Here is a 60948-nt window from a genome sequence, read left to right on the forward strand (position 1 = left end):
TTTTGGATCAGCTCTTATAGCGATTGCCAACTGTTCCACAAATAAGGTAAATAACAGTGGGGATAATGGGTCCCCCTGCCTTGTGCCTCTTCCTAAATTAAAAAAAGGGGACATGATGCCATTCATTAGAACAGCTGCCCGTGGTGCTGAATACAAAACCTTAACCCATTTGATAAATCCCTTCCCAAAACCAAAGGCCTGCAGTGTGTGTATCAAATACCCCCACTCTACTCTATCAAACGCCTTCATAGCATCCAGAGAAAAAGCAGCCACAGGAACATTCTCATCACGATTTATCCACATAAGATGTAATAGGCGCCTAAGGTTATCTGCAGAAGATCTACCCTTAACAAAACCAACCTGATCTCCATTAATGATTGTTGGTAAGACTTTCTCCAGTCTCATTGCCAATACCTTAGACAGAATTTTACAATCTTCTCCAAGCTAATTGGCCTATAGCTACTTGGTGCATATGGGTCCTTATCTTTCTTCAGTAGAACAGTTATTACTGCGTCATTAAAGGTGGGAGGGAGTTTTCCCTCCTCAAATGCTTCTGTGAAAACCATTGTTAAAATGGGAGCCAATGTGTCAATATTGACCTTGTAGTATTCAGCCGTAAAACCAACAAGACCCGGTGACTTTCCAGATTTCATTGACAGAATGGCAGCTCTAACCTCCAATTCGTCTATAGGGGCATCCATCATGTGCACTTGTGTTGGCGACACAACAGGGATCTCTATATTTGAAAAATAATCTGTATACCTATCCTTATCAACAGGGATTTCTGATCTGTATAAATCTTCATAGAAATTCTTAAATATCCCATTAATTTCTGCATTCTCTATCAGCACCTCCCCTCTATCATTATTAATAGCTGGTATTAAGAGGCTAGCAGCCTTCCTCTTCAGTTGTGAGGCCAACAATTTACTTGCCTTCTCACCACTCTCATAGAAACTGGTCTTCAATCTGAAAAGGGCATATTCTGCCTTCTTATTATAAATTTCATTTAGCTGAAATTTCAAGTTACATATATTTCTTTAAATCAATGTTCACTATAAGATTGTGACAACATGGTTTCCTTACTTTTGATCTGGGATTCTAATTCCTTAATCTTCAAATAAGACATTCTTTTTAAATAACTTGACTTTGAGATGAAATGGCCCCTCATAAACGCTTTTGAAGCTTCCCATACACTTGAGATCTTCTCTGTTGAATCTACATTGTGCTCAAAAAAGCTCTTAAGGTGGGTGTCCATAAATGCCTTAAGTGTGGGATCCTGAAGAAATGACGCATTTAGTCTCCACCGACCTCCACTTGGCTTACTTGATTTCAGCTCTAATATCAACTCTACTGGAGCATGATCAGACAAAGCTATTGCTCCAATCTTGCACTCAGCTACAACCTCAGTCATTTTTCTTGAAACCAAGAAATAGTCTATCCTTGAGTATGATTTATGCACGTGGGAGAAAAAAGTATGTTCTTTTTCTCTAGGATGGACCACCCTCCAGATATCTATCAGGCCATGGTCTTTCATCATCAGTTGTATAGCTAACCTGTCTCTTGGCACAGATTTATGATATGTAGTTCGATCTATATAGGCATCCTGTACTTGATTAAAGTCACCAGCCATCACTATCTGAGCCTCTTCAAGTTCCCCAACACTCTTATTAGCCATATGAAAAAAGTGCTATCATCTTTGTTTGGAGCATACAAATTACAAATATTCATCTTCACTCCATCAATGGCAGCATGAATACAAATCATCCTACCCTCCTCATCTTTCTTCTGATTGAGCATTACTAAGTTTAATTTTTTGTGCACCAATATTGCCACCCCATTCTTCTTACTACTGTACGAACTGTGAAATACCTGTCCTACCCAATCACGTTTAAGCTTCTCTGCTTCTTTACCCTCCATATGAGTCTCTTGAATTAAAGCAATATCTGCTTGGTGAGACTTCAGATAGCTTAACCACTTCTTTCTTTTTATAGGATTCTGGGAACCATTTATATTCCATGTTATAATTTTAATCATTTTAGCCATTTGGTAATAATACATTGAACATTTGAAGGTGTGCCCATAGAGGGGAATGCCCACCCACAATCCCAGCTGTGCAGACTACAATAAACAGAACAGAAAAAAAAAACCACAAAGCAACCCTAACACCCCCCACCCACATCTCCCAATACTTCTTTTTGGAAAAAAGAAATATCCCCACCCATACATGGTCCGTAAGGCGCAACAGCCAGATACCTCCAGACTCCACCAAACCCCCTTTCTTAATACTTGTTAGCAATAATTAACACGCCAACATTTCTTACTACAACTCCAGATTAGCCTCAACCTTTCTCTTGACAGCTATTACAAAACCACACTGCCATTAGGCTATAGCTGTTTACATGAACATATAATCAAATGAAAAACTAAGGACCACTTTAGACCTCTGTGGGTCTATCAAATAGGCTACTCACAGTCATCTGGTTTAGCAAACCTATGCGCCTGCCCAAGTCCAAGGAATGAACACCAATTAAAATTCAAGGCTCATTAGCCCAGGACAAAAACAGAAATATATTGTAATCCTCAAACTTTGGCTCCGCGCAGTCCGCCTCCAGAAGAAAACAAGCGACATTTGCCACCGCATCTCCTAGCCCCGTCCAGCGTCGTCCACAGTTGCCAGCGCTCGTGCGTCACTCAACAGCTCCAGTGCTTCACGTGGGTCTGTGAAGCTCACCTTTTCCCCTTTCCATGTAAAACGAAGGGTTGCAGGGAACGCCAGTGTGAAACGAATATTCATCTCGTGTAATTTCCTCCTTACTTCAGTAAACTGCTTTCTTTTGGCCGACACGTCCTTGGTCATGTCAGGAAAGACAGAAATGTTGGAATCGTCCCAATGTATCCCTTCACTTACGTGAGCCTTTGTTTTCACCGTCGTCATGACACGTTCCTTCTCCAGAAAACTCTGAAAGCAAATAATGACCGGGCGCGGTGGCTTATTCAGCTCAGATGTTTCAGAAAGCACTCGATGTACCATTTGAAGCTCCGACTCGGCCACATTCACTCCCAAAGCATCAGTAAAAAAGTTCCTCACACGTTCACGCAGCTTTATCTGACTTCTTTTCTTTCCTTTCAACCCGAAGATTCGCACATTAAGACATCTTTCCCTGTTGGCCATATCATTCACCCTCTCACGTAGCTCAGCGCACTCTTTGGCACTCGTTTTAGCCATCTTCTTCCATTTGTCTCTCTCGTCTTCCAATTCTGAGATCCGACCCTCAGCCTCACCCAATCGCTGGACAATAGATTCCACATCTGTCTTCATTTTACCTTGATTATTCTTGACACTTGTCACATCTGCTTGTAGGGTTGTTAGAGTACCACTGAATCGAGACATCTCCTCCATTGCTTTCTGAAGTGCTGCTTACAGTTCGGCAAATCCAGGCGGTGCCTTGGCCATTTCTGAAGGCAACGCCGACCCGGGATCGGAGCTTTTGGCAGAGATCTGTGTGCTAGCATGACTAGCCCCTTGCTTAGCAGTGCGTGTTTTCGATGTTGCACTCATAATGGCCTAATATAACTTCACCAACTTATCCCCTACTAAACTTGTAGTGGTACTCCTGCCTCTGATGCAATATTTTCCCCGAAATTCTGGAGTCTATTGTGTCATAAAATCAATTTATTTTGGGGGTTTGACGGAGCAGCTCCCTCACACGTCCATCCTGTTTCGCGATCCCACGTGACTCTCGAAACAAGCCATCCTTAAGCTGTGAAAACAGAAAAAAAACATCCGAGAAATTGCTACAATATTAGGAGTGGCAAAATCTACAGTTTGGTACATCCTGAGAAAGAAAAAAAGCACTGGTGAACTCATCAATGCAAAAAGACCTGGACGCCCACAGAAGACAACAGTGGTGGATGATTGCAGAATAATTTCCATGGTGAAGAGAAACTCCTTCACAACAGCCAACCAAGTGAACAACACTCTCCAGGAAGTACGCGTATCAATATCCAAATCTACCATAAAGAGAAGACTGTATGAAAGTAAATACAGAGGGTTCACTGCACGGTGCAAGCCACTCATAAGCCTCAAGAATAAAAAGGCTAGATTGGACTTTGCTAAAAAACTTCTAAAAAAGCCAGCACAGTTCTGGAAGAACATTCTTTGGACAGATGAAACCAAGATCAACCTCTACCAGAATGATGGAAAGAAAAAAGTATGGTGAAGACGTGGTACAGCTCATGATCCAAAGCCTACCACATCATCTGTAAAACACGGTGGAGGCAGTGTGATGGCTTGGGCATGCATGGCTGCCAGTGGCACTGGGTCACTAGTGTTTACTGATGATGTGACACAGGACAGAAGCAGCCAGATGAATTCTGAGGTGTTCAGAGACATACTGTGTGCTCAAATCCAGCCAAATGCAGCCAAACTGATTGGTCAGCGTTTCATAATACAGATGGACAATGACCCAAAACATAAAGCCAAAGCAACCCAGGAGTTTATTAAAGCAAAGAAGTGGAATATTCTTGAATGGCCAAGTCAGTCACCTGATCTCAACCCAATTGAGCATGCATTTCACTTGTGAAAGACTAAACTTCAGACAGAAAGGCCCACAAACAAACAGCAACTGAAAACCGCTGCAGTAAAGGCCTGTCAGAGCATTAAAAAGGAGGAAACACAGCGTCTGGTGATGTCCATGAGTTCAAGACTTCAGGCAGTCATTGCCAACAAAGGGTTTTCAACCAAGTATTAGAAATGAACATTTTATTTACAATTATTTAATTTATCCAATTACTTTTGAGCCCCTGAAATGAAGGGATTGTGTTTAAAAAATGCTTTAGTTCCTCACATTTTTATGCAATCATTTTGTTCAACCCACTGAATTAAAGCTGAAAGTCTGAACTTCAACTGCATCTGAATTGTTTTGTTCAAAATTCATTGTGGTAATGTACAGAACCAAAATTAGAAAAATGTTGTCTCTGTCCAAATATTTATGGACCTAACTGTATATGGGCAATTCTTCAGCAGAGAGGCCAAAATTATGAAATTATTAAATTGCCTTAACTTGTCAGCTCAGTGATATTGCTAAAGTATGGAATCCAAGGCAAAATGTACTGAAAATCATATTTAAAAATCATCACCCCAATTATAGCAATGTGGCTTAGTTTGAATTTTAAGAAATGAAAGTTCAAGGTTTTTTTTCTGACGTAATTCTGTTAATGACTTTTCTTTCTTCGTAAAATGTTTTGCATTCAGAGTTAAACATAGCTGTTTTTCTATGCTTTTTAGCGTCAAAAGATACTCCATACAGTGTGAAATTTTTATTTAATACCATTATCTTGAGTACTGCATTTAAAAAAGTTACCACATTTTGCTGTGAATGTAATTCCATTACTGAAGAACTACCCTCAAACAGTACTGTGCAAAAGTCTTAGGCCCCCTATTTTTTTCATACAAACTTTTTTATAGATTTCTATTTTTTGACTTCTACATTATCGAGTCAGTACAAAAACATTTTAGAGTTCCAAACGTTCATTTTCCAGCACAAAATTAAATGTTACGGGGGGGAATTGTATCTGAGCAGCATATTACATACACTTTTCAGATTAAAAAAGAAAACATAATGAAGGCTGCTGGGTTTTGGTGCAAAATGAAGAAGCGAGTGAGACAGTCAAAGTGTCCAGAAGAACTATGGCTGGTTCTGTAAGATGCTCAGTAAAACCTACAGCTCATTTCCTTATAAAACTGCACTCATTGTACCGGAGACTACTATTTTTTTAAAGCAAAGGGTCTCATACCAACTACTGACTTTGTTTCATTTATTATGGCTTACTGCTGTTTATAGTATTTTTTTTTAATGTTGAAACTAGTACTACTACTTTTTAAACATTAGAAGTATCAGTTTTTGTGTATGGAATACAGTGGTATACAGGCAGAAGACAGTTTTGGTCTAAATGTTGGAATATTTTGTGTAGTTTAAACTTCATGAACTGGTTTGTGATGCATTACTATCCCATTTGTGAAGAATATTGATTATTTCATATATAAACTGAAATAGATGCAGTTCATGAGTTGTGCTTATACCTGACAGCTATATGTAAAGCTTGAGATATATATCAGGACAGTTTGTCAACCTTCATCCCTGACAATCACTAAATTAAGCAGGGGTCTTCAGCTTTTATTCGGTATTAAAGAGTCACTTACTGTTTTTGCATACTCTAACTTTTGCTCCCATGTTGATCATGTAACTCCTTTTGGACCACAATGGAAATAGGTGATTGCACGTTATTGTGTTATCCATTTATTATTATGTTATTGCATCATTTTTATACAATGTCATTTTAATAATGAATGAATGAATCAATCAAAAACACCACAATTCACCAAGGTAACAAAATATTATGTCTGCTTCGCTTAATCCTCTTAAGTGTAAGGCATCTTTTCCTATTTTTTTCTCCGCCTGCTCTCCTTGTACAATAATACTTATATAACCTCAACTCTGTTATGTACAATGAAGTTATATACATCTCTTTTGTTTGTTTTTCAGGACAGCCTGGGTTATCAGAATATGTATACTGCCATGATGTCCCATGAATGTATAAATAATTATATGAGCATAAAAACAAAAGAAAAAAATGGAAATTGAATCTCACAGAACTTTACGCAAATCACCCAGAGAACAATGAAGAAGGTTAAGTTTTCAAAAAGTTACTGCCTTTTGAAAATTATTCTTCCAAGTCTTGATAATCAGGGGAACAAATAAACATTCGAACCAACACACAACACAAATTATTGACATTTTTTCAAAAGTCCTTCCATTTTTCATTTACAAAATTTACTAAAATTTAATTTTTAGTTGGATTAGATAATAATAATAATAATAATAATAATAATAATAATAATAATAATAATGTTAAAAATGTTTATATTGTGTTTGTAGTTTGCCTTTTTGTGGCATGGTGGTGTAGTGGTTACCGCTGTCACCTCACATCAAGAAGGTTCGGGTTTGGGCCCCATGGCCAGCAGGGGCCTTTCTGTGCGGAGTTTGCATGTTCTCCCCGTGTCCGCGTGGGTTTCCTCTGGGTGCTCCGGTTTCCCCTACAGTCCAAAGACATGCAGGTTAGGTTAACTGGTGACTCTAAATTGACCGTAGGTGTGAATGTGAGTGTGAATGGTTGTCTGTGTCTATGTGTCAGCCCTGTGATGACCTGGCGACTTGTCCAGGGTGTACCCCGCCTCTCGCCCGTAGTCAGCTGGGATAGGCTCCAGCTTGCCTGCAACCCTGTAGAACAGGATAAAGCGGCTAGAGATTATGAGATTTTATATATATATATATATATATATATATATATATATATATATATATATATATATATGCGCACACACACACACCACACAGAGTATACATGTGTGTTTGAAAGATATTTCTGGCTGTGGAAGAAGAGGGTGCCTGTCCCCTCTGTCCCCAATAGAGAATGTGTGGCGAATTTTGAAATGAAAAACATGAAAATGATGACCTCATTTTGTTGCACACCTTAAAATCTGTTTGCAGGAAGAATGGGACAAAATAACACCTGAAACACTTCATCGCTTGGTGTCTTCAGTCCCTAAACATATTTTAAGAGTTGTGAGAATGAATGGCAACATCACAAAGTGCTAAATACTTTACCATCCCGACTTTTTTGAAATGTGTTGCAAGAATCAAAATTGAAATAAGTGTTTATTTTGAAAAAGCAATAAAATTCATGAGATAAAACATCAAATACTGTGCTGTTGGATTGTTTTGAGTGCAATATGAGTCAAATATTATTTACAAATCATCCATCCATTATCAGCAATATCACAATCAGCAAACAGCCAAGGAAAACAAGCCAACCATACAACGAGCTGACAAAGTACAACTAAATAGAAAAAAAATAAAAACCCCGAAGTCCAACACTAAGGCCAAACAAAATAATATATGTGTTTCCTGTTTCCTGGGTTTTCAAAATACGGTAGGTGGGTAGGGAAAAAAATTTGTTTATCCCAAAAGTTTACGACAAATTTTCTAGGGTAGGTTGGAAAAAGTGAGAAGTTTCCTTTGAAAACTTTTTTTTTTGCAAAATACTCGTTAAACGTTTGCAACTGATCCCAGAATGTCAGAACTGTGTGATTTGTTGTAGGAAACAATGTTGTAGTTACTCTGTAATTCTTCATTTGGAAATATTTTTTATTGTTGTGAATATCTTTTGCATTGCAATAGGCTGATTTGACAAGCAAACATTTCTGTCCACTGTGTCGCTTTTTGTTCCGAGGCGAACCTCCATTTTATAGGCACCCAGAAGAATCGATGAAATATACTGCGCATGTGCAAGCAGTCATTTACATCCGACCCTTTGAGGCATGAACACAAGGGTGGCCAGTTTTTCTACTTAAAAATCTAAGATAATCATCATTGTAACACTAGCAAGAATACGCAGCATTGTTCAGCTATGTATTCGATTGCATCTAACAGTGACCCCTGTCTAGAAATGCCTACGAAATTTGGCTTTGCTGCGACCTTCGGTGTCCGAGTTATAAACATTTAAAGGTGGGCTGGAGCCATGGATCAAATCAAAACTTAAGTCGCTGAGCAGCGCTTGCACGGTGGCGAATGACTGGCCGAGGCACCGTCCTACCAGGCCGTGCCCGTGCTGGTTTGAAAGGGCTGGGGTAGAGGGAGGTGCGTGTTGGTTGTCAATTTACTCCTGACGGGCCTCGTGTCTTTCGGCAAATACCGAGTGGTTTATATGACACGCCCTAGCGGTTCTCGTTTGACTCGCCAGGTGGCTGCCAAGCAGGTAGGGTCGGGCGCGAGAAATAGTTTGTTTATCGTGGTCATAAACAGTTGAAGGGTCGCAGTGTTTTTACAGGGTCGGTCGGGTAACCGGAAACACATATATTATTTTGTTTGGCCTAAGTCATCATGAACAGGCTAGACGGTACACAGCCTGGGTTGGTCAAGAGAGCTAAGACAGCTGCTTGATTACGCAGTGGGCAGAGAAACAGAGGAGAGTTGCAACCTGAAGGGGTGGGTCTTCAGTCTGTGCTTGAAGGTGGTCAGGCAGTCAGCGATTTGGTCCTTGATGGGAAGGTTGTTCCACCAATGGGGAGCCAGGGCAGACAGCAGTCAAAGAGCCAAACTTCCCATTCCTACCCTAGATGTGTGTACATATGTGTGTATGATGCTCTGCAATGGACTGGATTTAGTCCTGCCTCATGCCCAATGTTCCAAAGATTGGTCCACTATGAGTCCCTGGAGCTCACCAGTGTGTTCTTTCTTTTTAAGAACATCCCGAATATTTGATCTGGCCACGCCTCAAGTTTTTGCTCTCTCTCTCTCTCTCTCTCTCTGATGGGTTTGTTTTGATTTGTCAGCCTAATAATGATTTGCTTCATTTCTACTGACAACTCTTTGGACTTTGTATTGAGAGTTAACAGCAAAAGATTCCAAATACAAATCTTCTTCTTCTTCTTCTTCTTCTTCTTTTGTGTTCTGCCTGATGGCAGGTCCACTCTGATGTCAAAGTTTCGAGGGAAAAATTACAGTAGTGGTGGTTTTCCATTGCTTTCTACTGGATTATTATAGAGGTTTTCTCCTCTCAACCATTCACACACACATTCACACCTTTAGACAATTAACAGTTATTCCATGAAATCGAGTCGTACATGAGCTGATAGCCGGCGAGGCACATAGTGCTGAGTTGGCTATAAGCCGTGTATGATGAAATTGAGTGGAATAACTGTTTTATTCTATCCACATTCACTGGATTTTGAGAAACAGAGCATTTTTATTTTTTGTAAATTTGATCAATAAAAACTTTATACAAAACTTCTGACAAAATCATTTCCACTTAGAATGTAAACAAACCGGCGAAATCACAGCAGCAATTTCTGAAAAATGCTAAAATAATAATTCTTGAAAGAAAAGATACATTCTTATGATCAGATACTTTTATTCCATATTTTATTGCTTTTTTTGTATTTTGGGGGGTTTTGTTTTCAAGTAGAGTTTTTATTTTGTGCTTGGTTGGTTCAGCAAAATGCTCCGCCATTTTGTTTTTCTCTACTTACTGTATATGAGCTGATATCTTCGTAGCAGAGTAGCCAATCAGAGCATGTGATTGTGCATATCCAGTGAATGTGGATAGAATAATTTAGAGTAGCCAGTTAACCTAACCGCATGTCTTGGGACTGTGGAGGAAACCGGAGCACCCGGAAGAAACCCACACAGACAGAACATGCAAACTCCACACAGAAAGGCCCCCGTCAGCCACTGGGCTCAAACCCAGAACCTTCTTGCTGTGAGGCAACAGGGCTAACCACTACACCACTGTACTGCCCCACAAATACAAATGCCACACTTGAAATCAACTCTAGGCACACACCTCTCCGTAAAATTACTTTTGGTCCCTTAAAACAGGGGGCATATAAAAACCTGTAATTTTGACACTGTTTACCAATTTGGATGTAAATACCCTTAAATTAAAGCTGGAAGTCATATTAATTATTAAATTTAAACTCCAATTTACTGTGGTATATAAAATTCTCCAGGACAACACTATTGTTATGAAACACTCAAATGGAAATAGCTGCAGAGTCAAAGCAAAGAACTTAAACATCCCTATCAGCACAGTTGGTTCAGTAATATGAATGTGTAGCACTCATGAACCTTAACTATGGAACCAGAAAGGTTTGACATGCAAAATTTAACAACATGCTCTCAGACTAATGGTAAGGAACAAGTAAGAAGCCACCAGTCACTCAAAAAGAGTTGTAAGATGACCTGAAAGCAGAAAGAAAAACAGTTAAACAGAGAACGATAAGCAACAAACTGTACTACAATCATCTCCATTCCGACGCCTCTCTCAAACCTTCTTTGTGTATGTAAAAATATTTATGCCAAACAGAACTTTTTTGGAACAATATAATCTGGTCAGATGAAACAAAACTGTTTTGCAATAATATAGATTGTCATATTTGGTGAAAGAAAGGTTGTAGTATATATGATCGAAAGAAAATTATACCCAAAGTGAAATATAGAAGTGGGAATATACAGGGCTGTTTCTTTGTGAACAGTACTGGAAATTTCCAATGTCAGTAAAGGAAGCGTGAATGGAGTGACTAATCTGTACCGGGACATATTAGAGGTGAATTTAATCTCATCAAGGAAAAAAATGAATCTGGGGAGAATATCCGGGGAGACATTTCAACAAGACAGTGATTATAATTATACAGCCAAAATAACTCAAGAAGGCCTTGTATGGCCTGACTTGTCTAAAGTCCTTCCTGCACCATTTGATTGGGTGCAGCCGATCTCTGTTTCCATAGCCCTCGGTCTCTCACTTATACAGCTAGGGTTACAGTGGGGGGGGGGGGGGGGGGGGGGGGGCTAGTCCTGTGGTAACCGCAAGAGTTTGACTCCCCACTCGCATCTGTATTGCAGCGTGCCTTGCCAGACAGCAGTAGGTACCATTTTTTAATGATGGTCTTTGGTATGACCCGACCGCGAGTAGAACTGAGAGACTGAGTAGATTGAGAGGCAGACACGCTAACCACTAGGCCAGCTCGCTGTATAAATAACATAGGGTGGCACGGTGGTGTAGTGGTTACTGTTGCCTCACAGCAAGAAGGTCCTGGGTTCGAGCCCAGTGGCCAGCATGGGCCTTTCTGTGCGGAGTTTGCATGTTCTCCCCGTGTCCGCGTGGGTTTCCTCTGGGTGCTCCGGTTTCCCCCACAGTCCAAAGACATGCAGGTTAGGTTAACTGGTGACTCTAAATTGACCGTAGGTGTGAATGTGAGTGTGAATGGTTGTCTGTGTCTATGTGTCAGCCCTGTGATGACCTGGTGACTTGTCCAGGGTGTACCCCGCCTTTCGCCCGTAGTCAGCTGGGATAGGCTCCAGCTTGCTTGCGACCCTGTAGAACAGGATAAAGCGGCTAGAGATAATGAGATGAGATGAGACATACTAATTTGATCAAAATAGTCTGAAAACTTACTGGCATTCAACATTAAAACTTAACTATGTTTCCAATGATATGGAACCAAATATTTGTTTTATGGTATAAAGAATGATTTAAGTGCATCCCTTCTGGAGCTACCTGTGGTCAAAAAAGCACTTTTTCTAAATGACACGAGTAATTTTGCTAAATATGACATATATTGCCATACATTCACCAAAAATAACGTTATCACCAAATTTTTTTTGCATGGTAAATAGAGCTATCACAGGGCTACAATAAACAACCACGTTTATTTAGTCAAGCCTTTTGATATTGAAGATAATAAGTGTTAAATGTGATTTTTAGCTTGCGTACCCTGATTGTAAAACAACCCATAAAGAAGAAAAAAAAGTTTCTAGAAATCACCTTTCAGTCAGTAAAGCCCTGAGTCTCTCTCTCTCTCTCTCTCTCTCCACCAGCCCTAAGTCTCTCTCTCTCTCTCTCTCTCTCTCCACCAGCCCTGAGTGTCTCTCTCTCTCTCTCCACCAGCCCTGAGTCTGTCTCTCTCTCTCTCCACCAGCCCTGAGTCTCTCTCTCTCTCTCCACCAGCCCTGAGTCTCTCTCTCTCTCTCTCTCTCTCTCTCTCTCTCTCCCCCAGTCTCTCTCTCTCTCTCTTTCCACCAGCCCTGAGTCTCTCTCTCTCTCTCCACCAGTCTCTCTCTCTCTCTCTCTCCACCAGCCCCGAGTCTCTCTCTCTCTCCACCAGCCTTGAGTCTCTCTCTCTCTCTCCACCAGTCTCTCTCTCTCTCTCTCCACCAGCCCTGAGTCTCTCTCTCTCTCCACCAGCCCTGAGTCTCTCTCTCTCTCTCCACCAGTCTCTCTCTCTCTCTCCACCAGCCCTGAGTGTCTCTCTCTCTCTCCACCAGCCTTGAGTCTCTCTCTCTCTCTCCACCAGTCTCTCTCTCTCTCTCTCCACCAGCCCTGAGTCTCTCTCTCTCTCCACCAGCCCTGAGTCTCTCTCTCTCTCTCCACCAGTCTCTCTCTCTCTCTCTCCACCAGTCTCTCTCTCTCTCTCCACCAGTCTCTCTCTCTCTCTCTCTCTCTCTCTCTCCACCAGCCCTGAGTCTCTCTCTCTCTCTCTCCACCAGCCCTGAGTCTCTCTCTCTCTCTCTCTCTCTCTCCACCAGTCTCTCTCTCTCTCTCTCTCCACCAGTCTCTCTCTCTCTCTCTCTCTCTCTCCACCAGTCTCTCTCTCTCTCTCCACCAGCCCTGAGTCTCTCTCTCTCTCTCTCCACCAGCCCTGAGTCTCTCTCTCTCTCCACCAGCCCTGAGTCTCTCTCTCTCTCTCTCCACCAGTCTCTCTCTCTCTCTCTCTCTCTCTCTCTCCACCAGCCCTGAGTCTCTCTCTCTCTCTCTCTCTCTCTCCACCAGCCCTGAGTCTCTCTCTCTCTCCACCAGTCTCTCTCTCTCTCTCTCTCTCCCCACCAGTCTCTCTCTCTCTCTCTCTCTCCCCACCAGTCTCTCTCTCTCTCTCTCTCTCTCTCTCCCCACCAGTCTCTCTCTCTCTCTCTCTCTCTCTCCCCACCAGTCTCTCTCTCTCTCTCTCTCTCTCCCCACCAGTCTCTCTCTCTCTCTCTCTCTCCCCGCCGGCCCTGCTGTGAGCTCAGCTCAGAGGCGCGTGAAACGTTGTTATTGTGCGCATGCGCAGCAGTCCAGTAGCCATTCTGCCTAATAAATGATCCTCCGGTTCGGTCAGTGAGACTCACACACACACACACACACTGTGGACAGGATGCTGTAATGTGGCGTTTGTAGTTCCTCCATCCTCGGAGCTAATGGCCTCTTTCTTCGCTCGGAGCTGCGGGGCGGCGCTGGTGGTGGCGGCGGGCCGCTGAAACCGCTCGCAGGGATCCGCTGAGCTGCTGGCGGGCGCAGGGAGCCATGTCTGCGGGAGGCAGAGCGGAGGGAGCGGGCAGTAAGGACAGCCTCTCCCTGCTCCCATGCTTCTATTTTGTTGAGGTGGGTCAGAATGTGGACGGTAGCCTTTAACTGGAGATGCTGCTTGTTTATGTGGATCAGCTTTCAAATGCCATTTATATATGTGCACATTTCATGCATTTGTTTATCTGGATGTTTTCACCTAAAGCAGGTGCGTTCCTGTCTGTCTGGGCTCTTTGAAAGTCCATACATCACATTTTAGCCACTTTCTAAAAGCAAATCTTTCTCTCATGAGCAATTCTTTTCCCTTCATTAGAAGTGGCTGATTAATGCCTCGAGATTTTACATAACATATATACTCTGTATAAAAATGTCACGAGGTACCTGGATTAAAAAGAAGAGTGCTTTTCTTGGGTGGTGTAGTGGTTAGCGCTGTCGCCTCACAGCAAGAAGGTTCCGGGTTCGAGCCCAGCCGCCTTTCTGTGTGGAGTTTGCATGTTCTCCCCGTGTCCGCGTGGGTTTCCTCCGGGTGCTCCGGTTTCCCCCACAGTCCAAAGACATGCAGGTTAGGTTAACTGGTGACTCTAAATTGAGCGTAGGTGTGAATGTGAGTGTGAATGGTTGTCTGTGTCTATGTGTCAGCCCTGTGATGACCTGGTGACTTGTCCAGGGTGTACCCCGCCTTTCGCCCGTAGTCAGCTGGGATAGGCTCCAGCTTGCCTGTAGAAGGATAAAGCGGCTAGAGATAATGAGATGAGATGAGATTTTTTAAAAGACTTCATCTTGGGCGGCACGATGGTGTAGTGGTTAGCGCTGTCGCCTCACAGCAAGAAGGTTCCGGGTTCGAGCCCAGCAGCCTTTCTATGTAGAGTTTGCATGTTCTCCCCGTATCCGCGTGGGTTTCCTCCGGGTGCTCCGGTTTCCCCCACAGTCCAAAGACATGCAGGTTAGGTTAACTGGTGACTCTAAATTGACCGTAGGTGTGAGTGTGAGTGTGAATGGTTGTTTGTGTCTCTGTGTCAGCCCTGTGATGACCTGGTGACTTGTCCAGGGTGTACCCAACTTTTCACCCATAGTCAGCTGGGATAGCAAGGCTTGAAATACATTTTTGGGTTAACTTGCACTGGTGCACATGAAAAAAAAATTACTTGCACCAAAAAAAAAAAATTGCTTGCACAACCAAAAAGTAGTGTTAACTGTTAACCTTATATGTCCTCTTCTGATGCTTCAGACTGACTCTCTAAGTCTTGGACTTCCTGTACATGTTGTACTCTAGGCCCGTAAGGTGTGGCTGAAGGCCGTTGCTTCCCCCAGCCCACCACAACCTTATTGCTGGCAAGGGGTCGAATGTTTGCACATTGTTGTCAAGAGAGATTGTCATTAGGCTTGTCAGAGTTGCTGGGTCCAGGCTAGTCCTCCAGTCTGTCTTTACCCTGTTCATCAAGCAGAAGGAACGTTCGCATTCAGCTGTATGAATTGGAATGACTAGGACCAACCGCAGAATGGTGAAGATGTGTATGAAATCTTCCTCCTGTTCCCTAGTTAGAACTGAAGTCCAGAAGGTGCTGAAGGGTGGTAGTTTACGCATAGTAGCAAGCTGTGCACGGCACAAAGATTTCAGTTCTACCCATTCTCTGATGCAACTGTCAATGTCAAAGTCCCTCCGCTCGAGCAACGCATGGAAGTGTTGATGCAAAGCTTTGATGTTGTTCTCTCCAAAGTCATCATCTTCCTCTTCTTCTGGCCATGTGGAGAACTGGAACAACACTCTGGCAGAGGAGAACACCGGGTTGCTAAGATGCTATGACATTGTGTAGTCTTGCTAATGTCATATCAACTGAGTACTGATTTAAAAAGAAACAAAACCTTTTTTTGTTGATGACAAAAATATTTGTACTAGTCCTGCCCCGAACATGGCAGTGTATCGCTTTACAGTAATCCCCCATTCAAGGATCCTCCCACAGATTAATATTGTAACTTGTGCAACTAAAATTCACGCCAAGCGGCGGCGCCACAGTGTCTGGGTCACATGTCCCAGGCGGCGACAGTCAAAGAGCTGCTCCAAGAACTTAATTAAGTTACTTTGAAACAAGCGACCAACCACGTAGAAAGCTGGGCTTTCGCGGCTTCATTGAAAACTTTAAAGACATCTACAAAATGATGCATTAGACTAGTGTTTTTGATACAAAATTCGTACAAAGCAATAATTCGAGGCAAAGCTTTTATTAATCAATTCAGATTCAGAAAGCAAAAATTCCCCGATATTCAAATTATTTAACCTACTGACAGTTTTGGCTTCTTGGGGTTGGTCGCGTCGTCATCGTCTCCGGGTGAATCAACAGACGACTCGTCCAAGAATTCTGGAGTCCGCGACTCGGATGCCGAAGTTCTAGCTGTAGATGGCCCTGGTTGTGGCTCGATGTTCTCTTCGTGTGTGGACGAGGGTTTGCCGCTGGGTTCGCAGCACACTTCTTCTGGTGTGGATTGCACCGCCTGGTTGCTGGGTTCGCCAGGAGATTTGTCACTGAGCCCGCTGTTATCTCGTCCTTGATCTCCTGCGTGGTCCTTGGGTGCTGGAACATCGTGCTTTCCGGTCTTTGCGAGGAATCCCAGGATGGATCGCTGATTTTTAGACATACTCTACTCTTGTTGTTGCTGTATTTACATGATTACTTTCAACCTGTCACAAATACTATCTCAGACCGTGCTGGATTCTGGGAGTCCTCGAACTTTCCATGATTTTCCAAAGGTCTCCGAATACTGCCGACCTCCATGCAAACTTCCGGCTTTTTCCATATTTGGTGAACTGAAGAGTGTGTGTCACATGACTTATCGGGAAGGAGAGCAGCTCGTTCCCAGGAAGTTGCAACACGGAAGTGAAAAGAAAGAGAACGTCATCCGCTCACTGCGTTTGCCGATTCATGATCGTCAGAGACTTAAATATTCAACCTTCTAAAATTACAAAAAAAGGAAAACGAGGAAAACACACTGTAAACCTTTTTTTTAGACCTTATCACTTCTTTATTGGCTATTTCTACTGTTGGTTACAGTGGGTAAAGCAACTTGCACCGGTGCAAGTCAGGTCTGAAATTACGTGCACCGCTCCAATTTTACGTGCACAAACTTGCACATGCACGTGGTATTTCGAGCCCTGGAAAGGCTCCAGCTTGCCTGCGACCCTGTAGAACAGGAGAAGCGGCTACAGATAATGGATGGCTGGATGGATGACTTCATCTTCCTCAAGCTCAGTGAGGAACTTGAGCGTATCTGGGTCAAACTCATGAGGTAGATGTGACACCTTATGATCTGATCCAACTCCGATCTTTATTAAATGCACAACCATCTATCTATCTATCTATCTATCTATCTATCTATCTATCTATCTATCTATCTATCTATCTACAGTGGTGCTTGAAAGTTTGTGAACCCTTTAGAATTTTCTACATTTCTGCATAAATATGACCTAAAACATCATCAGATTTTCACACGAGTCCTAAAAGTAGATAAAGAGAACCCAGTTAAACAAATGAGACAAAAATATTATACTTGGTCATTTATTTATTGAGGAAAATGATCCAATATTACATATCTGTGAGTGGCAAAAGTATGTGAACCTCTAGGATTAGCACTATTCTTTAAATTCGTTTCTTAAGACAAGGATTTTTTAAGATGTTACCTTGACAGTTTCGGCGATAAACTTCTGCCTTCTTCAAAACAATCACCAGATGTCGAGTGGTGACGTGCCTTATCAGCTGATGTTACTCTATGATGTTCGGCGGAAGTTTATCGCCGAAACTGTCAAGGTAACATCTTAAAAAATCCTTGTCTTAAGAAATGAATTTAAAGAATAGTTTCAATAGGGGCGGCACGGTGGTGTAGTGGTTAGCGCTGTCGCCTCACAGCAAGAAGGTCCTGGGTTCGAGCCCCGGGGCCGGCGAGGGCCTTTCTGTGTGGAGTTTGCATGTTCTCCCCCGTGTCCGCGTGGGTTTCCTCCGGGTGCTCCGGTTTCCCCCACAGTCCAAAGACATGCAGGTTAGGTTAACTGGTGACTCTAAATTGAGCGTAGGTGTGAATGTGAGTGTGAATGGTTGTCTGTGTCTATGTGTCAGCCCTGTGATGACCTGGCGATTTGTCCAGGGTGTACCCCGCCTTTCACCTGTAGTCAGCTGGGATAGGCTCCAGCTTGCCTGCGACCCTGTAGAAGGATAAAGCGGCTACAGATAATGAGATGAGATGAGTTTCAATAGGTAGACATAATGAACTTTCACTACTCTAGGATTAGCAGTTAATTTGAAGGTGAAATTAGAGTCAGGTGTTTTCAATCAATGGAATGACAATCAGGTGTGAGTGGGCACCCAGTTTTATTTAAAGAACAGGGATCTATCAAAGTCTGATCTTCACAACACATGTTTGTGGAAGTGCATCATGGTACAAACAAAGGAGATTTCTGAGGACCTCAGAAAAAGCGTTGTTGATGCTCATCAGGCTGGAAAAGGTTACAAAACCATCTCTAAAGAGTTTGGACTCCACCAATCCACAGTCAGACAGATTGTGTACAAATGAAGGAAATTCAAGACCATTGTTACCCTCCCCAGGAGTGGTCCACCAACAAAGATCACTCCAAGAGTAATAGTCGGTGAGGTCACAAAGGCCCCAGGGTAACTTCTAAGTAACTGAAGGCCTCTCTCACATTGGCTAATTGGAAAAATGTTTTGTGGACGGATGAGACCAAAATAGAACGTTTTGGTTTAAATGAGAAGCGTTACCGGTATGTTTGGAGAAAGGAAAACACTGCATTCCAGCATAAGAACCTTATCCCATCTGTGAAACATGGTGGTGGTAGTATCATGGTTTGGGCCTGTTTTGCTGCATCTGAGCCAGGACGGCTTGCCATCATTGATGGAACAATGAATTCTGAATTATACCAGCCAATTCTAAAGGAAAACGTCAGGACATCTGTCCATGAACTGAATCTCAAGAGAAGGTGGGTCATGCAGCAAGACAGCGACCCTAAGCACACAAGTTGTTCTACCAAAGAATGGTTAAAGAAGAATAAAGTTAATGTTTTGGAATGGCCAAGTCAAAGTCCTGACCTTAATCCAATCGAAATAGACTTGCAGTGTGTGTGTGTGTGTGTGTGTGTGAGAGAGAGAGATGATGATGATGATGATGATGATAGACATTCCTTATTAATGTAAAAGGGGAAAGACTTCCTAAAAATACTTTAAATGCTAAAATAAACTCCACGTTCTAGGCTACAGCCTAATAAATAGTGGTAAACATACAAACCAGCCAACAACAGGTGTATGTTTGTTTAAAAAAAAAGGTATCTTTTTACAAATTGAAGTATCTTGCTTCTTTTTCAGATTTAAGGGAGAATTACTGAGCTTTCATCTTTTTTAGTGTAAGTCCCTGGACTTGCATGTACATACCGTATACAATTTGTCAAGCATGCATTTGTAGAAATATATAGATAAATACATCACGAGATCATTTACCTTCTGGTCTTGTTTTTACATTTGTTAAGATTATGTAAAGAATTTTAATCAACTGCTTGAATCTGTCTGATAAAATGCAGTTCTTTTGACTTCCAAAAAATATTAAAGTGCACATTAGCTGATTTTTTTTAACCTACTGTGCAGTAAGCAAATAAAACATTTGCATGCAGAAAATCCATTAAAATAAAATACAACCTTTTTAAATTTTAGTCGAAATCTCCGTCTATATAACAAAATATGATCGGAAGACAGGGCCAAGTTTTATTGCGGGATGTTGGTTGTTAAATGCTTGTTTTTCACGAAGCTTTGCTTACAGTAGTCTGTAGAACGTACATTATCAGCCTTTTAATAACAATTAAAAAGATGTCTAGTGATTTGGACTGGAGTGAATCACCAGTGTCTACCACTCAGGGTAGTTCACCAAATACAGCAGAAACAGACTACGGAGTTTTTAACAGCCAGCATGCACCATATGAAGACAAACCACTCGCTGATGTCGAAGACAATGATGAACAAGACCAAGACAACAACATTGACGAACAAGCTGATATTAATGGTCTTACTTATAGAGTATTAGAAGCACCTTATGAAAGAATGGTAGCAGTTGAGGCTTGGTAAGTTTTAAACGACATGATTTGAATCAAATGATTCCTTAAAGGAAAGGAAAAACAAAACATAAATTGTGTGTTGTATGCAGTGAAATTTGTATGACTGTAATAGACTGATCTCCGTATCGAGCTCAGTGCTGTGATATGACAAACAGCTATACCACTGAATGTTTGCTCATTATTCCATCTTCACAAGAATAGTCTTACTTGCGATGTAGGTCCGTGAAACAAACAGTAAGAACAATAAATCATGCAACACAGATCGTTCACTTGCTATTGACATAAAATACAACATTTTGGTGTTTAAATTTGTATTTTTTGGCATTCACCGATGAGTTCTGGTAGTTTTATCATGACGGCGTCTCTGGTTCAACCTTCTTTCATAACAGCTGTTTTCGAAATGCACTGCGCGTAGCGAAATATATTTATTTGCTCAGAGCTTTGTGAAAGTCCAGGCAAAGGCGCTGCACAAATTTGACCCAATTTTCTCTCGGAGCCAAATAGGATGGGAACTGATCCATCCTTATACCAGGAGCAAAAATTGTGTTCATACAGCTAGCATTATTTGGTGCTCTGGTGACATAATATCGACCTCCTATTTTTTGGGGGGGCGGAGTTTACTGGCCACCATAGTGAAACACGATATGTGATGATAAGTTTGCAGCCAATGTGACGTCATGGCGGTGTTATATGATATTTTCTGGCCGCGAGTTACAAGCAGACAATTTTTTTAGTAAACCCATGAAAATTCTTTGCCTCATAAAAACTTCAGTTTTCATTATTGTCATCTCAAACTTTGCAGCTGTATGTCTCAACGGTGTGTTTATTGAAATACGTAAAAAAAAAATTGCTTCATATGCAGTTTAAATGCAATTCAGTTTGATTTGTATAGCGCTGTTAGCAAAACATCTTCACAGAAATCCGGTTGTAGATGTAGGTGCATTTGGGTAATTGAGTGATCAATCTCATTAAATCTGAAGGTTAATAATTAAATTGCGTCAGTCTCATTTGAATCGTTTTCAGTGAATCATTTTCATTGAATCAGTCTCATGTTATCATTAAATCACTCATGGAATCAGTCTTATTAATCAGTCTCGTTAATTAATACCATTAATTTTGGTGCTTAATAATAAATTACCAAACAGCTAAATTATGGTATATTCCAAATTATTATGATCACTTACCATATTACATAAATCATATGCACCTTTTAGAATTCTTTGGAGATTGGGGACTTCAGAGATATTGGAACACAAATAAACACACAGTTTCAATAATAAATGAATTTATTATAACAAAGATAAAAATGGATAATGGCAGTTGAAATATATACAAACAGTGAGATGTGTGTGTGTGTGTGTGTGTGTGTGTGTGTGTGTGAGTGAAAATCCCTATGGCCTGAGCAGAAGGCTAGCGTGGGATGCTAGCTAGGTATGTTTGTGTGTGTCCACATGGTGTAGGGATCACCACGTGGGATTTGAGGAGAACAAAGGAATTAGCCTTGTGTGGCTAAGCTAAGACAAAGGGAAGCTAGCTAAGGTGTGTTTGTGTGTGGGGAGAGAGAGAGGCCTTGTGTGTGGCCTACATCATCATCATCATCGCGTTTTCCCGTTTTGCTGCTTGGCAGCCTTAGGGCGCTCTTCCTTGAATCGTAGTTCGAGGAATTGCTTGAAGTCATTCTTCATCATCATCATACGTCTAACTTGGGCCCTGTCGATGTCAAGGGCCCGCTCGACTTTGCTCCACAGGTGACCGTTTGGTTGTGCAAATAACACTTGCTTCTGCAGGGAGTCGTTGTTCATCCTGCATACATGAGCTAAGTATTGTAGATGTTGCTTGACGCAAAAATAGGATTAGCTCTGGTAGCTAACTCCACGTGTGTTTGTGGGGGAGGAGTTAACCACGTGGTAAGGCCTATGGCCTAGCAAAAGAAATAAGCTAGCGTGGGATGCTAACTGAGGTGTATTTGTGAGGCCAGGTGAGGCCTGTGACCACGTGTTTGTGTGTGTGTCAGGCCTGGTGACCACGTGTTCATGTAGGCCTAGATTAACCTCGTGTGGCTAAGCTAAGACAAAGGGATGCTCGCTAAGGTGTGTTTGTGAGTGGGGGAGGACCGCCACATGTTTCTAAGACAATACACTTAGCTTTGGATGCTAATGGGACAAAAGAAATTAGCCATAGGCTAATTTCACTAGCTTGGGGCAGATTCTACCGTAACTGGATCCATTAACCACTTGCCCACAAAATAAGAAATTTTTCTTGTCCTTTTTTCAGTGAGGTAATATTTTCAAGATTGAAAATATGGTATTTGGTCTTCTAAAACAGCACGTCATTTAAAAATACACTGAGTATATCAATAAAAGATTTTTAAAGAATAAAGTTCTATTTCTTTGACATATCTGACAGACATAACTCCCATTTTAAAAATCACTTTCATTATCCCTGTTGCTATCGTCAGTGAATTTCTGTCAGATGACCTGACGATAGACTCAGCCATTATGGATCTTTGGTAGTTATCGTGTGGAAGCAGGCTTTATCATTTTTGGGTGTCAACAGATAGAGTTGAAATAGATTAACAGCGAAAAAACTATTTCGTTCATGAGAGAAGCCCACAGTTAATTTTAAAAAATGCTATCGTCAGTCTGTCAGTCAAATGCACCTGACGATAGCAAAATTCAAGCCCTCACCACGCACATGTTGACTGACGCAAAGAGGAAATTCTACTGCGCATGATTTTTGTGACAGCAGACATTTACTTCCGGGCAAGACTTGGAGTTCTGACAGCTAGATTTCATCAAATAAATCAAGGTAAGATTTTCAGTCAGCTATCCTGACGATAGAAATTTTTGATGATAGAAACATTGAGAATATATTTGTGCATTCATATTTAAATTTTTCTGGAGGAAAACTATCGTAAGTTGAGATAAATCAGAGCCGCTTGCGACCCTTTCAGCCGACAGGCCATTTCAATGTGTTATTTCCCCGCGAAACTGACACAGTCGTGTCTATCGTCACTGTTCTGACAATTATTGTTGATATTTCAATTTTGAAAATAAATTTTATCTTTTTTATTTCAATATTTTATTTTATTATTTGGTTCTAGTGATGAGGTATTTAATATTATTACTAAATTTGTCAGATTAATAATGTAAGAAACAGTTTTGTTGCTATTGTCATCTAGAGTGTCTGTCAGAATATGATGGTAGACGTTAGTTTGTCTGTCAGATTTTGATGATAGAAACCGATGTGTTTCTATTGTCATTTAGCATGTCTGTCATGTCGGGCTTTTATTAATTAGTTACCAGGACTACTGTCCTAAAATTTACTGTGAATGTCCAAGACCCCAAATGCTACTAGAAAAACTTAATAGAATGATCAAAATAATCAATTCAGCAATTTAAGGAGATGGGACTTAACTGGCCTCTTTTATGGTAGAATCTGCCTTATAACAGTACTGAATCCACTGAAACCTTGATAAGGTCAAAATGTGTGATAAGGAAATTAAAGTGTTAGTCAGGAATAAAGAGAAGCATGCACAGCCTATCTATTAAAACAACTGAGAGATTAAAACAAAGCAATAAATCAATTCAACACGCTGCGTGTTTACAGTGTAACAAACGGTTCCTGAGGTTAAATTCACACTACTTCAATAAAAGCTAATTCCTAAGACTAGGTTTTGCCCAAATGCCAAGTCTTACTCAGTATCTTGCCTCTAGCAAGATTATGAAGAGATGTTCCGAGACTTTTGGAGTTTCGCTGTTGTGGAGCACGTGAGTCGCTTCCGTGAGGCGCAGAGAATTTCTTGGTCCGACGCGTGGTCGCTCGTGATGAAAAGAAAAGTCTCTGATTAAATACTGTGCACAGCTTTTGAGTTAAAAAGGATCCAGTCGCTTCTTAACTTTAAAATAACTGCCTGGGCTGCAGTAGTACGTACTAATAAGGAACAAATGAAAAACCGGTTGTAACTCAAGCTGAGTTCGAAATCGCGCGATCTTAGAGTCTACCGTGGCCAAAGGTAAACAAAGAAAAGCGCGAAACTCGGATTCTTGAAGAAAAGAAAAGAAAAGAAAAGACGTCTGTTCTTGGGTTTGCTTGGCGGAGCAAATCTCTTTGTGTCTGGATGGCTTGAAATCCGGACAAGAGAGGAGGAAGCGGAAACGTGTTCCGTTACTTATGCCTTCATGGTGGATGTGACGTTGGTGATCCTGCCCCCGCGTGACGCAGGTCAACGTGGAAGCTGGTGATGGCAAATGTAGTCCTTAAAGGGACTGTGTATTGTACCTACATACTGTAGATGTATAGATTTGTGAATCGTGTGTGTGTAAAGAGTGTGTTAATAGATTTTCCAACCTAGCAACTACAGTGCAACATTAATATATGTACATTTATTTATTTATTTATTTGTACTGCGTAAAAAGCTTGCTTACCCAAGCTTTCAATTCTATCCAGAGTCTTCATCAGGGGGAAATGACGGCACTTCGAGCATGCATTACGCATGCCCAAAAGAATGTTATCCCAAATATCCGGAAGCTGGTACCGGCCCCCGTCTCGGTTCAGAGAGGGCTTGAGGGTTCTGATATAGATGGCTTCTCGTACAGTGTTGGAAGTTGGACTCTTTAAGTGTTTGGTTTGATATTACCTGAACCCTTATAAATAAGCAACCAGCCTCTATTCATATATATTCATTATTTAAATGACTTTCACTTCCTCCTGCAAGTTTTTTTGTGGACTGTTTAATGAGTGATACACTTGAATAAGCTTCGAAACCTTAGAAGGCCATTTCCAGGTATGAGAAGAATTCTAATCTGTCTCACTAGATTGGATTTTGTGTTGCTGAAATTGCATCTAGGCTTAACCCTTTAAGTGCTGTTCCTGAACGTGTGCCTGAAACTTCTAGGACAGAAAGGGGTTATCACGTCCTCCATCGTATTACATGGCCTGCTCTGGTGTTACAGTGGTTCTCATGCCTGTTGCATTGCCCTTTTCAGCCCATGTTTATATTAGACCGTATCAGCGGATCATCAGATTAACGTTTTTAAAACGATTAGTGTGCACACAGCAACACCAATACACGATTTGCGTGCACACAGCAACACCAATACACGGATACACTCGGCTCCGCAGGCATCCTGCGCTCCAAATCACTCCGCCCTGAACAGCGAGTGCCCTCTGGAGGGTGCGCACTCCGGCCTTGCGCAGCTCACAGAGCGCGCGAGTGAAGTGAACAAGCAGTGATTCGGGACTGAGCCGCTGTGTGTGTGATCCCAGCGCATATCACTTACCACTTGCAAGTGGAAGGATGGCAAGCCTAAAGACAATCATAACTACACAATGGGCAGTATTTTCATACTTTTATATTCTTTAATGAAAGGTGATACAAAGCGGATACAAGGCCGTTTTTCAGCAGTCGCGTCACATGACCAACGCCAGCGAATCAGGAAGGTGGATGTCACAGTGACGTTGTCCAATGACGACGCCAGCTAGAGCTCAGCACAGCGTATCCACGTATCTCAATGTTTACACAGCACCGGAGCTGACACGATCTAGATTGAATACGTGGACCCTGGCGGATTCCCGTTTCCCGGCGTTTCCAGGCGGTTTAATGTAAACGGACAGTGCATCCGCGAAGAAAATCAGACAGATACGGTCTAATGTAAACTTGGCCTCAGTTAATGAGGTACCACTTGGAGGTTTTTGATATGCACAGTGCTACAGTGAGCAGCTGCATCAGCATGCTGATTCTGCAAAACCTTACTGTAGTCAAGGTGGTTCCACTGACCTATATTTTTTCCTCGACCTCTGCTCAGGCAGAGAAAAAGACAGTGAGAGGTCCTCAGCATTACTACATGGTTATAACACAACATTTTTATTTTCTAGCTTTTTTTCATTGCTTGGGAGAATAAGATTTCCACACATTTCTCAACTTTTAGACACTTCCAGGATTTGTTTTTAAATGAGGGTTGTTTTACAATCAGGGTACAAAGTTTGGGTCACAGGGGTCCAAAATTCTAACTGATTCAAACTGGTTCTTGTACCAGTTTTTAAGTGAAGGACAAGTTAAAGAACAGATTTCAGGTAATTTTTATGTGTATGGTAGTTTTGTGTAATCTGCTATAAGATAAAGAAAATGAGCAAAAATGTTATCAAAGACTCCTTGTCAAAAAATCGCTGATAGAAATAAAATTCCAACAGTTAAGAAATTTTTAGTAGTCCATAACATTCACCTAATGTTATAGCATGTTCATGAACTATGTAGGTTTTTTTTCTAAGTAAATTAAGTGTAGCTTTAAGCAGGGCTGGGAGAAACTAATGAAGTGATTCTCGGAGAGGACTTTTTTTTTTTTTTACAATTCAGAATCCACTACTTCCATAGTGCTTTTAAATATAAGGCTGTAAGCTTTGTGTTAGTTGTCTCTAATATTTATGTCCCAATATCTTGACCACATTTTAGGATGAAAATAATCATTTTAGATATGTTATTTAAAGCCTAGGTCACAACCGGACGTACGATTTTTTTTGGCCGTGCGATTTTTGGCGTTTCCCAAATCGCTGCGTTTTTTTTGTTCGTGGAGAAAGACGCACGTTGGCCGTAAGTTTGTCTTGCAACCTGAAGACAACATAAGCGCCCGTAGAGTTTGTTTGACATGACAAAGAACCTCTGCGGCCGGTCTACGGCTCGAAAATCAGCACGTCACATGCGCACCCTCCGTGCGTTTCTTGCGTTTTTTTGCACGTAGACCGGCCATAGGAGCACGTACAGCCGGTTGTGACCGAGGCTTTATATTGAAAAATTAGCTGTCTCGGAGAGGACATTTTTTTGACACAATTACATACTAATTTGATCAAAATAGCCTGAAAACTTGTCATTCAACATTAAAACTTAACTATGTTTCCAATGATATGGAACCAAATATTTGTTTTATGGTATAAAGAATGATTTAAGTGCATCCCTTCTGGAGCTACCTGTGGTCAAAAAAGCACTTTTTCTAAATGACACGAGTAATTTTGCTAAATATGACATATATTGCCATACATTCACCAAAAATAACGTTATCACCAAATTTTTTTGCATGGTAAATAGAGCGATCACAGGGCTACAATAAACAACCAAGTTTATTTAGTCAAGCCTTTTGATATTGAAGATAATAAGTGTTAAATGTGATTTTTAGCTTGCGTACCCTGATTGTAAAACAACCCATAATGAAATGCAGAGCTATGGAACAGAGTGCTTTGGAACATGTATTATTTGGTGTTTTGTATTTCAATGTGCTTGAATTCAGTTCAGGATCTGTAAGCGGTTCCAAGCTCAGCAGGAGTCGTCCTTCTGTTCTGTTAGCACTAAGAGCTCGTGCACGGACTTGTTTCAAGGTTGCCTGTTAAAGCTGAATTTGGAGCACACTTGCGTGAAGATGCCAATGGCCAAATTTAGACACTGCACCACAGAGAGGATATTTTGCTGTGTTAAGCTTTACAAGTACTCTTCTTAGCAAAAGACTCAGAACCCTAATTCACTTTGTCATGCTCATTTATTTTGCTTTATGCCACAACGATGCTGAATGCTTGATACTAATTGATCAGAAGGTGTTAATTAATTTTCTATAACAATATGGCTCAAACAGTAGTTTTGGCTACAAGGTGTACATGCACACATTCAAATGTTATCATTTCTATTGGAACAACTTACAGTGGATATAAAAAGTCGACACACCCCTGTTAAAATGGTAGGATTTTATGATATAAAAAAAATGAAACGAAGTTAAACCATGTCAGAAACATTTTCACCTTTATTGTGAAATTGCAACATATGAAAATCAAGTGACAAAGAACTGGAAAAGTTTTAGGGGAAAAAAAAAAACCCTCTCATACTCAGCTTGCTGCATAAGTGTGCACACCCTTTTATAATTGGGAATACGACAGTGTCCAGAATCAAACTCATGTTAATACTAATTAGTATTAATAACACTACCATCAATTAAAGTAACTGATTAACCCCAAATAAAGTACAACTGTTCCTATAAGGGTTTTCTTGACATCTTCTTGGTCACATCCAACTGGAAAAGCTATGGGCTGCAAAGAGCTTACAAAGCAGGTACGGGATCTCACTGTTGAAAAATACCAAATCAGGAGAGGCTTGCAAAAAAATTAATAAATTCTCAGGCTTTGGATACATCATGGAAAACTGTAAAGACAGTCATCAACAAATGGAGAAAATATAGCACAATAGTGACATTAGAACAGGACGTCCCTCTAAAATTGATGAGAAGACCAGGAAAAAACTGGTCAGGGAGGCTACCAAGAGGCTTACAGCAACATTAAAAGAATTGCAGCAATTTCTGGTGAGTACTGGTTGCTCCCAGCATGTGACAAAAAATCCCTAGGGTGGCAAGACAGAACACTTTTTTTTTTTACGAAAAACAAAACATCCAAGCCTGGCTAAAGTTTTTTTTTGGGGGGGGGGACCAAAACCATCCAATCTCCCAAAACCATGTGTAGTAATTTGTTGTGTTCTGATGAGACAAATAGGCTACGTTCACACTGCAGGCTGAAGTGACTCAAATCCGATCTTTTCGCCCATATGTGACCTGTATCCGATCTTTTATTGACAATATGAACGACACAGATCCGATTTTTTCAAATCCGACCCAGGCCGTTTGGATATGTGGTCCTAATTCCGATTCCTATCCGCTCTTTTCATATGCGACTTCAGTCTGAACCGCCAGGTCGCATTCATCCGACTTACACGTCATCAACAAGCCACAAACGTCACTATTCTGCGCTGAAGTAGGCGGTGGGTCTCTCAAAAAAAGTTACAAAAAAAAAAAGTTACAACAACATGGCGCATAATCACGGGCGCAGATAGAGGGTGGGACTCGTCCCACCCAGATTTAAATTCACCTCGTTCGGTCCCCCCCACTTATAGGGAGGAAAAAACGTCTATGCTGTCTTTCTTTGCATAAGGCAAACCTCACGGAAAAATCAAAAGACTAATTACCATTCGGTTTATTGAGGTGCACAGCAGTGTATACATAGTTGCAACAACTCACATAAAACAAAACAAAGACTGATATTCGGTTGGTTGAGCTGCGCAGACTGCACAGGTTGCGAGCTCGAGCTTGGTTGCTATGGTAACCCACAACAAGTCTGACAGGCATATTGGGGTTGGGGTTGGTTTGCTGGCAGCTTTGTCCCCCCCAGTTTTTTGTCCCCCCCAGTTCAAAAAACGTATCTGCGCCCCTGCGCATGACATCAATGCGAGGGACGCTTCGGGCTGTGAAGGTTCTGAATCTTCTCAGTGGAAGGACGCAGAGGTTAGGGAGCTGATTTCCATTTGGGGGGATGCAGCTATTCAAGCTAGATTGGATGGGTCACACCGCAACCGGGCGGTTTTACTTCCGTAAACACTGGCCATGCTCACTGCGTGTGACGTCGTCGTATCCTGCAATGCGCATGCGGAACACTTTTAGGTCGTTTTTCGTTCATACTGAGGATCACATACAAGTCGCATATATTTGTTAATGTGAACGACCTCACAAAAAAATCGGATTTCACAAAAAAATCGGAATTGAGCATTAAGCCTTGCAGTGTGAACGTAGCGATATTGAACTTTTTGGCCATAATACCAAAAGATATGTTTGGTGCAAAGAAAAACCAACCATAGCATATCACCAAAAGAACATCATCCCCACAGGTTGCAAGGAGGTGACTGCATCATGCTGTTTGGGCTGCTCTTCTTCAGCTGGAACTGAGGCTTTAATCAGGGAGGAGGGAATAATGGATAGTTCTAAATACCAGCCAATTTTGAAGCAAAAAAAAAAATAAGGCTTCAAATGAAACACTTCAAATAAGGAGGAATTTCACGTTTCATCACAACCCATACTCAGCTGAGATACAAGAATTTGGTGGGCATGGCGGAAACTGGATCGCCAGGCTTGCTGTGATAAGTCCCGTGGCAGTGACTGACTCCATCTAGTTTTGGAGGCAGTTGTCACATAAGAACAAACCACCAGGATGGTCGTATATGACAGCAAGGAGCATGAACAAGGTGGGAGGGTGTGCTGGAGAGGAAGATCTCCTGGACTGATATCTGGCAGGTGGAACCCCAGTGGATCAAGTTCATGGTCCAAGCTGTTTATGATGCCCTACCAAGCCCAGCAAATCTCTATGTCTGGGGAAAGAGTGATTCTCCAGCATGTCCCCTATGCCCCAATAAAGGTTCACTCGAGCACATCCTCAGCAGCTGCCCAGCAGCCCTGGGGGAGGGCTACTACTGGTGGTGGCATGACCAAGTGCTGAAGACAGTTGCAGAGGCCATCTCCAAAGTTGTTGCCAACAAAAAGCATGCCTGTAGCCAGAGGAACATTGCCTTTGTGATGTGGCAGTCACAGCCCAGATTAGTAGCCAGTCTGCTCACCTCTGCATCGGACTTGGAGATGCGAGTCAACTTCTGAAGACAGCACAAGTTCCTGGACCACGTTATGACAACTTCGTTAAGGCCAGACGTGGTGCTATCGTCATCCTCGTCAAAGCAGGTGCTCCTTATAAGGCTGATAATTCCCTGGGAGGACTGTATGGAATAGGCAAATAAGCGGAAGCAGTCCAAGTACTAGGAGCTGGTGGATAAGTCCCAGAGGAGAGGCTGGAAGGCACACTGTGAAGTTGAGTATAGAAGCTTTGCTGGCTTCACTTTGCAAGCTGTACACTTTACTTGCCATCACGGTGGCTGCAAAAAGGAAAGCCATCAAGTCCACTAGTTTCATATCCTGTGAGGAAAGATGTTTTAAAGAAAATGTACTCTCTGCGCACTTCAGGATAGCTTAACTGTATATGGAGGCATCAGGAAAAGATCGGTGCATGCTTTCATAGCCTGATACATTGCAGACAAATCTATTGCGTTGATGGCCATTCACTACAGTCGAATCCTTTTAGAGCATCTTTAATGATGTGTTCTATTTTCATGGCTCGTTGCAAGTAATGTCAACATTGGATGAGACAGCAGATAAATCAGAGACATTGCTTATCTCACGTACCAAGTTCTGTATGGATGGTTACTTAAAGTGATCATAGCAGGGTGTCTGTCGGTCACCTTACCCTTCAACCATCTGCATTTTTTTTTAAACAGGAGAGTGAAAAAATAGAAAGAAAAAAAACCCCACTGGCATTATTGTTTTAATCCAACAACTCCAAGTAGTAAATTAAAAGCATAAAAATAGCCCACACATTACAATTTCATGACTTTGGTTTAGTACAAGTGCTTCATTAAGTTGTGCACAAAGCCTGATATAAAGATTTAAATGCACAATGTGCTGGATCAAGTGCTATTTTGTACGCTGTAAAATAATGAGGGTTTAAGCCGTATTGTTAAATTAACCCAAAATTTGCAGTGATTACAACTAGATAATTACAACTAGGAACATTCATGAAACAATATATTGGCAATATGCTAGACCCATATGAAATGTTTATTTCAGTGCTCACCATCTTCTCATTCATACATCATTTCTATTTGTTTATTTATTTTTCATCTCATTATCTGTAGCGGGCGGCACGGTGGTGTAGTGGTTAGCGCTGTCGCCTCACAGCAAGAAGGTCCGGGTTCGAGCCCCGTGGCCGGCGAGGGCCTTTCTGTGCGGAGTTTGCATGTTCTCCCCATGTCCGCGTGGGTTTCCTCCGGGTGCTCCGGTTTCCCCCACAGTCCAAAGACATGCAGGTTAGGTTAACTGGTGACTCTAAATTGACCGTAGGTGTGAATGTGAATGGTTGTCTGTGTCTATGTGTCAGCCCTGTGATGACCTGGCGACTTGTCCAGGGTGTACCCCGCCTTTCACCCGTAGTCAGCTGGGATAGGCTCCAGCTTGCCTGCGACCCTGTAGAAGGATAAAGCGGCTAGAGATAATGAGATGAATGATGAGATTATCTGTAGCCGCTTTATCCTGTTCTACAGGGTCGCAGGCAAGCTGTAGCCTATCCCAGCTGACTACAGGTGAAAGGCGGGGTACACCCTGGACAAGTCGCCAGGTCATCACAGGGCTGACACATAGACACAGACAACCATTCACACTCACATTCACACCTACGGTCAATTTAGAGTCACCAGTTAACCTAACCTGCATGTCTTTGGACTGTGGGGGAAACCGGAGCACCCGGAGGAAACCCACGCGGACACGGGGAGAACATGCAAACTCCGCACAGAAAGGCCCTCGCCGGCCCCGGGGCTCGAACCCGGACCTTCTTGCTGTGAGGCGACAGCGCTAACCACTACACCACCGTGCCGCCCCTTTATTTATTTTTTATTAATAAATTGTTTCTTACTTCTATGCTACATCATAATACATTTACTTGTGAATAAGGTGGTGGTGTAGACACTATTGGGGAAAAAAAACAACTTTTTCACACCTACTCAAGGAAAATCTGGCAAACTAGGAGGCATGAACTACACACAGGTGATTTGCATAATCTAATCCATGCAGAAAATCAAAATTAAAACATGTGTGTAACATGACACTGAATACAAGGAACTTTCCTTGCGTAAATATTGATGTTTCCAATTTAACCCCTTCAATGCCCTTGGACGAGTCACGTACGTCATGAAATCTTTTACCGCTGTGCCTTATGACGGAAGAATGTTTTAGGCATTGACTGTAATTCATATGTGCCACTGTGAAGTAAAAGTAATGTGCCGTGTAAGGTACATAAAAGGAGGCGTTGATGACGAGTAGCATACGTCATAAGGCACAGCGGTAAAAAATTTCATGATGTACATGACTCGTCCAAGGGCATTGAAGGGGTTAAGTTGCTAACTCTGAATACACCCCAAAACGTAAACAAACAAACAGACAAACAAAAAATAACCCTAAATGATATGGACTTCACCACAGTTCCTCAGCATGTTGTTTCTGCTCTTTTTATTTCAGCTTCCAATCCTGGTGTCATCTGTAGTGAGCCTTTACTTCCTAGAGTGGACAGACATTTTCAAACCAGTGCGCTGGGGCTTCAGCTGCTATGACCGCAGTCTGAGTTTACCATACATTGAGCCAATGCATGAGGTTATCCCCTTCCTCATGCTCCTCATCCTCACCTTTGGTGCACCTGCCATCACGGTCAGTGGAACACACACACACACACACACACACACAAACACACACACACACACACACACACACACACACACAAATAGTTATTTACTCTTTGTGAGGTCCTTCCATTGATTTCTGTGTCATGTAACCTATATGTATCAGGCCTAGACATTAAGCATTTACCACTGGTGGCCCATTGGGCCAGTGGAATTGAAAAGTTACTGGCCCAAATGGAAAATGTGGTGGCCCGAATGCACGCGGTACCCAAACTGCAGATGCTTGCACAAAGAGGGGGGTCCGGGGGCCCTGGGGGCCCTCTCCCAGAAAATTTTGATTTTTCAATTCATATTCATGCATTCTGGTGCATTTTAAGGTGAAATTAATGAAAATAAGATTATTCATATTTTGATAAGTTTTAGAATAAGCTAAGTTTTGCCTCACCATGCAACTAACTTGTTTATAGAATAAGCTTTGCCTGTAACCCACCCTGTGTGATGGAGACATATTTCCCTTTTTTGTCATGGTTTCAACTTTGGCTCATATATTCTCAACATTGTAGATATTGAATTCTCACCACTGTAGATATTCTAATAGAAATAGAAGTACAATGAACTTTTTAAATACACCTTTATATAATAGCCACAAGACACACACAGGCCAGTCCCAAGTCTGGATGAAAGGTGAGGGTGGCATACTAACGCTTATCATGCTGGATTTAAATGGGCATTTTTATTGCCCGTGAAGAAGTTTTATTTCTTAATTAATAAAATATCATGAGAATCATTGACAAACCATACATTTCCTGAAAGGGTGGACTTTGGGGAATAATCTAGTGAGATTTTTGCAAAGCCTTACCTGCTCGGGGGTGATTTATAACCCTAATTACCTGTTAATTAGCTAATTAACAGATATGCTCAGGTGAGCCAAAAAGGGGTGAAATGTTGTATTTTTTTAATAAGACAAGATATAAACACCAAATTTTCAGGATATGCCCTTGGGGGGACTAGTAGTAAATTTTTGCAAATTCAGCTCATTTGCATAAACCATTGCCATGGCAACAGCAGATACCCTAGCAACTGGGGGTATACTGGGTTTAGCATGGTCTGGTTGTACCAGAGAGGGTCAGAATAGTTATTATTTTTGTTGTAATGAACTAATGTAGACCTTGTTTGGCTATTTTGATAGCTTTCATCATCTTTGGATATTTGAATAATATAATATATGGGGTCAGATCTAATTTACCACATTATTTTATCTGTTCTTCTATTTCAGTCATAGCAACCAACATTTATACTTCATTCTTTAATCACTAAAAGTTGATACACGTGTAGCCATATTTCTTGGCAGTGTATCCTGAAATTTTGATATTAATATACAAAGTCTGAACGATTTTACACCATCTGAAGCTAAAGCGCGTGTGTTTTACGATTTGGCGCCATATTTGGCGAGTTGTAAACTGAGTGTGACGTCGCGTGCTCTGATTGGCTGCCGAGTTCAAAATGAAGCCATTCGTTAACACCTGATAGTTAATTTATGCACGATCGTATTTAAACTGTTTACCTGGCCTTTGGCCAGGTTGGGGAGCGTGGAGTTTGAACATATTTCTATTTGAATTTCACCGTTCTGATGGTCTCCTTGCCGCAACCGTCTTCGTCTACAAGATGCTATTTTCCCGCCAAAATGACGCTTCCGAACAGCGCCAAACATCTCTGAAGATGCACGAAGACGACACACTCCTGCCGCGGAGCAGAGCGGAGCATGATGAAAACAAAGATGACGGACCTCGTATCGAAAAGGTGCATTTTACAAACAATTTCTTCACAATTCTGGGTAAAATATGAGTAATAAAATTTGTTAATTTGTATCGAAAACGTACTGGCCCGCCCGGGCCACTGTTTGGCCAAATTTAGTGGCCCGAAAGACGTAAAAAACACCACCAGCCATCGGGCAAGTGCTAATGTCGAGCCCTGTGTATTGTGTAGTACCTTCTTTTAAATTAACTCTAACCTAACCCTAGACATTTGGATGTATTAGTTTTTCAAATTAAAGCTGCATTTTATTTTTTTTAAATGATTTGTATATATTTGCGCTATGATATGAAGTTTATTTTTGAATGGTGAATATATATCACGAGTTAGCGAAGTGAACAAGGGTTATATTTTTCAACACGAGCAGATAAGATTGAATTTTTTATTACAATGTTTCATTATATACATCCTGTGTGTGTGTGTGTATATATATATATATATATATATATATATATATATATATATATATATATATATATATATATGTGGCAGATCACAGAATCCAGGGACACATGTCCGCCCGGGGGCATTTTGAGTTATTGACAGATTCAGAAAGTACAGTTTCTAAGCTTTCCAATGATGCCTTCCATGTGGAGATCTGACAATATTTGAAGAATGTGTGGCCTTTTGAAAGTGTATACTTCTTAAAACAGAAAAGGGAGAAAATCGCCCTCAAAGTTTTCCATCTCAGCTCCTCTGGGTGTAGGGCGGGCACATAATGGTGCTCATTTGCATGACATTAAGGAAAGCCCTACCCCCTACTTGCTAGCACGATACTACTTTCATGTAAACAAAGATCACCACGTCAATTTTCCTTCCATGCAAAGTATGCCCAAAACAATTATGAAGTACAAAAATAAGTCCTAAAGTATACTTTAACGTTTTGTGGTTGAAAAATTACTCACACCGTAAGAAAGAAAGATAGCACGATGATGACACAACTAACACAACGCTAGTTTCATGTAAAGCCTCGGTCACAACTGGCCGTACTGTGCTCCTACGGCCGGTCTACAATCAAAAAACGCACGAGAGCGCGCATGTGATGTGCTGATTTTCGAGCCGCAGAGGTTCTTTGTCATGTCAAACAAACTCTACGGGCGCTTACGTTTTTTTCAGGTTGCAAGACAAACTTACGGCCAACGCGCGTCTTTCTCCATGAACAAAAAAAAACCCCGCAGCGATTTGGGAAACGCCAAAAATCACACGGCCAAAAAATCGTACGTCCGGTTGTGATCTAGGCTTAACCAAACCACAACACTCTCCGTTACATGCAAAAATAACCACACAGCCTTAGATTAATAAACTTACCCCATCAGAAAGAGAAACGGCGCCTTGCACACACCAATGCCTCCGATGGAATGTAATCCTAGAACGGTCCGTGTATCATCCGATCATTCAAGTATTCCATTCAATCTGGAAAACGAGGTTGCGGGGTTTTTTTTGCTAGAAATGGTTATCTCCGATGTAAATACCATGTGTCTGTTTGCTTCGCGGTGTTTCAGCTCCTCTGCGCTCTGTTTAGCTTCCTCATTCCATAGTGAAATTACATGCCTGTATGCAGCAAGTAGCCATGCACTCAGCCCGTATCATACAGCTGATTCGCGAAAAAAAACAAAAGACTTAAATCATCATGTGAATGGCCCATATGGTAATTTACCCATACCCCCCAGCAGGCTACAGTCCTGACAAAAACGAGACAATTTGCAACAAAAAATGTATGCTTTTCCAACAAAACAATCTATTATCTGAAATACTGATTGTATTCTTCAAGATCTCAACTTGCACATGATGGAAAAAAACAAAAATCACAAATTTCGAAAAAAAAATGCTTCTTTTGCGATTATCTCGGATTCGTTTCGGCCGATATGTGTCCCTGGATTTGGTGAGGGGTCACACACACACACACACACACACACACACACACACACACACACATATATATATATATATATTGCTTGTACATCTGTGTAACACTGCCAGGTAAACAAATCTATTGTTTTAGTTTGAGATACACTCATGGATGGATTAGTGTGTGTCAGTTGAGTTGCTCAAACTATACTCATTCTAGGTTGCTTAAAGCAAGGACAAACAATATTGATTTGTGCAAAATATCAGAGGAGAATAGCTCTGTGTACTATTTTTATTTGCTGTGAAATATATAATTATTGTTACAAATCGGATTGTGGCAAGAGTTCACAGCAGGTTACGATAGCTTTTGCTTTTTGTCAAAGGCATATTATGAATCCTGAGTAATAACAACTCTATATGATTGTTTACATGTTCTTCCCGTGTCTGCCTGGGTTTCCTCCGGGTGCTCCAGTTTCCCCCACAGTCCAAAGACATGTGGTTAGGTTAACATGGGGCAGCCATGGCCTGAAAGATGGCCTGAAGTGCCCCTGAGTAAGGCACCTAATGTTAGGGGTGGTGGAGGTGTGGTGAGATAGGATCCAAAAGCAGAACACAGACAGTTATCCAATAAATAAGGTGATTTAATCCAGGGAAAAAGGGCGTGGCAAAGAGGTAAACAAACAGGACAACAAACAAATGGCAAAAATAGTCCGGGGGAAAAAAAAGACAAAAAACTTGACAAAAACACAAGACAGGTAAGGGCAAAAACACTAGTGCAAAAAAACAATGAACAAGAAAAAACCTTAGTGCAAAAAACCATAAACCAGAAAATCAGCTAGAGCAAAATCCATGAGATGCAAAAAGGCACAGAAACAGCTAGAGTAGCAAACAAGACATTCTGCGAAGTCAGAGTCTGAGAACGGCGTACTTATTGAGGTATTTCACTCACGTGACCAAGTCATGTGACGCTGCCATTTTGGACGGCACGGCTCGAATCAGTTTGAATGCGAGGAAGGCGACAAACGAAAAACATAAAAGAAAAAGGAGTGAGATGCAGAAAACACCTTCACTATCCAGCGACGTAGGGCATTTACAGGGCGAGCAGAGGGAGAGGTATTTGCAAAAATTGAGGTTAGCAGGCTTAGAGAACGACGTTTACCTGCTTCCACCAGGATTGTTCACTGACGTACGGAAGTACACGAAGCCCTCGTCTTTACCTGACTTCGGCGCACATGATCTGTATACCTATGTCGTTAAAAACCCATCGCCATACACAGGTATTGAACTGAAAGCGTATAAGAGTTTGGATGCCTACAAATATTTTGTGTCAGGCTGGGTCACATGCCTACATCAGTGGGTCGTCCCTGGAGCCGGTGGTCGCCATCTGATTACAGCTAAGGTTTGTTCACATTTTCATTTACTTTCGGTCCTCAGGATAAACAAAATGTTATTAAATGTCATTGAAATAACTTCTTAGTCTGTTGAGACATGGCCCGTTATAAATTTGCTGTTACCAGGCAATGACTAAGAACTGTATTATTAGGGTCGGTGTCTGTGTTGTAGCAGTGTACTAGCAACTAGCTGTTAGCACTAGCTAATGTCAACAACATCGTAGCTGGTATGTTACTGTAGCAATATTTACGTTCAGTCATTTGGATGACTGTTAAAACCTTTCAGTCTCAAGTTTTTCCTTTACTGGATTTACTAGTTTACTGAGCTAGCGCGCTCGGCCAAGCCGGGAGCCATCGCGCGCTCTCCGGCCGAGCCGGGAGCCATCGCGCGCTCTCCGGCCGAGCCGGGAGCCATCGCGCGCTCTCCGGCCGAGCCGGGAGCCATCGCGCGCTCTCCGGCCGAGCCGGGAGCCATCGCGCGCTAGCTCAGTAAACTAGTAAATCCAGTAAAGGAAAAACTTGAGACTGAAAGGTTTTAACAGTCATCCAAATGACTGAACGTAAATATTGCTACAGTAACATACCAGCTACTGTTGTTGACATTAGCTAGCTTGCCGTCCAAAATGGTGGACACCGGGGCGTCACGTGACCCTGTGACGTCAGGTGAAATACCTCAATAGGCAGCGGTGAAAACCAGGAAGTGAATACAGGTGAGGTGGAATTCCCGTCCCGGATCCGGATGGGCGCTGGCGTGAGAGATCCGTAATCTCCGGAGTGGATGTCTGGGGCGTTACACCTAACCCCCAACTGCTCCCTGGGCACTGTAGCATAGCTGCCCACTGCTCTGGGTATGTGTGTGTGCTCATTGCTCACGTGTGTGTGTGTGTTCACTGCTTCAGATGGGTTAAATGCAGAGGAGACATTTCACTGTGCTTGAGTGTCATCTCATCTCATCTCATTATCTCTAGCCGCTTTATCCTGTTCTACAGGGTCGCAGGCAAGCTGGAGCCTATCCCAGCTGACTACGGGCGAAAGGCGGGGTACACCCTGGACAAGTCGCCAGGTCATCACAGGGCTGACACATAGACACAGACAACCATTCACACTCACATTCACACCTACGGTCAATTTAGAGTCACCAGTTAACCTAACCTGCATGTCTTTGGACTGTGGGGGAAACCGGAGCACCCGGAGGAAACCCACGCGGACACGGGGAGAACATGCAAACTCCACACAGAAAGGCCCTCGCTGGCCCCGGGGCTCGAACCCAGGACCTTCTTGCTGTGAGGCGACAGCGCTAACCACTACACCTCCGTGCCGCCTGTGCTTGAGTGTATGTGTGATAAATAAAGGCTTCTTGTCTCTTGTCTTGTTATTTCAACACAAGTGAATTGATTTAAAACCCCAGTTTCAATTAAATTTGTATAAGTGCCAAAAGGAATACTGCTGAATACACTGCTTTTCCTGAAGATATCTAATATAAATTACAGTTACTAACGATGTTTGACAATATTGTCTGTAATCCGGAGAAATGAACTTTGGAAGATGAGTTTGAGTCATTTCACAGGTATGTCATTTGCCTTGTAAGCCATTTTGCTTGAAAGAAAATGTCATGCCCACAGGAAGGGGTAATTGCAGTTTAGAGATTAGTTGTGTCCAGATAATATACAGTATTTTTAAAAAATCAACTATAATCGAACCCTCCTTGATGAAGTTTACATAAATATATATTCTAATGACACACTAGAATCTTTATAAAATGTATACATTAAAAATGTATACATTCGTTTTCGAGCAAGCATTCATTATTCATTTAGGAGACTCGTGGCACATCAGTGACCATCAGGTATCCCTTTCATGGGACTGCATGTAAATCTTTTTTTATATATATTATTTACAGCTGAGAGAGTGCAATTAAACTGCCTGATCTCAGGTCACATCAATTCTGTGAGCTGTGGCACACGGGGTTATTATATTGGATTTATAGCAAGGGTTGCAGGTCATTCATGGTGAGACACTTTGATTATTTCATGCTCGGCTTCATATTGACTTATTGAAGCTTATTAAAGAAAAATGACAAGATGGCTAAACGGGTTTGAAGTATGAACTATGGTTATGACTGTGGTTTATTTGCTGGCAGTATTCTTCTGTGTAACTTCCTGGTGACCATGACGAAGAGAACTGCTGAATACCTTGCTTGACCATGCAGTCAGCTATCAGATATCTATCATCTTAGCAGCTAACTGACCTGAGACGAATATGTCGGGCTGCCACAAATTTCTGAAATCAACTGTTGTATATGCAAAATGTGGAGAAAAGTATGTGGAAACCTGACCATCAAACCCATATATGCCCATTCCAAAACCATGGAAATGAACAGAGTTGGTCCCCTCTCTGCTCTTATAATAACCTCCACTCTTCTGGGAAGGCTTTACAGTAGATTTTGGAACATGGCTGTTGGGATATGTGCTCATTCAGCCATAAGAGCATTAGGGAGGTCGGGCACTGATCTCAGTGAGAAGGGGGATGTTTTCCAGTTCATCCCAAAGGTGTTCAGTGGGGTTGAGGTCAGGGCTTAGGCCACTTGAGTTCTTTCACATCAGCCTTAGCAAATCATGTCTTTATGGACCTTGCTTTGTGCATAGAGGCATTGTCATGATTAATATGCAAAGATAGATCAGAACTTCCATTTCCTGATATTTACTGTACATCTAGATGTGTTAAAAAACTTAAAAACACATCTAGATGTAAATATCAGGAAATGGAAGTTCTGATCTATCTTTGCATATTAACTGATTGATTTCAAAACCATCTCATCTCACACTCAAAAAAATAATTGACCCTAAAAAATAGACTTAATGTAATTTAATCACATGACAATTTTCCATGTAATTCTATCACATAAACTTTAAGTAAATGCCGAGCTTTATGGTACACGTTTCAACCATGCAAATAATGCAAATAAATTACATAATGGTTAGGGATTTTTTTTAAATAAACCTTATGTGGATAAATGGACTCAATGTTTTTTTTTAAAGATATTTTTTGGGCTTTTTTTCAGCTTTATTATTGGATAGGACAGTGTAGAGACAGGAAATGAGCAGGAGAGAGAGACAGGGAGGGATCGGGAAATGACCTTGGGTCGGAATTGAACCCAGGTCCCCGGATTTATGGTATGACGCCTTATCCACCTGAGCCACGACGCCCCCATGAGTCAATGGCGAAATTAAAACGATTTTTTGATTCCGCTTGAATTGTGACATGAATTTCACATATCTTGTTTCTGAAATTTTAAATATAATTATTTGTACCAATAAGGTCACGATTTAGTAGGAAGAAGTTTGACACAATGACTGAAAATGTTGCCACCTGCCATCTACTGTGCGGGAGTGTGATGTGCATGTCAGTCCCTACGAGATCTCATCAAGTAAAGTATACATGATTTGTTTAGATATAGTTCGTAGTAGGCCAGTTCAAATAGCGTTTATATGATTTAATTGAATATATTTTCAATTTTATAAACTTTATGTGTAACTATTTCTTAATATTTACCTGGACCAAGAATCATTTTTTTGAGTGCATTATCTGTAGCCGCTTTATCCTGTTCTACAGGGTCACAGGCAAGCTGGAGCCTATCCCAGCTGACTACGGGTGAAAGGCGGGGTACACCCCGGACAAGTCGCCAGGTTATCGCAGGGCTGACACGTAGACAATCATTCACACCTACGGTCAATTTAGAGTCGCCAGTTAACCTAACCTGCATGTCTTTGGGGGAAACCGGAGCACCCGGAGGAAACCCACGCAGACAACATGCAAACTCCACACAGAAAAGCCCTCGCTGGCCCCGGGGCTCGAACCCGGACCTTCTTGCTGTGAGGCGACAGCGCTAACCATTACACCACCGTGCCGCCCCATTTCAAAACCATTGTATAGCAAAATTAAAAAGAAAAGATAATTGCCTTTGGAAGGGTCTGTACAGTTCCTTCCACAATTATTCACACCTCTTGTAAAGATTGGTTAAAAAAAAAAAAATTAGAAAAAATCCAACATTTGGTGCAGTAGCTTCATTGCACACTGAAAAAATGAGAAAGAAACCAACCTTTAACTGAAATAAATTTATTCAGAGAAAAACAAATCCCTCATCAAGAAATAATTATTTTTACCAATCCACTGTTCTCAGAATACATTTATTTCAATTTAAGGTTGGATTTTTTATTTTTTTTTTTTCATTTTTGCAGTGTGGGATGAAGCTACTTCACCAAAAGGTTGATTTTTTTTCTAACGCTTTTTACTGATCTTTACAAGCGGTGTCAATATGTGTGAGGGGCACTGTATCTACAAATAGACTTCTACAAATCCTGTACTTGGTTTTAATTAACAGTGGATAATAAGCTTTCTCTTTTTACTCAGCTCATTTGTGTCTAGAGTCTGTTTACCTGACAGATTTAGCACTGGGGGCGGAAGTGACTGCTGTCCCTAGGGATTCCTGTGGTTTTGCCAATTGTGTAGCGTGTAGAGCCAAGTGCCAAGTGTAGAGGAGAGACTGTGTGTGTGTGTGTGTGTGAGAGAGAGAGAGATTCAGAGTCCAGAGTCAGTCACACAGAGAGGTGTGTGGTGAGATATGCGTGCTATCTGGGCTCAGATTTAGCTCGCTGTGTGGCACTTCATCAAGCCGACCGTCTGTCTATATCCATAACAGCTCGCCTGCCATTGCAGTATGTAGAACACCGCTGACATCAAACACAAAGTCCTGCCAGGATTTAAACTCCTCACCTAGCGACTAAAGCAGTCTATTCTTTATGGGCAAGGAAGCAGTAGCTACTAAGTCTACACTGTATATAGAACACATTAATCATGCATATTATGAGACTGTTAGGATTGAGCATCTTTGTCTTGTGCCATACATTTTTCTGTTTGAAGATTTTTTAAAAAATTATATGTTGTCCAAGCGGCACGGTGGTGTAGTGGTTAGTGCTGTCGCCTCACAGCAAGAAGGTCCGGGTTCGAGCCCCGTGGCCGGCGAGGGCCTTTCTGTGTGGAGTTTGCATGTTCTCCCCGTGTCCGCGTGGGTTTCCTCCGGGTGCTCCGGTTTCCCCCACAGTCCAAAGACATGCAGGTTAGGTTAACTGGTGACTCTAAATTGACCGTAGGTGTGAATGTGAGTGTGAATGGTTGTCTGTGTCAGCTCTGTGATGACCTGGCGACTTGTCCAGGGTGTACCCCGCCTTTCGCCCGTAGTCAGCTGGGATAGGCTCCAGCTTGCCTGCGACCCTGTAGAACAGGATAAAGCGGCTACAGATAATGAGATGAGATGAGATGTTGTCCAAGACGGCAAAAGCAATAACAGACCTGGTGTGTACTTTTCCATGATGGTGGGTTGGTTTAGGTTGGAAGACAGGGATAGATTCAGGGCAGTAGGAAAAAAAGAGTTTCTGTAATACACAGCATCAGGTCTAGGGTGAGAGGACATTAATGCACAAGTGTGCAAAAATAAAATGCAAGGTGTTGCACTCATTCCCTTATATAAATTTGCAGAATGAGTGTCCTCACTGAAAGAAGAGAAACCATTCCATTTTGGGATGGACCGTTACAGAGTTACCTGGAGAACAGCTATGATGTCATCTCATCTCATTATCTGTAGCCGCTTTATCCTGTTCTACAGGGTCGCAGGCAAGCTGGAGCCTATCCCAGCTGACTACGGGTGAAAGGCGGGGTACACCCTGGACAAGTCGCCAGGTCATCACAGGGCTGACACATAGACACAGACAACCATTCACACTCACATTCACACCTACGGTCAATTTAGAGTCACCAGTTAACCTAACCTGCATGTCTTTGGACTGTGGGGGAAACCGGAGCACCCGGAGGAAACCCACGCGGACACGGGGAGAACATGCAAACTCCGCACAGAAAGGCCCTCGCCGGCCACGGGGCTCGAACCCGGACCTTCTTGCTGTGAGGCGACAGTGCTAACCACTACACCACCATGCCGCCCGCTATGATGTCATATCAGTGAAATTCAGGCCTTGTCTACCAAAGTCCTTATTAAGAAACTTGCTCTTATTCTCATTTATGATTTCCCATCTCTCCACAATGTGGTATGGCTGTAAGTTAGAATTTATGTTCTGGCATGCTTCATGTATGTGTGCTGGAGGTCTATGACAACAAGGGTAGTGTTATGCATCTAGTGTGGTGGAGAATCAAAGACTCTACTGCTGCCGCTGGCTAATCTGCACTTCAGGTGAAAAAGGGACTTACTTACTTAGTTGCTCCCGTGTCTAGCGACACATGAGGTGGTCAAAACGCTCCATTTTGACTGGTCCTGCGCTATTTTGTTGGCACCTTTCCAATTTTTATGGACCAAATGTAGGTCCCGCTACACCGTTTGTCGCCAACCCATTTTGGGTCACCCTCTTTTTCTCTTGCCTGTTGGGATCCATTTGGTGGCCTGGTTTGCAGGTCTTATCGTGGGAAGTCTCAATGCATGTCCTAGCCAGCGGAGGCATTGCTTGCAGATAGTTGTTGATACAGGAGGTTGTTGACATCTGTCTCTTATCTTCTTGTTTGACACAAAGTTGTTCCATTTGATGCCTAGGATTTTTCTGAGGCATTTGGTGTCAAATGCATCCAGTTTTCTCTCTTGGCTGGTTTTCAGAAAAAGGAAGCCGAGTGCCTAAGTCTCTCATGCCAGTACAAAGCCTTTACACTACCAAGACTACAACAGTGTCTCCATGAGACAGTGCATGGAAACTGGGCCTATCAACCCAGGCTGAACTATTGGGAATCTTGGCGCAACAAGGGTCCTAAAGATGCAGAGTACAGGCCCACCGGCATGTGGACATGCCCTAACTCTCAGCAACCGTGTCCCAACTATGGGTTAAATAATCAGCCAGATGAAGGTCGTAGCCTTGGTTGGCAATTCATCTAGGAAAAAGAAGTACTCCAAAATCAAAATGGGTAAATAGGACTTGTCAGTCCTGGCAGACAGCTTATCTAGAGAATGGATACCTTGAATACAAAATCCCTGGCCTTCCAGGTTGGAGGTTGGGCACAGTGCTAACAACTCTGTCCTGTAAAAAGGTATTTGTTACGGAAACAGCAACAAAGGTTACAATGCCTTTGTTGGTGCCCTGCATGCCGATGGCATAAAGAAAGGCAGGCAGGCAGGCGGGTCGGTGGGTAGGCAGGCGGGTGGGTGGGCAGGCAGGCGAATCCTTGATTTACAAGTGCTTCTGATGTGCAGTATTGAATAAAAGAGCCTGTTCATTATGAAGGTAAAAACTGAAAGGAAGGAAGGCAGAGGGCAGAGTTCCACAGAGGCGTGTTTGATCTCTGTGTCATCTCAGATGACTTTCTTGCTTAACCGCTTGACTCTGAGGCTCTTCTGTCTACAGATAATGATTGGAGAAGGCATTCTGTTCTGCTGGTTGTCCAAAACTCAGAGCGGCCCTGGAGCTGAGGCCAACATCAATGCTGCTGGCTGCAACTTCAACTCCTACATCCGCCGCGCCATCAGGTTTGTGGGTAAGTTGCACTCAAGGTGACCCACATATATGATTCAACACTCAGTGACATTAATTTTTAATCAGTATTAGAAAGTATACAGTACGTTGTTATTCAGTTACTCAGTAAGATCATCCTTGAAATGTATTAAATAATTCGCTTTGTGTTTTTTACAGGGGTTCATGTGTTTGGTCTCTGTGCCACTGCTCTGATAACTGACATCATCCAGCTGTCGACAGGTTACCCAGCACCGTACTTCCTCACTGTTTGCAAACCCAATTACACACACCTGAACTCCTCCTGTGATGAGAACTCTTTCATTTTGGAAGACATCTGCTCTGGGACTGACACCGCCGTCATTAATGCCGGCAGGTAGGACCGGAGTAGAAGTGGACACCAAAAAAATTGAAACATTGTCAAGTAGCTGCTTTTGTGACAAAAAAATTGCTTTATTTTTGGGAATATGAATCAGGATATGTAGTGCAACAGAAGGTCAGGCAGAAGTTCTGAAAGCACACAGATGTCTGTCACAGAATGACCCACATATTTCCTCACTGGAGTGCTTTATCTCTAGAGCTTTCTCCACACGTTTGAGCTAAATATTTCCAGTGCTGTTTTTTTTTTTTTTTTTACACCAAGGAGACGAGAGCCCATGCGTGCAGAAGTAGAGCGATTCTGGAGTCCAAGAGTGGCTCCTAAAGAAGCTTTTCATGATTCTTTTAATCAAGTTCAGGGGAAGTGATGGTACTGTGAATGATCTTTTCTTGTGTAATGCAGGTTCAGTAAATAATGAAAAAGCTGAAAATGCATCTACACTCGGAATGTCAAATCTCCTGTATATAGAAGGCTTTTATGTAGGTTACTTTAACTGTATGTAGTTCTTAGGACAATGATTTAGTGGATCATTTTACAGAATGAATTTGGCAGCTCTTGGAATCGCTTAATAATAACGGTCTAAAGAAGTACACTTTTTTCACTTCCTACACAGCAGAAATGGAAAAAAGATGACACTTCACAGAGTGCTTGCAGGGAGAATGAGTGCATTTGTAGGGCCACCCATTTTTTATCTTTAGGTTCACGGATTTTTTCAACATATTTTTGATGATGTTGGTCGAAATAAAAATAAGTGTCCTTGGCCAATTTTTTTTTTTGCATGGCAAAATTTCAATATCGGATTAAGATGATAAAATAATTTAAATTCAAGAGACACACTTTACATACACACACACATACATATATATATATATATATATATATATATATATATATATATATATATATGTGTACAGTGGGGCAAAAAAAGTATTTAGTCAGTCACTAATTGTGCAAGTTCTCCCACTTAAAAAGATGAGAGAGGCCTGTAATTTTCATCATAGGTATAGCTCAACTATGAGAGACAAAATGAGAAAAAAAATCCAGAAAATCACATTGTCTGTCTGATTTTTAAAGAATTTATTTGCAAATTATGGTGGAAAATAAGTATTTGGTCAATAACAAAAGTTCATCTCCATACTTTGTTATATACCCTTTGTTGGCACTGACAGAGGTCAAACGTTTTCTGTAAGTCTTCACAAGGTTTTCACACACTGTTGCTGGTATTTTGGCCCATTCCTCCATGCGGATCTCCTCTAGAGCAGTGATGTTTTGGGGCTGTTGCTGGGCAACACGGACTTTCAGCTCCCTCCAAAGATTTTCTATGGGGTTGAGATCTGGAGACTGGCTAGGCCACTCCAGGACCTTGAACTGCTTCTTACGAAGCCACTCCTTCGTTGCCCGGGTGGTGTGTTTGGGATCATTGTCATGCTGAAAGACCCAGCCATGTTTCATCTTCAATGCCCTTGCTGATGGAAGGAGGTTTTCACTCAAAATCTCACGATACATGGCCTCATTCATTCTTTCCTTTACACGGATCAGTCGTCCTGGTCTCTTTGCAGAAAAACAGCCCCAAAGCATGATGTTTCCACCCCCATGCTTCACAGTAGGTATGGTGTTCTTTGGATGCAACTCAGCATTCTTTCTCCTCCAAACACGACAAGTTGAGTTTTTACCAAAAAGTTCTATTTTGGTTTCATCTGACCATATGACATTCTCCCAATCCTCTTCTGGATCATCCAAATGCTCTCTAGCAAACTTCAGACGGGCCTGGACATGTACTGGCTTAAGCAGGGGGACACGTCTGGCACTGCAGGATTTGAGTCCCTGGCGGCGTAGTGCGTTACTGATGGTAGCCTTTGTTACTTTGGTCCCAGCTCTCTGCAGGTCATTCACTAGTTCCCCCCGTGTGGTTCTGGGATTTTTGCTCACCGTTCTTGTGATCATTTTGACCCCACGGGGTGCGATCTTGCGTGGAGCCCCAGATCGAGGGAGATTATCAGTGGTCTTGTATGTCTTCCATTTTCTAATAATTGCTCCCACAGTTGATTTCTTCACACCAAGCTGCTTACCTATTGCAGATTCAGTCTTCCCAGCCTGGTGCAGGTCTACAATTTTGTTTCTGGTGTCCTTTGACCGCTCTTTGGTCTTGCCCATAGAGGAGTTTGGAGTGTGACTGTTTGAGGTTGTGGACAGGTGTCTTTTATACTGATAACGAGTTCAAGCAGGTGCCATTAATACAGGTAACGAGTGGAGGACAGAGGAGCCTCTTAAAGAAGTTGTTACAGGTCTGTGAGAGCCAGAAATCTTGCTTGTTTGTAGGTGACCAAATACTTATTTTACCGAGGAATTTACCAATTAATTCATTAAAAATCCTACAATGTGTTTTCCTGGATTCTTTCCCCCCATTCTGTCTCTCATAGTTGAAGTGTACCTATGATGAAAATTACAGGCCTCTCTCATCTTTTTAAGTGGGAGAACTTGCACAGTTGGTGGCTGACTAAATACTTTTTTGCCCCACTGTATGTGTATTCAACATTCAAGATGTTTATTTGTCATATACACAATAACAGACACAGTGGTTTATTATTGGGTAATGAAATTCTTATTTTGCAACTGCCCGACCAAACTACGCTTACCAATATAAAAAGAAATATATATTATATTATATATTTTTTTTTACAGTGTACTGAAGGGCCAGAGTATCTTTATTTATCCTTTAATCACTTAGGAAGCTGATCATTAAAACGAGATAGGCAGTGGAAACACCCAGAGTTTCCAAATTTCAGGAAAAAACTGTTCTAAATACAGAACACTGGATAACAAATCCCAGATTGTGAGTATTTTTTGTAATTTATTTGCTATTTTGACATTAATAGAAGTCAAGCCAAGAGACAAAATCAGCATGCTTATCCTGATGATGCCATAGCCACTTATGACTGGGTACCAAGGGAAGAAAAATTACCCATACTGTCTGGGTGGGTGACATTCTTTCTCCCCTGTCAGTCACAGCGACACTATCCAGTTATGGACAGCTGTGAGTTGATGCATGTGAAAGAGGGCAGATAGGACTTTCCTCTGCGTGTGTTAAAGTGCATATTCTAGACCAATTTTGTGGGGTTTTTTTTTATATGAAAGAATGTCCCTTTACACACTCATCCAGAAGGGTAATTTTGCACAAGGCCATCTGTCTACAGCAGAAAAAAAATAAAATAACAAAAAACGCATCTGGAAAAATCCCAAGGGAGCCTGGAGCTAGATTCGTGACGTCACCTGCGGAAGCGCCAGCAGGCTGCGCGAGCTTTGCACGGTTTCAGTGCACAGCCTGTGTAGACCAAGCGCTCCCATTTCTCTCTCATTGTCCGGTCTTTTGGAAAACGATGAGTACTAATCCCATCAAGATTGGTGTTGCTACACCCTCCTACGATACATCTGTTAACCATTTTAATAATTACGTGATAACGTTGAAGAAATTTGCGGAAAACCACCAGGTCGTTTTCTCATAAACAAACCAGCGCTGACGTAGGATTCAGAGGGAGGCGTCCCGCACGTGACGTCACGAAAATCAATGTTTCCCAGGAAATCCAAATGCCAAGTTTTTTCAGAGGCGGACCAATTCGCCTCAAATGGCTTGATTTCAGCTGAATTTTTCTGGTATTGCGCAAGGTAACAAAATTGCAGAGAATGCAGAATGTTACAGATATTTGACCAAAGTTTAATATAAAATAGGAGAATTACATTGATCTTGCTCCTGAATTTACCCGTGATATGCACTTTAAGCTGCCCTGTGATGCAGCATGAGCAACAATTTGAAAAGATGTGATTGGCTAGCTATACATGTCTCAGAGCAACCATGTGTTAGACTTCACCCTTACCAGTTAGCAGCTGTTGTGTGATGTGGGAGATCTGGGGTGGGTTTCCCAAAAGCCTCTTAGCATCTTAACTAGGAGAGAGAGTGTTCATTGTGATGCTCGCGCTACCATTTAACGGTGATCTTTGTGCTACGATGCTTTTGGGAAACCCACCCCTGGTTGGTGGGTGGGAATGGGCAGATGATCAACTTGGGGAGGGAGAAAAAAAAAGGAGGGGGGGTGTTTACCATGATTAAACAGTGTGTAGATTTTTGTTACAAGCATTGACTTTTATTGACGCTGACTGGTAATAAGAGAGATTCCATTTCAGATAGCAGCTCTCACTTTAGTAATTGTCGATCTGATGGCAGCAGTATTGTGCTTCCTGTGTACAACATGGCAGCAGACACAGCTTGACGATGCATATTTCTTTGCCAAAGGCAGATTTGCACTCAGAGGGCTGTTTTTTTTTTTTGTAGTTGATTGAGGTTTTTATACCAATAGGTTCTTAGTCTATTGATTGAGGTTCTTTCAGCCAAACACTTGTCAGTCAGTGCGTTTACATGCACATAGAGAAAATCGAATTTCTGCCGTAGCTCGACTGAAATCGAAGTTCTAAATGCCATGGAAACACCTTAGCTCGGCTGAAATCGAACCGAACTGGATTTCTTGTAATCGAGCTACGCGACCTAGATTATGCGATTGTAGCCGAGCTACTTAGTGCATGTAAACCCTATCGAGCTACGTAGTCGAGCTACTTACTTCAGCACTGCCCCTTCCGGGAGTGACGAGTGACGAGACCACAAGCGGGAAACACGACGGCCTCGGTCGGCATGACAACAGTAGTAGTAGCGAACAGCAGAAGAGGTCAGGAGGAACAAGGAGAACTTTGTTTATACTCTTGAATAGCTCTTCTTCATGACGACAACCGGAAGTGTACCAACACGATGGGGCGTGTAGCGCCACCTGTGGCTCGGGTGCACAATGTACCTCACACAATAGCTCGATTTCCTTGTGTGCATGTAGGATTGGATTTCTCTGGCACCCCTGCTGGGACCCTTAGCTCGATTACCGACAGTAGCTCGATTTGGATGTGCATGTAAATGCACTGACTGTTTTTCACTTTCATCTGAATATATACAGCGGCTGACTGTTAGATAATGTTGCTAGATAATATTGCTGAGGCAAGAGGGTTTTTTTTTTAAGGAAGATGCATTTGAACCTGGGCTTAATGAAACTATATTGAATGCACAGTTTGTGCAGAGTACAGGTAATAAGTGTTCCCTGCATTTGTTTTCAAATGGTGAATATTTATTTTGATTTAAAAATAATTTATTTTAATAAATAAAAATGTTCTGTCTGATTTGGGTTCTCCTCATTTTTCAGAAAATCGTTCCCTTCCCAGCATGCAACCTTGGCATCCTTTGCTGCTGTCTACGTTTCTGTGAGTAGCTGTCACATCCATGCCACGTATCATGTCTACTCAAGTTAACCTCATTATCATATAAATGCTTTATAAATTCAGTCTGATCCACTGCACAGAGGCAATGCGCACAGCTTTGATGTATGAAATATTTAATCATCCAGTCTTAGTGCTGTGTAAACATCTAACATGATAAATATATGTTACTGTCACTCAGGCAGTACAGTATATTTAAAACTTATAAAATTTTGAACTTTATAAATGTGAAGGTGACTGAAAGTGTTTGCTTGACATTATAGCTGCCTAAGTGTTTGAGATTCAGTGTTTAGGGAGGAGTAGAGAGCTCTGTGTGTGTGTGTGTGTGTGTGTGTGTGTGTGTGTGTGTGTGTGTGCGCGCTGAGGATGTGAGTGAATGTTGATGCACAACTTGGATTAGAGATCTGATCAATAAAATCAATACAAGGCAATGGCATTACATGATATTGGACATATTACCACACCATTTCATTCATCATATAGGCCCCTTTCACTGACGTCACCCGAAACCGGAAGTAAACAGACCCTGCGCCATTTTGGACGACCAACAAACTCGTGATAAGGGGATAATAACGGCAGCGGTATGTGAACCCACAAGAATAAAGTGGAGTGGCAAACGACTTAAACAAACAAATCTGAGCTGTTGTATTTATGATTTATTGGCCCAACAGTAGACTTGAAAGAAACCTGTGTGAGACTTGGCAAAAAACTGTGGATATAATGGATAAGTCTGTGCATGATCTGTGGACACTTTGAGGTAAGCAAACGCAAGAAATTCAGATTTAAAACATGCTAAAGTGGCCCCAAGTTGATAACTGGATGAGGAGCAAGCCTCCCAGACTTCTACAATTTAATAATAATAATAATTTAGGATGGTTTGGAGCTTGCTCTCCCTCCTATTATATAAATAAAGCATAGTTGTTGTGTAGGCATATATCATATGTATAATTTGGATAAATTAACTTAAATTATGGATACCTTAATAGTAACAAAAAGTATTAATTTTTCAACTGAAAAGATATATTATTAAAAGATAAATATCAACAAGATTACCTTGGCCATAACTATGTGTAGGTTATTCTTAATAACAGCTGTAATATCACAAACCAAGCCGCTAACAACATAATTGTAAGCCTGTAGCCCTTTGTAGGCCTTCAAGTCATCAGCAGTGTAGGCAGTGTTCGAACTACGGGGGTACTCGGGGGATCCGAGATCCCCTGAAACAGACATGAGATCCCTTGAAAACATGATTTGGGAAATGTTGGGGGGTCTCTAAAATATTGGCAAAATGATGTTTATTGACATAGCAATCGTGTGTAACGGGAAGCATTTGCATATCCGAAGTGTTGTGTTTACATCAAAGATAAAATAAACCGATATGACAACGACTGCTGCTGCCAGGTTGGTTGTTGAGTAGCCTGACTGTTTTTTTTTTCCTTGCGTGACGCGAGGTTGTTTTTTGAACATGCCAATGCGGACACAATTTCCCCTGATGAGTTATGACTTCAGACGCGATGCGTGTGTGGAGGTGTGGAGTCCACGTGATATGTGCGTAAGATAGGCTTCTCATGTGTTTGGAGATCCGCGCTCCGAGACAAGCGCAAGCACACACACCCCCAAGGGAAAAAAAGGGGCCCCCCGAAAATATCGGCATAGTTCGAACACTGAGTGTAGGCACTGGGTGTAAACAACAAATAGTTTACAATGTCTGGGTAGCAAACAGATGGCAGAATTGGTGTCCAGTCCTCCTTATGTTTCCATTCTCCCTTGCCCCGAGTCTTATCATATGGGTCAAACCCATCAGTCACAGCCAGTTTCTCCACATACCGTGCCCTTTCTGCAACTGGTAATGTACTCACATAACCAGACTTATCATCCATCGTGTCACTTTACTCTCGCTCGTACTTTGTTTTATATTGTGAGTGCATGTACTTGGTCTTCTAATATGGCGCCTAACAAAATCTCGCGGCGCGGTGACGTCATGTGAAAGGGGTCTATATGTTAAGTGGCTTCTTCTTGCCGTGTATCAAAATCATCCACCTAAGTCTAAATATATTTCTGTATTATGTACATCTAAGGAAACATAACAACTTGGTGTGAGATTGATGCCAAAACTAAACTAATGCTGTGTTCACATATATACCGGTACGATAGTGGTATAACTGTATCGATGCAAAGTATACCGGTACAGCTTAGTGCATCTGTCCACGCTAGTGAGAAATGTTTGCGGTTTTCTTTCACGGTAGTTGAAATGTGCGTGCGCGAAATGTTTCCGTGGTTACCGAGTAACTTCCTTCCGAGAAGATGGCGGATGAAACAACGTGTGCGCTTTTTGTTGTCAATGTACAGTCTGTATTTCTGGTGGTCATTTATTCAGTCGAATCGTATAAAACGCGCAAGGCAGTTGAGAAAGAAACAAAGAAAACGAATCTCCATTCTTCACTATTTTATTCAGCGAAGACATCGATTGAGGTGTGTGACTTTGCGCATGCGCATTATATTTGTATCGATACAGAACCGCTTCATCTGTCCACACTACAGCGAAGCGCTACAGTACCGATACTGTACCGGTATAGTTGCTAGTGTGGACAGGTGTTGCGGTACGAAAGTAGTATCGTATCGGTACAAAATCCCTAGTGTGGACAGGGTATAAATGTAAAGGTGACTCTTTAATGAGAGTGTGTTTGTTTCTGCTTAGATGTATTTCAACAGCACTCTAACAGACTCATCTAGGCTTCTGAAGCCCCTACTGGTCTTCTCCTTCATCATTAGTGCCATCATATGTGGCCTAACACGGATTATTCAGCACAAGAACCATGCCATTGATGTCTACCTGGGATTTCTCCTTGGAGGAGGCATTGCTATTTATTTAGTGAGTTCTTTCTTCCTATAATCAGTTCCAGTCCCTTACTGTTAAAATACACCATGTGTGCACTTGGTGTTTCATATGACATTATTACATATAGATTTGTATTTTTGTACTGTAATGTGTCATTTTAATACTCACCTCTCTGATCATGGTAGGGTCTGCATGCTGTTGGGAATTTCCAACCCAGTCAGGAGAAGATGAAGAATCAACCTCAAGTTCGAGATTGTGTTAGGTCCCTGGGTGAGCTGGGTCAGCATGTTGGCCACCATCTGCCTGCTAAAAGCTGTAGCAGTAGTGAGGGCATTTCCTCCTCACACTCGGATGGCCTCCTTCACCGTAATCTTCAAACCCGGCATACTAGATCCCTTACCAACCTGAAGAGATCCAGCGCAGATATTGAAGTCCCACGGCCGAACAGTCCCATAGATAAGGAGAGCATGGTGACCTTTAGTAACACTCTGCCACGGATTCACCCACCAACCATGGATGATGGCGCAAGGCGAAATGGAATGGTCCATTCATCCATTGACTCTAGCCGTTCCAAGCAGTTGTTGTCACAGTGGAAGAGTAAGAACGACAATCGAAAGCATTCCGTGCAGGCTCTGGAGACTGCCATAGGCCATTGTTCCACCAGCAGCATGGAGACTCGCTGTAGCTCAGAACCTTCCACAGTTGGCATTAACGGGGAACAGCAAGGTCCGGCAGGGTCATGTCTCAAACTGGCCACTGGAAGCAGCACTTTACCCAGCAATCCTTGTGGTATAGCTGGAGGTACACGAGTGTCTATTCAGTCCAGGCCAGGTTCTTCCCAACTGGTGCACATTCCAGAGGAGACTCAGGAAGGCATGAGTACTTCACCTAGAGGTAGTGTACGGGACAAGTGGCTGAAAAGCATGGAAAAGAATGTCAATGGACAACCACGCATTGTGCCAGCAATTGGCATGTCCAAACAGCATGGCCTGTTGCCCACAGGCTCCAGCAGTTCTGAGAGCAGTAGCCACACCAGTTCCACTGCACCCCTGCACCGTCATAAGAGCCTAAGTGAGGAGCCCGGTTCAGGGGTCACCACCCAGGGTTCCATTGTTAGGGTTGAGGCGCATCCAGAGAATGGACGGCCCTTGGTTCATGCCCACTCTACTGATGGCACCACCTTCTGGACCTGGAAGTCTCAGAGTAGCTTAAAACAGTCTTTCGAGCTCAATGACCTCAACCGAGACTCAGAAAATTGTGAATCGCTTAAGGACAGCTATGGCTCCACAGACAGAAAGAGAAGCAACTCTGGTGCTCCGATACATGTCACAGTCCAAACGATCCCAACAGTTCCTGCTGTCTCCTCTATTTCCACTCTAGCCAGCTCAGTAGGAGATCAGCACCCTCATCTAACTGTCTCCACCATCCGGGTCACCCCTATAGAGAGCAGTGAGAGTGGCCCAGAGAGTCACGACTCAACACTGCGAAGGAAAAGCAATATGATCCTAATCCCTGAAAGAGGGAACAGCCCAGATAACACCAGGACCATTTTCTACAAGGGCACTTCCACCACCCCAGCATTTAAAGAGTAGCCAGCACATAATGCCTTTTCACGGTTTATGCATCAAACACAAGGTCCATATATGAGGTGTTCACTATATTTGCCCACACATGTACAGTTTGCTGGTGTGTTTTGAGCTCTGGACGACACCATTTCTTACACTGCATGAAAAAGTTGTCACAGTGACACAAAAGCACAAACCCAGAACTCTTTCTATGCTGTTAGCTGTTGTCCTAATGGAGAAATACAGTATATTGTAGCATATAATCTAATTCCTTTATTATATACACTGTGAAGTTGACCTAGTGCCAAGTCTTAACTTAAACACTGTATAAAGATCTGTTTAAAAAAGTAATTTTTTCAGTGATTACCCTAGCCCGTAAATTTTTGTAACGTAAATATTCTCTGAAATGGGTGCTGTCCTATTTAGATATTGAAAAAAGAGGAAAGAAAATCGTTTTGTGAGAAGCATTTAATGACCCGAAGTGCTTAGAATACTTTCTGTAGTTCATTGTATAGTCTTGTAATCAGGGCTGGCGCATTCTATTCTCATGCTCTAGGCAAAACAGTATGTAGCTATACCTCCAACCAGTCCGCTGTTTAATTTTTTTACAGATTAACCACTGGTGTTGACTGTCTTCTTAGCCATTTAATGTGCTTTCAGAGTGCACTCATAGAAAGCTTGGTAAAATGACATACTTTGCGATGAAATAGGTGGATGATAGTGTTGGTAAATGTAACCATCCATGCACAAGTGCCACTCTAGGAAACTGCCTAGTTTGCTGTTATATATGCACTGGCCCTGCTTGAAATACCATGCACTATACTTGCAATATAAATCTGTTTTCACAACTTCATCATAAACTTATTTAATTTGTGTCTCTTGCTCTCCACAGCACATATTTGCTTCACACATACCCCTTTTCCACCAAATCAGTTCCAGGGCTGGTTCGGGGCCAGTGCTGGTGCTGGTTCACAACTCGTTCAACTTGCGAGCCAGCTGAGAACCAGTTTGCTTTTCCATAGCTCACGGTGCTAAGGGAAGCCACGTCATTACGTCGCTGTATACGTCAGTTACGTCGCTACGTTTGTATAAACCTTGGCGCGAATATCGATGCAAAAAAACCACGGAAGAAGCAGCAGCAACAACAACAACAATAATAATGGATGACTTCGCGTTTGTACAGCTGCTGCTTCTTGTCACTTAAAAATGGCGATCTTCCGCGGTCTTGTTATTGTTGTTGGTCTTAACAACCCCGCCCCCCCGCTGACGAAAGCAGTTCTTTCCTCTGGCCCAGCAAAGAGTTGGTGCTAGTCTGGAACCGGTTTTTCTGGCCCCAGAGCCAGTTCTTTGTCAGTGGAAACAGAAAACCCGGTTCCAAACTAAGCACTGGCCCCGAACCAGCCCTGGAACTGCTTTGGTGGAAAAGGGGCAACAGTGATTTAACGAATACTCTTGGTCTCACTAAAGTGAAAGTATATTCTGTAGCAAATCAAGGTGCAAACCGTCTTCCTTTAACGTGTGTGATGGTACCAGGTGCTCGTGGACACACTCTGCTGCTACTGTAAGATCACTCACAGCCCAGACCTCCAGCTATACTGTTCACGCCTCATTTTTGCACTTGAGTGGACAAGTGAGGCAGAAGGTACTAACACTTATGCCATTGATATTTCTTTTATTCCATTCCAGCCTCTTCGCCTAGACCCAGCTAACTGTTTAATGTTGATCCTGAAACAACATGGTCTAGTTCTGGAAACTTATTCATCTAAGCAGACCCTGTGTCCATGTAAAGTATATTTATATTTAGTCAGAATATACACGTGGTTACTAGAACATACTAAGAACACACACGTTACCTATTTTTAGATGTATTTACCAAATGTGGTGCCATATCAATTATAAAAATAAAAAAAAGAATGTTTATTTTAATAGACATGATTATTAATATTCTTTAAACTGATTTTGCTGTGACTTTTTTATAGAGCATATGTAAATGTGCCAAAGGGTATTTCAAAGGGACTGTTCTGTGTTTTGCTATAGTACTTCTACAACAGCCTGTATTCTCGTAACCCACATGGCACAGCTAGAGCATCTGCATGTTGACGATTTGATATCAAACATTGTTTTGTTCTCTTTTTGAAAAGAGTTAACGCAGTTACCTAAAGTGTAATCATTTATTTGTTTATTCTGGACATGAAATGTTGGTGGACAGTCTTTATAAATGTGTCATTTTGTTTGTTAGAGTAGCGACTTCAACACTACAGAGGAAAGACGTCTGAATAGTGCAGCCTTTCTCAACCGGGGTGCCGCGGCACCCTGGGGTGCCGTCTGGCTTCGTTAGGGGTGCCGTCAAAAAATTATATATTCTAGCATTGAAATAAATAAAATGAATTAAAAAAAAAAAAAAAAACGATAGTTACACTAATGCAGATCATCGCCGCCTCATGCATCATCAAAATTTGTCTCACAGCCCCCTTTCCTATGTCACAACGTCACTGCCGGGGTCAGCGTGACTGCGTATATTTTATATGGGGGTGCCTTGAGAATTTGCATACTTCTGAAGGGTGCCGTGACTGAAAAAAGGTTGAGAAACGCTGGAATAGTGTGTGCACTTTTGATTTAAGGAATGCATCAAGCATGTTTCTGAGATGACTGAGGGGTACTACCCTAAAATACTGTGTTTGTGTTTAATCAGGAAAGTGCTGATAGGTTAGCTGTGTATGGGAACAAGTCCAGCAGCACCAATTACACTGGCACCAGGCTCTGTTTCTTTCTCTCCATCAGTTGTGCCAGATCTACATAAGCAAAGGGATCCATGGAGGAACGGGACTGTGTAGCAGTGTTTAAATAAATGTTTGTTATTTAGTCCACAACAAAGTCTTCATTCCTTTTTGTACAGTCTGATCCTAGTATTCCTACGGTATTATGTCTCTATTATCTCCATTCATCATGCTTTCTGTTAGTAAATTTTCCTGGTGAGGCAGTCATTCACATTCCCCCTACCATCAGACAACCACAACTCTGAGAAAACGTTCAAGTAAGAAAAGTCTTGCTAGTATTATCATGTATGACTGTGCATGCATTCCAGCACTTAAAGTGCCATTCCACCATTGGATGTATTCTTTGGCATAAAATACAATATATTTTGACAACATATATAAATGGTATCACTAGATAGAGAAATCTTTTAGCTTCAAAATGATATATCAAACATAATTTTTTGACAACAAGTATATTAATTTTGCGACCAAAGTCACCTACCCTTTTAATTTCCGCGCATGATGTCATCGGCAGGTTCCCCTTCTTGTGTACCACGTGACGTGGCACATATTATCAGCAATGGCGGATAGAACGCGATAAAAATAATACCAATAAATCTAGCTAATACCAATAAATCTAGCTAATTGAAAGATTAACTCAAAATTTTTCGCAATTTTTTTGGCCCCCATATACGAGGAGAAATGACTCTCTCACTTTGGGGTTTTCCTGGTCTAAAAATAGACCGACACGTGGTACACAAGAAGGGGAACCTGCCGATGACATCACGTTTCACTACCGCGCGGAAATTAAAAGGGTAGGCGACTTTGGTTGCAAAATTAATATACTTGTCGTTGTCAAAAAATTATGTTTGATATATCATTTTGAAGCTAAAAGATTTCTCTGTCTAGTCATGTTGTCATAAAATATATTGTATTTTATGCCAAAGAATACATCCAATGGTGGAATGGCACTTTAACAAGTGCCCGCATTCCTTCAGAAAACATCTTACAAGTATTAATTTATTTTAGGTTTTCATTTGATTCACCCTTGTATAATTACCATAACAGGGTCTGAGGTTGGTCAGTACTTTGTCTTCAATTCAGATAAAGCAAATCATAAATTGAAAATGTTCAATCAACTAGAAAAAAAAATTAACTGCGCTGGTTCATAATGCCTAAAAGCCATACTTAGCAGTTACAACAGTGAATTACTGTTATAGATCCAGTGCTGTTCTATAATGCTTCATTCTGCTGCACAGGTTATCCAAGTCATGATACTTTGTAGATAAGTCTTAGGCATCCTGTGCCAGCTTGGATAGCATCTTCTGCCTTTGTGCAATTGAAAGAGGGTACTATTATCTCATCTCATCTCATTATCTCTAGCCGCTTTATCCTTCTACAGGGTCGCAGGCAAGCTGGAGCCTATCCCAGCTGACTACGGGTGAAAGGCGGGGTACACCCTGGACAAGTCGCCAGGTCATCACAGGGCTGACACATAGACAAACAACCATTCACACTCACATTCACACCTACGGTCAATTTAGAGTCACCAGTTAACCTAACCTGCATGTCTTTGGACTGTGGGGGAAACCGGAGCACCCGGAGGAAACCCACGCGGACACAGGGAGAACATGCAAACTCCACACAGAAAGGCCCTCGCCGGCCCCGGGGCTCGAACCCAGGACCTTCTTGCTGTGAGGCGACAGCGCTAACCACTACACCACCGTGCCGCCCCAAGAGGGTACTAGTGTGAGGTATTGTGTTTGGTTAGCTTGGAAGAGGATACTTTAAATAAAGTTTTATCTAATCCAGGGGCGCCGCCAGAAATTTTGGGCCCCATGAAAGATTAGAATTTTGGGCCCCCCAACTTTGCCCACCCTCGTCACAATTGCACTATTGTCATTATTTGACTTTTGATAGCCCATGGACCTTGAGTTTGTGACTTTGTTATTACATTTTATGTATTAACCTACCAGGGACTAGATGAAAACTGGTCAGTGACTAATTCTGGTGCATTTACAATCACAAATGAAAATTCAAGATTTTGCCACATGCCTTCTCAGTTTCTTCCTGCTCTTCCTTACTCTCTGCTGCTTCTTCCTCACCACCTGTGCTGCTGGTACTCCCCCTGTTCCCTTCCTGTACTTCAACACTTCTGGTGTCCTCCCTGGCTGCTGCATCATGACCTGATGAGGGGCCTGGCTCTGTTCTCAGCAATGCATGCAAGTTAGTTAATGCATGAAAAAGTTTGATGCATTCAAGTTTGATGCATTTAAATGAACTCCATACTCAGTAGCCTTACAAATGTTACCCATAAAAGACAGGAAACATCTTATTATAAATGTATTTCAAAGTGACACGGAGTGACATTTCAATTTGATCAATTACGTACGTATTTCTTCATATGTTGTAACCTCTATCCCTCTTTTATGTGTGCTGCGCTTTCTCCAGCTCCTCAATTTGAAACCAATGGTTTAGAAC

At 42.0% G+C, this 60948-nt stretch overlaps 1 protein-coding gene across 2 annotated transcripts; it reads left to right on the plus strand.

The window, feature by feature from the left end:
- The first annotated feature begins 13668 nt into the window (after positions 1-13668).
- On the plus strand, positions 13669-56559 carry LOC132886867 (phospholipid phosphatase-related protein type 4). 2 transcript variants are annotated; one of them, XM_060922040.1, is made up of 7 exons: positions 13669-13977; positions 32914-33099; positions 45517-45646; positions 45802-45997; positions 51235-51292; positions 54006-54179; positions 54332-56559. In XM_060922040.1, the coding sequence occupies exons 1-7, from the start codon at positions 13900-13902 to the stop codon at positions 55736-55738; spliced, it is 2229 nt and encodes a 742-aa protein (XP_060778023.1). In that variant the 5' UTR covers positions 13669-13899; the 3' UTR covers positions 55739-56559. The 2 variants fall into 2 exon arrangements, with proteins under 2 accessions (XP_060778023.1, XP_060778024.1); XM_060922041.1 differs by lacking the exon at positions 13669-13977 and adding an exon at positions 16782-17181.
- The last annotated feature ends 4389 nt before the right edge of the window (positions 56560-60948 follow it).

The sequence above is a fragment of the Neoarius graeffei genome, chromosome 5, assembly GCF_027579695.1.
Source record: "Neoarius graeffei isolate fNeoGra1 chromosome 5, fNeoGra1.pri, whole genome shotgun sequence".
Lineage (NCBI taxonomy): Eukaryota > Metazoa > Chordata > Actinopteri > Siluriformes > Ariidae > Neoarius > Neoarius graeffei.

Coding starts and splice junctions, on each gene's coding strand:
- LOC132886867 (XM_060922040.1), top strand. CDS start 13,900: ATGTCTGCGGGAGGCAGAGCGGAGGGAGCGGGCAGTAAGGACAGCCTC. Junction 33,100..45,516: donor TTGGTGCACCTGCCATCACG/GTCAGTGGAACA, acceptor TTCTGTCTACAG/ATAATGATTGGAGAAGGCAT. Junction 45,647..45,801: donor CCGCGCCATCAGGTTTGTGG/GTAAGTTGCACT, acceptor TGTTTTTTACAG/GGGTTCATGTGTTTGGTCTC.